We start from the raw sequence: 72,089 nt of genomic DNA, 5'->3' as shown, positions 1-72,089 counted from the left end.
GCAGGAGTGAAAGTGGAAACCAACCAAACGGGTGAGCTCGTGCCAGTGCACAAACTCATCGGATGGAGGCAGTGTATGGACTACCGCAGACTGAATGCCGTCACGAAAAAGGATCATTTTCCTCTTCCTTTCATTGACCAAATGGTTGAGCGTTTAGCTTGTCGAGCTTATTATTATTTTCTGGATGAATTTTCAGGATATTTTCAGATTACAATCGCACCAGAAGATCAAGAGAATATGATCTTCACATGCCCGTTCGGGACCTTTGCATACAAATGCATGCCCTTTGGATTGTGCAACGCACCTGCAACATTTTAGAGATGTATGGTAAGTATCTTTTCAGAATATGTGGAGAAAATTATTGAGATTTTCATAGACAATTTTAGTGTATATGGTGATAATTTCGATGCTTGTCTAAATAACCTGAAATTGATCTTGTTGAAATGTATAGAGACTAATCTCGTGTTTAATTGAAAAAATATCATTTTATGGTTGAATATGGGATAGTCCTACGTCATGTTGTATCTTTTAGGGGTATTGAGGTTGACAGGGGTAAAATAGACATTATATCTGCTTTACCTTACCTCGCGAGTGTGTGAGAAGTGCATTCTTTTCTTGGACATGCAGGATTTTACTGAAAGTTCATTAAGAATTTCTCAAAAATTGGAGCCCCTTTGTTCCAACTTTTACAAAAAGAAGAGACTTTCGAATTCGATGACAAGTGTGAGAGAGCCTTTGATAAGTTGAATGAGCTATTGATCTCGTCACCAATCATCCAACTCCCTGATTGGAGTTTGCCATTTGAGATCATGTGCGATGCCAGTGACCATGTAGTGGGAGCTGTGTTGGGGCAAAGAGTAGGAAAGGTAACTCACGTCATCTACTATGCGTCCTAACCCTTGAATAGAGCTCAAATGAACTACTCCACTACTGAGAAGGAGCTTCTTGCGATTTTCTTTGCCTTAAAAAAGTTTATGTCATATTTATTAGGTACTAAAGTTATTGTATTTTCTGATCATACAACGTTGCGGTACCTAATGACTAAGAAAGATGCGAAACCGAGACTCATTAGGTGGATATTACTCCTGCAACAATTCGACCTGGAGATAAAGGATGAAAGAGGCTCAGAGAATTTGGTATGCGATCATTTGAGTCGCATACTAGTTGGAAAGGAAAACGAAAAATTGAAGGATGCATTCCCTGAAGAACTTTTTTTTCTTTGAATTCTCAATTGTCTTGGTATGCAGATCTAGTAAATTACCTAATAACGGGCAAATTCCCTATAGGTTGGCCAAAATCAATGAGAGACAAGTTGAAGGGCGATGCCACGTACTTCATATGGGACGACCCGTACTTGTGAAAAAGATGTGCTGACCAAGTGATGAGAAGATGTGTAAGTGAAACTGAATTTCAGTCAATTTAACTTTTTATCATACTTTTGCCTGTGGAGGTCATTTTGGACCAAAGAAAATTACTCATAAGGTATTAGAGAGTGGGTTTTATTGGCATTCATTGTTTAAAGATGCATATGTGTTTTGTAAATCCTATGATTGATGTCAAAGGGTAGGAAATATAGTTCGTAGAGATCATATGTCCCAAATCCCGTTAATTTTTGTAGAAATTTTTTATGTTTGAGGTATAGATTTTATGAGATTTTTTCCTACATCGTTTGGTTTTATATACATCTTGTTGGCAGTCGATTATGTTTCCAAATAGGTGGAGGTTAAGGTCACCCGGACTAATGATTCGAAAGTGGTTGCAGATTTTATCAAATCTAATATTTTTGCACATATTGGGATGCCAAGAGCTATTGTCAGTGACAAGGGGACGCATTTCTGTAATAAGACCATAGCTGAACTGTTTCGAAGGTATGGTGTACTCCACAAAATCTCAATGTCGTGCCACCCTCAAACCAATGGTCAAACAGAGGTGTCGAATCGAAAAATTAAGTCCATCTTGGAAAAAATAGTGCGACCAGATAGGAAAGATTGAAGTCAACGGTTGGAAGATGCACTTTGGGCTTACTGGACTGCATATAAGACCTCTATCGGCATGTCACCCTATAGGTTGGTATTCGGGAAACCGTGTCATCTTCCAATAGAATTCGAGCACAAGGTTTTTTGGACGATAAAGCAGAGTGTAACATGAATCTAGAGGAGGCCGGTGTCCATCGAAAGTTGGAGTTGCAAGAATTGGAAGTGATCATGAACGAAACATATAAAAATGCACTAATTCACAAGAAGAGAAGTAGGGCATTCCATGACCAACAAATCTCGAAAAAGACCTTTGTAGTTGGTCAGAAGGCTCTCCTATACTAATCCAGGCTTAAGCTTTTCCCAGGTAAGTTACATTCCCGTTGGATTGGTCCTTTTATAGTCACTTATGTCTTTCCTTATGGTGTAGTAGAAATCTAAAGTACTAAGACAGACAATAAGTTTGTGATCAATGGACACCGTCTCAAACATTATTATAAGAGCTTTCCAAGTGGAGAAGTGGAACTGATACATCTGGATGCACCTACTTATCCAAATTAGTGACACTTAGCTATGTCTGGCCAAAGACGTTAAAGAGATGCGCTTTTTTGGAGGCAATCCAAATATTGGTTTTATTATTTTTCGTTGTTCAATTCTTTCTTTTGGTCGTTTCTCACTTGGGTAGTAGTCGGTTTTGATATTTTTCTCTACTGTGACCAGGACAGGGAATCTTGGTGTACCCATACAAGGAGGGCACGCGTTAATCGTCTAAACCCCAGCCTTATGGTCAATGGACATTTATCAATCTTGGCATGCCCACGCCATGTTAGTAAAATCTCAATATCTTGCGACGTTGACAGGAAGTGGAATCTTAGCGTGCCCACGCCGTGTCAGTGACTCCCAAAGTCAGTGGACGTTTTCCAATATTGGCGTGCCGATGCCATGTTTGACGACCCAAAATCAAAAGAAAAAAAAATTTTTTAGAAAGATAAAGATAAAAATACTTTCCGTTGTAACCTACGATTTTGTTTTTTGCAAAATTCAAATTTCAAAATATCAATTCAAAAAAAAACCACCAAAAAAATATTTTTTTTCTTTTCTTCTTTTTTCTTTCTTTCTTTTTCTTTCTTTCTTCCTCTTCTCTTTCTTTCTTCTTCCCCAATTTCCTTCTCCTTCTTTTTGGCCAAAACTCCCTCTTCACCGCCACCACCTCACCCCTTCATCCCACATGCGCCTCGCGAATGCCGCGCCTCTTTGCCGCTCCCCCTTGCACACGTCGCCAGCCCTCCATCTTTCTCCATCACGAGCCACCATCCAACCTAGCACAGCAGCCTCCACCACGCGATTCTCATCCACCTCGTCGCAGGCCCAAGCGCAACAAGCACGTGACCATCGCGTGCTGCCACCACCTGTGCACGCCATCTCACGCGCAACCCTCCACCAGAGCCGCGCCGCCTTCTCCCTCTCTCCTCTCTTCCCTCACTTGTTCTCCGCCAGCAGCCTCAACCATGGTCTCCATCGCGCGTGTTTCTCTCTCTCTCTCTCGCTCACACCTCGCACCGCCCACGGTCTCCCTTCCCCCATTGCCGCGCGCGCCTCTCCACTGCTTGCCCTCTCCGCCTGCCGCCCACCGCCCGTAGCCATCCTCCCTAGTGCCAGTTTTTCTCTTAATTTTGTGGTATCCAATATTTTGATTTCTTGATATTGATGGGATTTGGATTTTTATGGTTTTGATTGGGTAATTTTGTGTGATTGCATCTGTGTTACTGAAACCGGTGTTTGACAGATTGGGTAATTTTAGTGTTGGTTGGGATTTCTCAATGGTTTGGGTCGGCCATTTGAATTGTTTCTCACCTGTGTGTGCATCAGTGGTACTGGTTATGGTAGTTTGCATATAATTTATTAATCCTATGTGATTAGCTGCCTAATTGACCGCTGGGCATCTGTGACCGAGTTGTTCTTTTCCAATTGGAGCCATTTAGAGAGATTTTGAATGGGCAAGTTGTGTCTCCCTCTGTTGATATTTGGGAGGCATTTCTGACCATATTTTACTTATTCAAATTGGTTGGATTCACTGCTTTGTTGGGGTCATTTTTGGGTATCACTTGAGTTCTATTTTGCTGATTTCTGTCTTGAGTCCATTGAAGTGCCTTTTGTTGGGTAATTTCTGCATTTGTTTGTTGAATTGGAAGGCTACTGTGCCACTTCCACTGCTTATTGTTGTTGGCTGCGTCTAATAGACTTGCTGGAGTTTTTTGTCTATTGATTTCAATTGCTAAGTCTTTGGAGCATTTGTTGTGCTTTTGGAGTGACATTTAGAGAAAATGGGAGGCCTCGGTCCTCCTCTAAGTCTAGAACACCTAGAACCTCTTAGCCTCAACCACTCCAGCCCACTATTCCTGCCTCTGACCCCTTGCACGACTCTTCTTCCTCTGGAGGAAAGGTCACCTTAAGAGGCAAAGAGGCGTCCATATTTTTGACTCTTCGCATTTTGGGGGTAATTTGAACTTCACCAGAGCCGCCGACAAGCAGCAATATGCTGTTTGTTGTGAACGGCGGATTATTCCCTATCGATATCGGGACGCCGCCACCTTGGGTCTTCTGAATATTAGGTGATTTTGACTGATTGATTGCAGTCATTGGATGGCGTCCCTATTCTTATATTGTTGACTGTCCGGCTTTTGTTGAGTTGGTTAGGGAGTTCTATGCCACATTTGAATTCGACCTTCCTACTGGTTACACAGTCTCTACCCCTAATGCCATCCGTTTTCGATTAATGGGTCAAGAGTTCCACCACTCCATCACTGATTTCAATCTAGTCTTTGATTTTATTGATCGGCCCTATGCCGAATCTCGTGAATATACCGAGAGCGCCTGTGACTACGTGAGCCATTCTTCTCCTGCTATCAATATATTTGAGAGGACATGTTTGTAGACCATGCTGATTATGACCCTCGCTAGTCTAAGAGTTCTTATCTGAAGGACCCGGCATCTCGCTATATCCAGCGTTTCTTGGCCTATAGCTTCTCGGGTAGGCGAGATAGCTCGGGCATTTTGTCTAAATCAGAATTTTTCTTTATTTGGTGCATGCATAACAACATTAAGGTTAATCTGGGGTACTGGCTCGCTTCTCAATTCAAATCTATTTTGGCTAAAAAGAAGCGTCCCCTAATTCTTGGGTCATATATTACTCATTTGACTGTTAATTTGTATGTGCTTGATCTCTCTAACTATGATTTGCATGTAGCCTGTCAAATGGAGTCCATAGACATTTCTTGTCTAGAGAAAATAGGATTGGTCCGGATGGGTGATAGCGGTTGGGAGGTTACTCCCCCAGGAGCGACTCGAGTTCCCCCTCGATCCTCTTTTGCCCGTTTCTCCACTGCTGGCAGTAATTCCGGCCCGTCTACCTCCGCTCCAACCCCAAGGGCTAATGACTGGAGCGAGCTACAGGCACAGGTTGATATTTTGGATGCTCGGGTGACCAATATTGATGCCAATGTGGCCAAACTTGTCTAGAATCTAGCGGCCTTTATGTAGCACGCGAGTTTTCCTCCTCCTTTTGCGCCTAGCCCGCCGATGTGGCCCCGACATGGTTCCCATGATTTCAGGGAAGTTCCGTTGCCCTTCTCCTTGCTTTTGCTATTTATTTGTCATATTGAGGACAATGTGTCATTTAGATGTAGGGAGGCTCAGTTGTAGTGCTGGTATTTTTAGTTTTTAGTTTTCAGAGGTTTTTCTTTCATTTTTAGTTTGTTATATGTCTAGTTTTTATTTACTTTTTTTCAGTGATCAGCTTTCCTATGACTGCCAAGATTTGATGTTGAATTGTTGACTCTAATTCTGCTATTGCCAAGTTTTAATAATAAAAGTGTATCTAGTTAATGTGGTTGAACCCAAGAACATCTCTTTGGTGAATATCGGTGATTGCTTGACTCTTTTGATTTTTTTGGTTACCTTTTCTAGGCATATGGAATGATTGTTGGCATTTTCATGTAAATTGGTCCAATTATTAACTTTAGTTCTCCATGTTTGAAGAAATGAGACTAGCTGCTGCTGTTTTTGTTTTCTTTTGATGTGTTATTTTGAGTTATTGTGTTATCTGGCTGTGAAATAAGGTTGACCGTACTCCGCTATTTGTTACTACTAAGTAACCAGGGATCTTCACCTAAAGTGTCGATTCTCACGTCAAAAAGTAAAAATTTCTATGAGTATGTGGTCGTATAGTGATAGGAGTTGAGTAATCGGGTTCCTTCATCTAGCAAATGTTGGAGTTCGCATCAAAAGACTCCAATGGCTAGAGATTAAGTCTTTTGTTACTATTGAAAAAAAAAGAGAAAAATAGAAAACGTGATAAAAAAGTGAAGATTGTATTAGTGTGTGATAAAAGTCAGTTTGCCGATTTGTAAATTTAATATTGAAATTTTGGTTAATAGTTGGACCATTTGTTATTAATGTTGAGTGACCATTCCTTTTTCTTAGATTAGTTAACCTAAAATTGGAGAAGTTTGTGGTTTAGAAGCTAGTTAGGGTGATATTTCTTGGATCTTAATCACTGATGCTTGATCTATGTTTTTCTTGGTATCTTGGTAATATAGTAGATGGAGCAATAGTCATTATCAAATATTGGTGTTTGTTTGCTATTTTCATGGTTGAGGACAAGCATGGTTTAAGTGTAGGAAAAATTGATAAGTTGCAATTTTATTATTTATTTTATAATTAATTTTCCCTATTACCTGACTCGATATGGATTCATTGTCAGATTCTACTCACTTTTAAAAATTTACATATATTACAGGGATTAGAATAAAAATACCAGAACAAGCGCCAATTTGACAGTTATCAGAAAAGGAGTTCAAGTAGCAGCCCTTATTTCAGGGACAAATACGGCATCCAAGGGCGAAGAGAGCGAAAAGAAGAAGACCGGGGGGAGCCGCCCTTTTCTTCTGGAGTGGAGCAGCCGCAAAGTAGAAAGAAAGGAGGACTTAGATAGGAAAATAAAGTAGACTACAGGCACTACTTTTAGCTTTTCCCTTTGACTTTTCCTTTCCGTCTTTTATTAGTAGTTGTTCCTTCGTTTGTGATGACAAGGAAAAATAATTGACCACTTTGGGTAGCTTGGCTTTTTTGCTTTATTCCAACGAATTGAATTTTCCCAATCTTGAAGGACAATGGCTGCTACTTTTTCTATAGCTTTGTGTGGGTTTTTCGCATCAAGGATGAACTAAATCTCTTTTTCTAATCAAGAAACAACGGAGGCTTTGGTTCGTCTAAAAATTGTGAGATCGATTTAATTTTATTTTTTTCTCTTATTTATTGGTATTTGCATATTCCCTGATTGCAGTGCTTATGGTTATTTAATTAATTGATTATCTTGGATCCGGATGTGGAATTAATTTTGCAACCTATTGTCAATTACAGTATTAAAATCGTAATTGTTTAATTGTCCTAAAATAGTGACAATTGGCATGATTGGATTTGTGTCAGGGGAATACGTAGGCTAATCTAAAATAACCCTACTAGTGCGTTATTTGGTTAGAATACGGCTTATCTAATACGTAAGGCAATTGGGGAATTAAATCCTAGGGGCATACTTAGGATTATTTCTAAATTAGAGCAGTGATTAACGGGCATACCTTAATCACCGGCACAGTAAAGAGGGATTGACTGTCATCGCTTGTTTGACAATTATAACCTATTTATTAGTAAATAATTGGAATTGCCTTTGCATCGATGATCAATTAGGCAAACCATTGCCGAAGTTATTTTTTGGCTAGATCTTTAGTATCATTAATCTGATTTTAGTAAATTGTCATTTAATTTTTAGTTAACTATTTGATTTTATTTGAACTGCTTTGATTGTCATCATTTATACAGAAACACCCCCTTGTTACTGTGGATTTGAAAAGAAACAAATTTTTTCCAATACCTGAGAATACGACCCTACTTGCCCTGTTTACAAATCAATAATTCCTTGTGAATAAGCAATCCCATTCTGGTATATCGGGTTAAACAAACTTTTCGGGAATAGGATGAATCAAGTAACCCATTGCACACCTAGAGTCCTTGTTCCAGTACTCAGAATTGGGCTTTGATTATTTTAATTGGCAATTAGGTTTATTTTTATTATTGCACAGGTATCGACAACCTGTCAGTGCTCATTTTATAAATTCTTTAATTATAAAGCATTGCTAATGAGTAAAACAATGCTTGATTAGTTACATCCAAAATGATGTATCTTAAGGAAATAATGAGATAGTTGTGAATATAACATTTTGACAATCTTTATATCTTGTGAGTAATGCCTTGAAATTGAAGTATACTTAAATAATTTCCTCCAATGTTGTTTAAACAACACTTTGATTATGGTATGGATGGAAATCAAGTTTAAAATATTATGTTCAGTTTTGTGAGGATAATCAACCTGCACATAAAGAAGTTGTACAAAGGAAACAAGGCTATTTTACTTCAAGAAATTTAGATTCCTTTATATTTCAGGAATTATTAGAACTGAAGATTTAAATTTCTTAAGAACATGAAGTAAGTGGGAGTGTTTTGACTCTAGAATGGGGTTTTGAAATGGTAAGGATTCATATTTGACTCTTTTGCATATGGAAAATTGATAGCTTTTCTCAAAATAATTATTTAATTATTTTAGATAAGCAATCAATTGAAAAAACTCCTTGTCAAATAAACACATAAAGATAAATCCACTTTGAACCTACTGATTGACATATCTTTGAGACAGTGGGAGGCAAAATGTTCTCTATAGAGAATTGAAATTCTCTGGTTACTATGTTGTATATCTACAAGAGTTTAAGGATGAAATGGATGATGTTTTTATAAGATGCAAATGGAGAAATCTCCATATTTAGGAATAATGTCACAAATTACCACAAAATCTCTACCAAATTTGAGAGATTTTATTTAGGGTAATTATGACACTAGTAACTCACTATTAGAGTTACATTAAATATGAAAACAAATATCCTTAACGTGACTCTTGATAATTAGGTGTACACATGTGTCACCATAATACATTTGTAGAGAATGCAATTTAAATTATTTCTTCTCAATAGTATATTAATTTATTTTTCATTTGATCTTAGAAGAATTTTTTCTAGTAAATTAATATACATTAAGGTTAGTGGGAGTAATACTATGAGATTTTTTCTCAATCATGATATTTGTGAAATCCTTCTATCATTGATATTCACAAAATAGAATGTAAAAGATAGTTAATCTATCTTAAGACCTTCATGCAAGAGTTCTTTAATTACTTTTAAGTAATAATAATGAACAATTGCATAATGTTCACATCATGCTTTGGAATGAATATAAATTCACCAAAGATGCTATGAAGTTATACCACAGGCATCTACTATTTGGCACAAAGTTTATCGATATTGTATTATAGCCATTATAGATATTTGATTTGACTATACCCTTTCATTATGTATACATGAAAGAGCAAGAGTCAAAATAGGCAAGTCAACATAAAGGTATTCAATAGTTATTTGAAAAGCAAAAGGTAGCTATTGAGTATACAAGAAAGAGTTATTATCGTTGATCAAACAACTAAAGGTTGCCGGCTGAATTGTTAATGATCAAATAACTCACATGGAACTCAGTAGTTCATTTAGTATTTTGCTATTATTCTCAAACTATTGTTATTGTCTAGACACTCGATATATTTATATTTACACGATTTTGTGCACATTGTTGTTCATGTATAAAGTAAGGATCATGTGATCCATAAAGTTGGACCCTGAATAACTTATACGAAGTTATTCACAAAGTTCTTTTAAAGCACTTGATTAGGAAGTATAATACATTGTAATACATGGAAGGAAGTGTTTGCCATGAGAGCAAAACCGCCATGATTTGTGTATTATTATTTTCTAATTAAGCAACTGTTACATAACTACTGTATTTGGTGAGTGACCAACAAGGTTTATGCCCATTTTTAGGTAGTTAGTCACTCAAAAGTTATCTGACTATTTCATGCGGGTCAAGTGGGAGAATGTAAGACTTGCCTTTTTTGAGGCAATTGCGACCTACATAATTGATTCTAAAGTGATTGATATCATAATTAATTGATTGATATTTTGTCAATAATTAATTAGCATCTCCCATTATATAATGATTGATTGACATCATGATTAATGGATTGACATTTTGTTAATAATTAATTAGTATCTTCTATTTGTCTATGATTGATTGATATCTACTATTAATTGATGTCTTATTTAATCAGTTAATCAATCAAATCAATCAATTAGTCAAAAAATTTTAAGTCAGTTATGAATTTTGGCAAGATTTCCTTAATGGAAGGAAACTCTAGGGATTTTTGTATTTGCCAGTAAGGGTCCCTAACCTAACCTATGAATAGCCTATGGTATTCCATCAATTGTACACTTTTTTGGGCTAGGTATAGGCTAGAAGATCTTTACTCTAAATTCTCTTTTTACTTTTCCTTCTTCTACATATTTTGTTTTTGTTAGAATAATCAAGAAGGAGTTAAAGACACAAGAAGAGATCAACTTGTACTTGACAACAATGGTTAGAGGTAAGTATATTTAGATTTCCACTGTGCAGTACACTCACATGTACATGATTAGTTTAACACACTTCTCTAGAGTTCTAATTCTTATTCACCAAACTCATAGTCGAACAAGAAAGCATAAAGGTCACTTGCAGGTTACTCTTTCGTGTTCGATTATGAGGTTGGTGGATAAAATTAGGATTCTCTATTCAAGAGGTGGTCATATGATTGTCTTGTGCTTTGTTTTTTGGGAAGAAAATAAATTGTGTTCCCATTTTGCCATCTAAATTGTGGGCACCTAAGAGGTGTGCACTTTTTGGCTAAAAAACTAATAAAAAATCAGCTCTGTGACCGTAAGGATGCATTTTTTAATATATATTTAAGGGACTATTTTAGCTAATTCTAATTGTGAGGGACTAAAAAAATTATCAAAAATGAAAGGGATCAATTTGACAAATTTTCCTTTATTATAATATTAACTGCATGTGTAATATTAATGGGATCGAGGGCTTTACAAGTTTTATTTTCCACAAGTTTGCTCTTTGATGTAACTAGGTTGGAAAATGGTATAACAAAAGTTTAAATATGTTGTAATTGATTTGAAATATAGTGCAATAAAATGTGAAATTATTAACTTATCCCGAAATCGAGTAAAGTACAACCCCAAATCCAAATCAAGGGCCTCTCTAGAACTAAACATGTAAATCCCATTTTAAGAAGATTATTAAATTGCAAAGATTGAAATGCACGAGAAAGACGTAATCTCAAAGAATCAAAAGTATTTGAATAAGATTAGAATCCAAATCAAAGTGATCAACAACCAAAATCATGTGATCAAGAGTGCAGCTATTACTTAAGAAACACTTTATTCTTTATTAATTAGAAAAACACTCAAATCTTTATCCACACGTGAATCACCAATTATATCTTTGATTATTTTCTGCAGGTATGAACTATGAGGTTAATTGGGTGTAACCATCATGTAAGAGGCAAATCAAAACTCAGACGAAATGTAAGAATCTATATCCTGAAACCATTATTGCGCATAACAAATTGTTTTATACGGAAACAGTACCCACCACATGCGAGCCAACTTAGAGCTCAGAAGAAATATGTGGTTGCTGCGGAATCAATCTCAAGAAACCAACGTTGCAACTAAGACATTATTTTATTTTTAGCAGAAAACCTTAATTATAAAAGTAAGTAGACGGACAATCATAGAGTTCCAGTGTCGACGCATCCAACGCTAGCTCACCATATCTAGGCCTTGTTTGGATTGCATTTTTTGCCAAAAACTTTTGTAAATTTTCGTGAGAATTTTTTTTATTATATATTCTAATTACATTTTTACTTTACATACATCATATTTTAAGAAAAGTAGTGTAATATGTTTTTTTATATAAAAACTCTCAAAAATTATAATATACATCTTTAAAAATATACTATTAGTATATTTTTCTATAATAACTTTTAAAAATTACAATCTAAACCGACTATTAGTCTCACTAAATATATAGTCGAAATTGAAAATGAAGTGATTTCACGTGACCCGGCCAAATTAAGACCCCATAAATTCCATTGGTTTCATCAAATTAATATTTGTTTGGATAGTAAATTATTTGCCAAATTTTATTTACTTACATCATCGACATATTTTTCAATCTCCATTTTATCTTACATACATCATATCCAAAAAGTATTAAAGTATTTTGTCCTAAAAAATTATTTCAAATAATCTACTACCCAAACACACTGATCTAAGTTAGGTCTTTTGGAGCCTTACTAATGATCAAAAGCCTCAGCGAGGCAGTTGCACGTGTGTTTTTTTTTTTTTTTTTTTGCTTTAAAGGTATACAGTTTTTTTGTTTGAAAGCATACATCTACTAGGTAAATTTGAATGTTTTATTTGAATTGGTACTTGAGGAAGTAAAATTTTGTCCTCAGCTATGATTTACTCTTAAAAATGTCTTTATTTGTACCTCTTTTTCAGCACAATGGCATCAAAAAGACAGTTATTAATCTAAGAAACAATTATTAAATTGTAAAAATTGAAAGGCACAAGAAAGACATAATCTGAAATAATCAAAACTATTGCAAAAAAATTGGAGCCCAAATCCAAGAGATTGACAGCTAGAATCATGTGATCAAGAGGTGCAACTACCACTTAAGAGCACTGAATTCTTTATCGACTCATGAATCACCCGGTTGCATTATTGATTATCTGTCGGTACGAATTATGAAGTCAATTCGATGTATCCGTCACATAAGATGCAAATCAAAGCTCAGAAGAAATGTAAGAATCGATATCCAGAAACCATTATTGTGTATAATAAATTGTCTTATACAGCAAGTTAAATTCTATCTAGTTCAAATCAGTTTGTATAATTTTTAATACATTTCGTGTAAATTTGTATGGTTTTGATATAAACATCAAATTAATTATAAAAAATGTGCCCCTTTAGTCTCAAAACTCACTTTCAATCAATTTTTAAGCCAAAAAGTGCACCATCTCTCTGGTTCCCACAATTTCAATGGCAAAATTGAAACACAATTTGTTTCTCTTAAAAAAAATACATGACAATCACATAACCGCTCCTCTAGGAAAGGAACCTTAATTATATCTACCAGATCCATAATCAAACAAGAAAGGGTAAAGGTCACCTGTAGTTTACTCTTTCTTCGATTATGAATTTGATGGATAATAATTAGGATTCCCTATTCAGGTGGTGGTCATTTGACTGTCATGTGCTTTTTTTTGGAAGAAAATAAATTGTGTTTACATTTTGCTATTTAAATTGTGGGTACCTAAGAAAGGCACGAACTTTTTGGCTAGAAAACCGATCAAAAATTAAGCTGGCGGACTACAAGGACGCTTTTCTTTTATATATTTGATGGACTAAAAAAAGTTTTACCGAAAATTTAAGAGACCAATTTGGCAATTTTCTTTTATTATAATATAATCTGCATGTGTAATATTAATAGGATCAGGGGCTGATGGGGTCTCACAAGTTTGCCTTTTAATGTAATTGAGTTGGAAAATAGTGTGACAAAAGTTGAAATATGATGTAATTGACTTAAAAAAGTGGTGTAATAAAATATGAAATTACTAAATACGCAAAATCGAGTAGAAATACAACTTGTCAGGTCTCAAATCCAGATCAAGGGGCCTCTCCAGAAGTAAATATGTAAATCCAATCTAAGAAACAATTATTAAATTGCAAAGATTGAAATACACGAGAAAGACATAATCTAAAAGAATCAAAATCCAATCCAAAAAACAATGGTGTAATAAAATATGAAATTACTATATACATAAAACCGAGTAGAAATACAGCTTGTCAGGCCTTGAGTCTAGATCAGGGGGCCTCTCCAGAAATCCAATCTGAGAAACAATTTTTAAATTGCAAAGGTTGAAATGCCCAAGAAAAACATAATCTAAAAGAATCATAATCCAATTTAAGAAACAATTATTAAATTGCAGAGAATGAAGTGCACAAGAAAGACATAATCAGAAAGAATAAAAAATATTTGAATAAGATTGGAATCCAAATCGAAGAGATTGATAACCAGAATCATGTGATCAAGAGGTGCAGCCACTGCATAAGAAAAACTCTATCCTTCATCAATTAGGAAACCCTCAATTCTTTTATCCACTCGTTAACCACCATACGATTATATTTTTCTATTAAACTTCCCAAAAATTACAATCTAAACCGGACCGAATTTCTGAGCTGGTCTAAACCGGACCAAATTCAAAGTTATACTTGCTTCAGGCACTAAGAGACTTGTCAAAAGAAAAGTAAAAAAACTTGGATTAATTTGCAACTACAAGTTACACGGTACTTACACCTCAGCTTTGACAACTCGACTGGAACTTTTTCTTTTTATTTCAATATTAGGTGGGCCAACTGACCCAGTCTGCTAGTTCTCAGTATAACATGTATTACAAGTTGAGTCAAAGCGCTCACTTGTGGTCCAGCACCCCTCCCCCCCCCCCCCCCCCCCCCCCCCCCCCCCCCCCCCCCCCGGCTCCCCCAAAAAAAAGAAGAAATAGTAAATTTTTATTCTTTTGACTGCATCCAAGTATTCATCGGAAGGTCTAAGGACAGGTATACAGCGAATGGGTTTAATCAAGTATTTTTGAACAAACTAGATGCTAGACCAACTATTAGTTTTTCTCTTTTTTTTTTTTCATTTTAAACTTTTTGACCAATGACCAGTTTTTTTTTTTTTTTTTTTTTAAAGTTCTTTCTTTTGTCCTTAACGAGGATGATAAATAGGGCTCCTCTTACCCTCCAGAGCTTAAAAGTACTTACAAATTATGGGTGAAGTTTGTTCGAAACTCCAAATTACCTGTAGTCCTGTGCAACGCATTTGCACAATATAGTAGATCTTCCAAAGAAAAAAAAAAGGAAAATTCTAATGGTAAATCTCAAAATAAAAAAGATTCTCACGTTTTGAGGAACAATACAAGTACAAATTAGCTTTTGAGAAAGAAAAACAAGGAACTATCGACTGTGGAGTGATATTTATGCATGGACATTAAACATCACTGGAACTGAACTACTGAGGCTTCTGGCACGTAAGAATGCAATACTTAAGCAGACCATTTTTGAATGTGTCGAACACTGACGGCATCATCAGAAACTTGATGCCCATTTGCCTCCATCCTATTAATTGAAATTGAGAAAAGATGGAGAAATGGTTAAGAATTATAGCATACAATTACAAGGTAGATAATGGTAATGAATCGGCCATATAGGCGAGTGAAATACACAATGCTTACCAGCATGTCTAACATACGACATGATTCCCTTCCATGACAACGTTATCTTCCTCATTTCTGCATAATGTGGAGCAACGTGTGGAGACCAGTCTGCATACTTGATCTCCTAATTAACAACAGGAGGCTTAGATAATCGGGAAAAGGAAAACTTTGTGATGAAGAAAAATAATGATACTGATCGAATAAATAAGTAGCAAAAAGGAACCGCAATTGAATACCTGAAAAGAGCAGGACTTAAATAAATTCATATAATCAGCAGCAGAAATCCACTTAGCACGATTTCTGCTCACCGCTTGGGTCAGTAACTTTTTCTCATCTGGATGCAAATCGTTTTCAAGGGGCGAAAGATCCCTATGACACCAAGTGAGTAAAATGATAGTAGCACCAGGGGCAGCCACCCGATTCAACTCATGAACAAACTTCATCAAGAAGAAAATAGCATCAGCAGAATTTTATATTTGTGGTACCTACGTTCAACAAGTAGGATAGATAATCTTTTTTAGAGATTGATAATAACAAAAAAATAATAAAGAGAAATAGTAATTGTAAAGGATAGAAGAAGAACGATAACCTTTGTTTTGTCGCTTATGTGATCTGCACATTCAATACACCAAATTAAATCGAATGACCCATCTGCAAATGGCTGATTCAATGCATCTGCCACTTCAAAGGAAACCTGCTATGTACGTTTTAGCAGCTGTTAGGAAAAGAAAGCAGCACTACTATATATCTGCATAATGATTTTACATCTTTTTATTTCTTACTTCTCTTTCTAGCATTGTGGTGGCTTTTACTTGGAATTTGGAAGAAAGTTCCGAGTCATTCTACAAATTTTATTTGAAATGTGACTTGATCTGAATTTAAAACTTGGATAATCAATAATATATGGTTAATCTTCTCTATACTGACATGCATAATAATTAATTTGAATTTGAATTTGAAATTTATGTGTTGCATTTGTGGGAAACATCTAAATCTAATAGTGTATAAATCATATATATATATATATATATATATATATATATATATATAATAAAGTCGTATCCTCATTCTTATCCCTTTATATTTTCTCTTTCCTATGTGGTTTAACGAGACGGCAAATAGTTTCTCACGTGGCTTGTTCTTTTTTTGTTTAGATATATATCAATTCTTATTTCCTATAAGAATTCTTAATATTATATTATTCTTATTTCCTACCCAAAAAAGGAATTGAAGATAAATAAAAGAGACATAAATATCTTTATTAGATATATCTCCAAATTCATGCCAATGTGTAGTGCATAGGAACCGAAGTAAATAAGAATTGTTATCACTACAAAAAGTAGAAAAGTAACTAATTTCAAAAGGAACCATTAATAACAGAGTCAATATCTGATGTTGGAAATAGGATTCTTAATAAATTTTATTATTAAGTGCGTTATCAAAACATAGTGCATAGCACGAAATTTGTGGAAAAGAAAAAGTTAATTGAATCCAATTAACTATATGTATTTGACCCGTACGGTCAAATATAAATTCCTATTTGAGCACAGGTTTGTAAATTCCTATAACCCCATTCGTTGTTAATTAAAACATGCACGTTATACTCATTGCTAGGTTATAGGATTCACAATACATCTCTGCTCAGATGGTAGGGAGTATTTAGTGTGCGGACCCACACCATAGGAGTCCATGCACTTAAAGGATGCGATATAGTTGAGGTGGTCTTTCAAGGTAGGTAAAATCTGTCTTGAGAACGCACTTTTATTTCCTATAAGAATTCTTACTATTATAGGATTCTTATTTCCTACCCAAAGTTACGTACTTTAAACAACTTAAATCAAGATAAACCTATTTTTAATGTTCTTATCAATATCTCTTTATATTCTTATTAATTTTTATTTCTTATGCCTACACTACATATAGCCTCTAATATATTGATTTCAAGTATCAAATTCATGGTTAGGTATTTTCAGTGCAAGCGGTTGACACATTAAAGTATCGATTTTGGGTTTCCACTTCTCTTGATTATCAGGTACATCTTTTTTCAATACATATTTTTTTTTTTAAAAAAAGCATGTTGATCTTCAATTGTAAAAGTTTAGTAACGTTTTTTGAATTTTTTTATTTTTTTATGGACACATAGGATTAGTAATAAATTTCTCTTATATTTCACATATTATATCTCACATAATATTTTTGCCTTTAATTTTGATAAATCATTATCAGATTGATGGAACTGACAACCAATACCAATCTGAAACATCTTCTTCCTAGATCCCGATTAGTATATCAGATAATTCTAATCAACAACATTTCAATACACTTCATATGAATCATTCATCAGAGGGTTCAACAAAAATCACAGAGGAAGGGAATGCTCATAAAAAGATTTACATGAGAAAGTAGATTTAATATACTATTTTACTTTCTTAAATTATAATCTTTACGTATTATTATACACAACCTTGAATGCGATAAATCATTTATTTTTTTATACTTAATTATCCTACTTTGCTATCATGCGGTGATAATGAAAAATCAGTAAATGCTGATTTGCACGGACAAATCGAGGAAAATGTTCACACAGAAGAAAAACAAAAATAAATTTCTAAAGAGTAGAATATTATTTGATACTATTTACTGCACTTTTTATTTATTTTCAAGTTTTTGAATGTTATGGTATTGTCGAATGTTATTTTTTCATTTTTGAATTATTATTTACTGAATTAGATGTTCAAATTTATATTATAAAAATACTTTATATTACAATGTGCATATAGTAATATTCTTAAGAAAGGTTATAATAAAATATACATTAAGTTTGTATTTCATATCAATATTTTTATAAAATTGATAAATAGTTTATTATTTTTCGAAGATTCCCATTCAACGAACGGGTACAAAACTAATATATATAATAAAGTCGTATTTTCATTCTTATCCTTTTATTTTGTCTCTCTTCCTACGTGGCTGAACGGCAGGGCAAGTAGGTGCAACGCGCTTTATTAGTTAACTCCCTAATAACCTACGCTATTCCATCCCTCTTTTTTCTCTTGCCTTTACAATTCTAGATAATCCTTCCATAATTATCTCTTCCATTCTTTCACCTTTTTTTTTCCTTAACCTAATCGTCAAGCCTAAATTTCCTGGGGATTAGTATAAATAATTTTGAATTATGTTTTTAACTCTCTCTCATCTTCAACTCAAAAGTTCAAAATATCAATTCAAATATTAGATTATCTTTATCAAATTATTGCTATCACAGATACTCTACATTTTTGCTCATATATATGATTCTCAATCTATTACTCATCACTTTATCAAGTAGTGAAAATGTTTACACCTTTCCACCAATTTTTTTGGAAAGGTTTTTTTTTTTTTTTTTTTTTACTTCAATGCAAGGACTGGATTTGGAACTTCGTTTTTATTCCCTTCAATGCAAGGACTGCATTTGGACTTTGTTTATACTCGCTGTATGTGGTCTGTAATTTCCCACACCTTCTTCATAGTTAGGTCATTGAATTTGAATTTTCTAAGTAAGTCTTCAAAAGTTACAGTTTCATTTTTATTTCTGGCAAGGTTTTTGTAATTAATTTGTTATTTCAATTTATGGATTCACTCTTCAATTCAAGTAGAACACATATTGCTTTTTGGTTAGTGATTTAAAAGTGCCCTTTTAAACTATGTGTTTTTACACGATTTTTTTAATTGCCTTTGACAGTTTATGAATTGTCTTCAACAATGTACTAATTTTTTTTCTAGGTTTCTGGGCTTAAAAAAATTTTGTGCAGTTTTCAATATTTTTTTTTAGACTTTGGTAAAAAGCTTCTAAAAAACAAAAAGGTGTCATTGATTACATAAATGGCAAGGCATCAAGTTCATTGTCATATAGTAGTTCACGTCATGCAATATACATCAGACTATTTAGATTTTTTATGTTTTTGACTTAAGAGCAAAATACATCTTATGTTTTCGTTTTGCTTCTATTAGCCGTGAACAGATTTAGAAGGTTGTTGTGTTCTTATGGCTTGATTGATTCTGAATTCTGATCTTTTATTAATACTTCATTCGGCTTCTTTTCTTTTCACATTAACCTTTAAGCCATTTATATTAAGTACCAAAATTGATGTTTTGGTAATGGATTGGCCATTCTTTTGTTTACAGAAGATCAACCAAGATTTGATCTTGCCTATTTTCAAGTTTTTGAATGTTATCATATCGTCGAATGTTTTTTTTTTAATTATTAATCACTGAAATAGATGTTTAAATTTGCATTATAAGACTATTTTTGAATAACAATGTGCACATAATAATGTATTTAAGAAAGGTTATAATAGATTATACAATAAATTTGTATATTATGCAAATATTTTTATGAACTACACTAAATAATTTGTTATTTTAAACAATTCCTATCAACGAATGGATACAAAACTAGTTATTAGTTGGTGCATAGAAGATTAATTCTACATACATACATACATATACACATACATACATATATGTATGTATATATGCATGTATATGTGCATGTGTGTGCGAGTTGTGTGTGTGTGTGTGTATGTATATGTTTATGTACATGTATATATATGTATGTATATATACATATACACACACGTACACATATATATATATGTATGTATGTATATGTGTATGTACACACATACATATGTATCCAAATTCAAGAGTTAACATCATTACCTAAGATTATTGATAATACATATTTGAATTCAATTCTATTATGAGATAATTTTATCCCCGAAAATTTAGGATTTAAAAATTTTGCTTTTTTAGTGTATAAAAAGTAAAGGTGAGGATGGATAATCAAAACAAAACTATCACAAATTAGGATTCTTGAAACAAAACTATCACAAATTAGGATTCTTGAAACTTTTGAGTATCAGGTTCGCTTTCATGAACACAAAAGTGGGGAGGCTACGGGAACATTCAAGAACTAGTCTCAGGAATGCTGAAACTTTTCCTTTTATCTTCCACGCTTTGAAATTGTTTCTTGTTGTTGTTGAATATTTTTGCTTTAACTTTCTTCACTACAATTTGTTTAGTTCATATGTAACGTCATTCCTTGTCTATTATCTTTCTCATAGAAATAAACAGGTAATATAAATATGTGCGTGTGCATGGGTTACCATCTAGTATTCTATGAAATGCACCTCTTGCTTTATATGGATTAAAAGATTGGGGAAAATCTGTTAAAAATATTCAAACTATTGATAATGATAATGATAATGATAACGATTCAAACTATTCACTAAGAACGTTAATTGTAGTAGCTTTTTTAACAAAATCTACTGCAAAATGTGCACAACAGGGTCTACATGATATCCAAAAGTCAATACAAGGATCTTTTATACTCAAAATCTAAGAAGTGTGTCCTTTACATGAAATAATCATCTACTATCAGTTTCACAATTTTTTTTCAAAACCATAGTAGTAGTAGTAGTATGCACTCTGTCATCATTCCTTAAGAAATGGAAGAATGAAAATTTTTACTCATTGTGCACTTGCATAAAAAGAGTGAGCGGCTAGGGTGATTTAACAATTGATAACTTCTTGCAAATCGTTCAAAATTGTAACACGGAGAGTTCATACAAACCTGGCTTTCTAATCCTTGGGCAGCAGTTAGAACACGAGCTCTTTCAGCCTCAACAGGGCTAAGGGTGATGCCTTTACATTGAGAACCATATTTACTTGCTAGGTACCTGGTGCTGCCACCAATACCGCATCCAACATCAAGTATGTTTCTTGGTTTCTTAGATGGATCCTCTGCATATTATTTCATGATAAATAATGCCGGTTGGTTGATTATTAAACAAAAAATGACCAAGTTGGAGAGGAGGAAAAAGTAGAAATTATGAGGATGTTTCACTAGGAAAGAAAATAGACACATTGAAATGCAATCAAACCATTTCTTTTTTCAATGTGTGCATGACCTAAACCAATTACAGAAAAAACAAATTCTATGCTTAATGTATATTCACATTGCATCAGGCTTGTCCAAATTATAGAACTAATCCTGTAATTTGACCAATTTGTATTCTAACCTTTTGAATAGCCAAATACCCCTAAATCCATTGCAAATGTGGCCAAAGAAAAACTAAAGCTACTAAAATGAGAAAGGAAAAGGAAAGACCAAAGAAAAAAGAAAAACAAAATGTTGCTTCTGTTTTTATCCTTCCCCAATTGATTATCCCCATTTACATGTGCATGTACTATTGGGTGTAGAATTTGGTACTTCAATTCAAAATAAGGGATTTAAAATTCCTCTTTAGATTGTACGTACTTTATAGTTAAAAAAATTCAAAAAGTGTGGCAGAGCACCTCTTTTGTTAAAATGAACTTGCTTGCTCTCTAGCCCCTTATACAACCCAGTTTTGTTAAAAAAATCTCAGGAAATATGATTGAAATTGACCCAATTTTGAGTGATACCAATAAAATTATGTGTTGATTTTTCGAAGCTAAGCATTATTTTGTGTTGTTAAGAACAAGATGCATGACTAGCGCAATTGGCAGAGGGTGTCAGCGGGTCAGAATCGGTACATTTAGACCCAAATCCAACATGTAATAAACTAGTTTAGATCCGGATTCAGATTTTGATGGGGACCAATATATAGTTTCGGATTTGAATTTCATCAGATCCAGTTTTGAGTCGGATATATCCAAATTTTAAAATTAATAATTTTAAAATAATTTGAAAGTTCTATTTTTATATAAACTTTAGCAACACAATTGTTTGAAAACTTAATAATTCTGATGTCAACGAAGTCACAATCGAAATTAATGGGAAATAATTCGCAATGGATCTTTTGTCTCACATCCTGTGTCACTCTTTGTCCCACTTTTTATTATATTGCTATTTCTCTTATATAAACATCATGTTTTAATTCTTTTTTTTTTCCTTAAAATTCAATAATTATTAATTAAGTAAAAAATAAATACAACAACTTCAAAAAAACAATATATAATAGAAAATTAAAAAATACAGCAGAAAATTCATAAAAAAATCTCATTTTTTATGCATTTTGATTTTTTGAGTTTGTTAAATTCTTTTTTTTTTCCTTAAAATTCAATAATTATTAATTAAGTAAAAAATAAATACAACAACTTCAAAAAAACAATATATAATAGAAAATTAAAAAATACAGCAGAAAATTCATAAAAAAATCTCATTTTTTATGCATTTTGATTTTTTGAGTTTGTTAAATTTTGTGTATTATATAAGAGAAATAGCAATATAATAAAAAGTGGGACAGAGAGTGGCACAGGATGTGAGACAGAAGATCCGTTGCAGAATTAATCTACACCCAAGCAAAGAGCGTAGCTCTGCAGCAAAATACAGTTTTGTTTCATAACTACAGCATTTGTACTTGGAGAAAGAGAAGAAAACTCGAGATAAAGTAAACTGCCAATGCATGTCTTAAGAGAGGTGGGCGGAAGATACCTGATACAGAGGCAAAACGGAGGGCCACCTCGATCATGCGAGTCTGAGCAGAATTGACATCAGAACCAGGGATAACGGAGCTAGAGTCATAGAAGCCCAAATGGAGGTGATCCCCAAATAGATCCTCTACTATTTTAGATTGGACATCATATGCCATGGCAATTGCCTTGTTCATCTTCTCTGTCTCCACCTTTCCCTCTGTATCCATCTTCTCCCCCTCCATTATTGTTGGTTGTATCGCACAATCCTCTTAACCTTACTTAAGTTTTAGAGCCAAACTAATGAAGGACCGAAAGAAAGATGGTTTTTTTCTTTTTTTTTCAGGGTCACATAATATGCAGGTACTAATTCTTTTCTGCTAGACAGCAAGTGTTACTCTGGGAATACTTTTGGAAGAGTCTTAGATATGGAATGTTAAAGAGTATTTCTGCGGGGGAGAAATTTTCATTTCGGGGCACAGTTCCTCCTCCTTCCCTAATAGAAAAGAACAATAAAATTTGCATTAGTATGACATTAGCAAATGGGCAGACGCAACCTTCACTTTTTTGTTCCAGATCTAAGCAATAGAGAAATCCCATATATTAGCATGCAAATAGCTATAGTATAAAAAATCAATTAATGAAGTGGATCATAGAAATTGAGAGCCAAGTATATAATAATTACTAGCCACTAGGCCTTTGATTATAGATTAGATTATAAAAATTCTATCGTTGCGACAAAATATATATATATATATATATACATATAATAATTACCTAGCTAGCAAAGAACAAAAGCTTCAACATGTCCTGAGTCGTGAGAAGCAAAGCAGCACGCAATACAACTTGAGAGAGAGAGAGAGAGAGAGAGAGAGAGAGAGAGAGAGAGAGAGAGAGAGAGAGAGAGAGAGAGAGAGAGAGAGAGAGAGAGAGAGAGAGAACAATGTATATAATCGGTGCCGTTTTGATAGGAACAATGTGGCACTGAGCGCATTGGCTTTCACTGACTATAAAGGTACAATGTAAAATGTGTTCCAATGTGTGGGGATATTTATGTAAAACTCCTTTGAGATTTATAACAATTTCATGTTGCTCCATTCAAGTTTTTGAAAAGTTACAATGATCTCCTTTATTTGGACGTCTAGATAATATGTGTCGTTCATATTAAATAAAATTTAATGTCAAGGTACAAGAGGGAATTTACCAAAAGGAGCTCCCTCACCAAAAGGATGCATTTTTTTATATATATATTTAAGGGACTATTTTAGCTAATTCTAATTGCGAGGGGCTAAAAAACTATCAAAATTGGAAGGGACCAATTTGGCAATTTTTTCTTTATCTTAATATTATCTGCACGTTTAATATTAATGGGATCAGGGGCAGAAGTGGCCTCGCAAGTTTTATTTTCCACAAGTTTGCTCTTTGATGTAACTAGGTTGGATAATGGTAAAACAAAAGTTTAAATATATTGTAATTGATTTGAAATATAGTGCAATAAAATGTGAAATTACTATCTTATTCCGAAATCGAGTAAAGGAAAACCCCAAATCCAAATCAGGGGCCTCTCTAGAACTAAACATGTAAATCCCATTTTAAAAAAAAATTATTAAATTGCAAAGATTGAAATGCACAACAAAGACGCAATCTCAAAGAATCAAAAGTATTTGAATAAGATTAGAATCCAAATCAAAGTGATCAACAACCAAAATCATGTGATCAAGAGCGCAGCTATTACTTAAGAAACACTTTATTCTTTATTAATTAGAAAAACACTCAAATCTTCATCCACACGTGAATCACCAATTATATCTTTTACTATTTTCTGCAGGTATGAACTATGAGGTTAATTGGGTGTACCCACCACATGCAAGCCAACTTGGAGCTCAGAAGAAATATATGTATGTATCTATATATATATATGGTTGTTGCGGAATCAATCTCGAGAAACCCTTAATTATAGCACCTAAGACATTATTTTATTTTTAGCAGAAACCCTTAATTATAAAAGTAAGTAGACGGGCAATCATAGAGTTCCAGTGTTGACGCATCCAACGCGAGCTCACCAAATCTTTGGATTGCATTTTTTGCCAAAAACTTTTGTGAATTTTCGTGAGAATTCTTTTATTATATATTCTAATTATATTTTTACTTTACATACATCACATTTTAAGAACAGTATTATAATATATTTTTTATATAAAAACTCTCAAACTTTGTCCTCAATTATGATTTACCCTTAAGTCTGTCATTATTGGTACCTATTTTCAGCACAATGGCATAAAAAAGACAGCTATTAATCTAAGAAACAATTATTAAATTGTAAAAATTGAAAGGCACAAGAAAGACATAATCTAAAATAGTGAAAACTATTGGAGTCCAAATCGAAGAGATCGACAACTAGAATCATGTGATCAAGAGGTGCAACTACCACTTAAGAGCACTGAATTCTTTATCAGCTCATGAATCACCCAGTTGCATTATTGATTATCTGTCGGCACGAATTATGAAGTCAATTCGATGTATCCGTCACATAAGATGCAAATCAAAGCTCAGAAGAAGTCTAAGCATCGTTATCTAGAAATAGTGTGACAAAATTTGAAATATGATTTGATTGAGTTGAAAAATGGTGTAATAAAATATGAAATTCCTAAATACCCGAAATCGAGTAGAAATACAACTTGTCAGACCTTGAATCGAGAAACAATTATTAAATTGCAAAGATTGAAATGCACAAGAAAGACATAATCTAAAAGAATCAAAATCCAATCTAAGAAATAATTGTTAAATTACAAAGATTGAAATGCACAAGAAGACATAATCTGAAAGAATAAAAAATGTCTGAATAAGATTAGAATCCAAATCAAAGAGATCGATAACCACCAGAATCATGTGATCAAGAGGTGCAGCCACTACATAAGAAAAACTATATCCTTCATCAATTAGGAAACACTCGATTCTTTTATCCAGTCGTTAACCACCATACAATTATTTTCTATAAAACTTCCCAATAATTACAATCTAAACCAGCTCATAGTCTCACAAAATATATAGTTAAAAACTCAATTTTCTTTATTTAAACCCAATTTCTGAGCAGGTCCAGTAAATGTCTGTTCAACTCAATTGATTAACTCGGACTGAACCACCGGACCCTCGGTTCAATGTTTAGAATCGGTCAGTCCGTATAGTTTAAAAACGCTGTTATATGGTGATAGAAAATTGGCAGGCACGGTGGATAAGAAAACTCTCGTGGAACCAGTGCGTTCGGATTTTCAGCTACATATCTTTATGGGACAAGATTCAGACAGCTAGCGTATTTCACAGCTGCCATACATTTCTGAACCAATCTTTCATGGGAACAGTAAGGACGGTCCCCTATATAGAATAAAAGATCCAATAATGAAGGATGGCTTGACAAATATGACAGCGCTGTAACTTGGTTAATCAATGGGATGGCACTATGGCAGGTGGACCCTAATGTCAGAGCCTTACCTAGTAATCGGAAATGATAGACGCTGGCAACGGCAAGGAAGAAAGGAACGGCTGAACAAGTGGTAGTGGAATGTCCAATGAGCAGACAATGCTCGTCAAAGGTGTCAAAATACGTAATTTAAATGAATTTAAATAGTTATAATTAATTTTTTTTATTTTTTCACATGTTGTCTGATAAAAAATAATAATATTTTATTATTATTAGATTGATAATAAATTTAAATTTATTTGTTTAATACTTGAATTTAAATGTATAATTATTTTAAATGGGTACAAATAAGTGATTCGAGTTAATCCACTGCCTACTAATTAAATGAGTTTAATTAGATACCCATTTAGACCTATTTAAAATTAGTGGGTGGATTTGAACGGGGTTATTGGTGAGCAAGTTTGGTTGAATCAACATAATTAAGTTTGTGATTGACACTCTAATTATAGGATACCCCTCCAAAAGTATTTGAATAAGATCGGAATCCAAATCAAAGAGATGGACAGCCACAATTATGCGATCAAGAAGTTCAGCTACTACATAAGAAAAACTTTTGGAATTAGCTGTTTTTTGGGGTGTTTTTAAAAAGTTTTGCTGTAGCAGAGTTTTTAGATTATATTTTGGGATATTTAAGAGTAGAAGAATTTCTAAAATATATTTTGAGATATTTTTAAAATTTTAAAAAAAAATTAAACTAATTTTTAGATTACCTTTTAGAGTACTTTTTAAAAATTTTTATTGTATTTGAAAAACTAATTTTTGAAAAACACTCCCATCCAAACAGAGCTTTACTCTATTATCTGTTTGTCTTTCTTCGTACCTCTTTTTCAACAAAATGGTGTTAGAAAGACGATTATTAATCTAAGAAACAATTATTAAATTGTAAACATTGAAAGGCACAAGAAAGACACAATCTGAAGCAAACGAAGCTATTGGAAGAAGATTGGCTTCTGATCAGCAACCAGAATCATGTGATGAAGAGGTGCAACTATCATTTAGAAACACTCTATCAACTCGTGAATCACCCAGTTATATCTTTGATTATCTATGGGTACGAAATATGAAGTCAATTAAATGTGCATAAGGATTCATTGCTCACATAGCCACACATGTGAAAGGGCATGATACTAAGGATTCATACTCACATCACTCACTTTAACCTCCTGACTCCTAACCTAAATTCGATTGAGTCGATGTCTCAACTTGAATTTCAAAACTCTGCTATGTATTAGTCCCAAAAATGGTCTACATATCAATCAATGTACACGCGGATGTTTGCCATTTTACCATAGTGAGAATAAAATGTTTACTTTTAATAGGATACATTATTGGTGGAATCAATATATATTTAACTCAAAATAAGAGCTATGCCGATCACAAAATTAATTTTTACTTCTTTTGTCCCACTAAAAGTGTCATTCATTTTTGTATCCTTCACAATGTTCGTCATTTCAAAAAGGTTCACATGCTTGTTATTTTTAGTATTTGTCTATTCTTAATCATTGTCTTTTTGTGGAGGACATGTAGTAACCATTCAGATGTTGAATTTGCAAGATAAGTTGAGAAGACAAGAATTAATATACTATTTTTAACAAGCGAGATTTTCATTAGAAAATTTTTTTTTGTGACTGATAGATTATAATGAAGAATTATCAATTGTTTCAACATCCTCCCAGGACTTTGCTTAAAGTGACTAATTAGGAAGAGACAAGCACTTGTTCACCAATTAAAAATAGCATTCTAATCCAGGCTCCTGAAAATTTGTCTTCTAAGTAAATTGTTTGAATTGATACTCTCCTAACAAACCTCCGCTCCGAAAAAAAAAAATTTCTACATTGGGGGATACATTAGCAGAAAATGGGGGGAAAAAAATTGTAGGCTGCAATCTAGTAACATACGTGTTCGAGATGCTCTAAGAAATTGAAGTATATAAAACTTTGATTGTCAAAAGTAGCGCTACTACTCCACGGAGTTTTATTCGAATACAGATAATCAAACATGAGGCACACGAATTTATTGATTTCTAGTATTACACATTCAGACAAGGCGACTTAAGCTAAACAACTAAAATGCTGAAAGCACTTGAGCTCTTGGATATTACTAGATTGAAGAAGTAGATGGAACCAATACAAAGTCCTCTGCCGGGAAGAAATGGCAAACAGGGGCAGTGCCCGGTTCGATACCAAGCACTCGGAAGGACACGTGATCATGGCTCCATTGGGAGGTATCCATGTGACATCTTGCAATAGCTTCAACCCTATCACCATTCTCTCCAGATAGAACAGTCCTGTATAAATGATTATCACCCGGCTGATAGTGGCAACCGAAAACTATGAAAGGATATGGCATGTTGTGACAGCCAACCATCTTTAGAGTTGAAATTCGTTCAGGAGCTTCTGTGATCGTATAGTTCTGTAATCTAGCAGCATTAGATTTTGCGAGGCGATGCGTTGATAAAACTTCAATATCGGTATTCAATCCCAAGATCTTTCGTGCAAAATCTACCAATGACTCGTAGGATGTGGCACAAGCCCTGGATTCTCCCTTCATAGGCTTAGTCTCGCAAGCTCGGAGTGTATGTTCCATCACTTGGGCCTGGTGAGATCCTTGAGGAAATGAAAAGTGTTGAAGAATCTGTGGGAGTTTTGCCAATGAAAAGGGGATAGCATCGGCTTGTTCTCTAGGCCAGAGATAAGGAGAGGACAAAGGACTAGGATCTCCGTCAGGGAAAAGGATACTTAATGTTTTGCCTAACTTGAGATCATCAAAAATGAAAAACACGGTTGCTCTTGGATCCATCTGATGCATCATGTGGGATGAGGAAAGAGAAGGATCGTGCATTGACTTCTTTTCATGGACGTGAGCAACATGATGTGTCTTATCATTTCGATGAGGATTATTAGCATCCATGCCCTGGAGCCTGATTGCATTAGTACCACTATCCTTGGCCTTGGGTATGATATCACAGGCTCCCTGTACAGGTTGTATAGTGTTGTAAGACAGCGAGAATTAAGTCCACAGCATATAAATCACAAAAAACAATTTATTGTCAAAGTAACTTACCAGGACAATCAACAGATGAAGGAGGAGAACACAAGAAACAAGTGCTTTGGAATCCATCAGTTGGTAGGTATTATTTCCCTTGCAAGTCCTCTTTTGAAGGTTTTCACAAGACAAGAAGCAAATAATACATATATATGGATACAATGAAGCGTGCTCGGGGAACTGATTCTTCTTTAACGTATTATAATTACAATTTCACCCCTTGAAAATTACATCTTGATTTTCTAATGTAATGTCGCAGCTTGGCCTATGTTTTTAAGATGAGTTTTTTTGGAAAACTAGTTTTTATATTTGGAATCTATAATAACAAACTCCAAAAATACTCCCAAAATCACTAAAAGTACACATCTCAAATATAGCTAACAAAAAAAAAAAAAAAAAACTACCAGCCATTTCCTCTTCCATTCACTACCGATCACTACCACACGCTGCCACCACCACTTCCCTTTCTTCACCACCACCACCATTCCTTCCCCTTCCCTCCTTCCTCCTCCTTAATCCCCTTCTTTCTCCCTCCCCTCCCCCCGCAAGAAAGATAATTTTGCAACTGGTACACCTATGAGTCATTGCATCAATTCCACAGCCTCAATATGGATCAATCTTTTTTTTTAATATATATATAGACAATATGGAATTTATTCTTTTTGAGAAAAATGCACAAAAATTTCCTCTGATTTGCACGTTATTGAACCCCCTTCTCATTCAAAAATATCCAAAAGACTTTATTGGTTTAAACTGATAGGTAAGGTGGATGAAAACCATCTATATTGATATAGAGAAAAGTTTGAAATTCCCATACTACCTTTACTTTTAGGTAAAAAAAAAAAAGGTTAATTAAGGGGCTTAATTATAATTTCAAAAAAACTTATATTCTTTATTAAAGAAAAAAGTAAGTTGAAGGGTAGAATTACAATTTTGAAAATTTCTTTCCTTTAACCTGATCATCTTCATCGATCCCCTCAATCCTGTAACTCACAACAGGTGATTTCCACCGCAACTTAATTTTTTTTTAAAAAAAAAAATTCCATAACAACTGCTGCCTCCTTGACTTCCTTAGCAATCTTTTTCGTGACCACCATCTTCATTTCTGTTTGCCATCACTATATCCCAAAGAAGAAAGGAAAAAACCCAGATAAAAAAAAATATAGGTATTTGATTTTGTATGTGATTTTGGTTTGTTGTTTGGCCAATTTAGACGGGTTAGGACCCTTTCCGTCGAATCTCTTGATATTGATCCCTTTATTTATTTATATCTAAGTTACCGTAATTTTATAAAATCAGTTGATTATGTCATTACTTTTCTTTGGATCTCTAGATCAATATATTAAAAAATGATATTCTTTTGGGAATATTTTGGCATTCAATTTGCATGAAACATTTTGAATGTTGAAAATGGGCTAAAATTGGAAGAAAATTAGTAATGACTAATCAAATGACAAAACTTTGTTAATTTCATACAAAATTTTAAGTATAACTAATACAAGTTATGAAATATGTCATGAACGATATTAATTTTTGAAAATAATGTTTGAATTAAATTTATGGTGATGTAATGGAGACAACTTTTCTCCGATTCAATATAGAGGAGTCTAGTCCAATTTAGACACGAATCTAGTCAATGTACAACTTAAAGATGATTTCCTAGCCTAAAATTTTGAGGCGTTTGAGGGTCAAAGGAGGTAATGGAGGTTCTCAAATGAATCTCATTTTTGCCTTAAATTCATGTTTATCTATGCTTTACAGTGTTAAATTGGTACTACATAAATGTTCTATGACTTCCCAGGATTGTCCTTGTGTTTTTTTTTTTGGATAAAAAATTTATTTCATTAACGAATTGTTAGAAATCATTTAGTATGATTTGATGTATAATACTGTCCTAATACCAAGTCAAACATGCACTGAAAATTATAGATATGCAATTTAATATATATAATAGATCTGAAAAATTATGAACAATTGAAAAATATAAGAAATTTTAAAATTATCTTCTAATAAGATAAACTGCAGCTCCTTTCTATGCATGTTGCAATCACCATATATACTAATTAATAGTTTGAAGCTCCAATAATTATGATGAAATCTGTCTAAATAAATCCAAGATACAAAAAAAATTTTAGATATAATAATCAGATTTGAAATAAATTTAGTTCTAACAACAAAAAAAAAATATAAAATTTACATACGAATCCCTACAAGAATAGAAAATTCTGACTAGCAACCCCTAAGAGAAATAGAAAACTCTCAATAAAAAAATTTAGAAGAGATTTTATTAGAAAAATAAATGAAACAAAATTCTTGATAGGGAGTGATAAGGGTTTATTTTACGTATTTTTAAGTGCATTTTAGTAGTTAATTCTGGTTTCATTATTCAGTTTTATAACTAAAATAACTAGGTTTTGGTAAAAATATACATTTTTGGTAAAAGTGACTAATATTGCATTTCTTTTGACTTTAATGGTAAAAACTTCATTTTCATGCAGGATTAATGATTTAATCACCAAAGGATGTCAAGTGAGGTGAAAAGTAGATAATTGGTGATGAATTCAAGTGGTAAAGAAGAAATAAAGTGAAAAACGTTTAAGTGAAGAAATGCAGTTCAAGACAGTTTTGACACTCTTCGGTATTTCGTCTATATCTGGAGCTACACATACTGGATTGAGGTGATCTTTATACATTTTGAAGCTAAGAGAAAGATATAGATTTGGTATGAAGACATCGAAATCCAATTCTATTGTTTTCATGGACAAAAAGTTGAAATACAGAAGTTGCATTCTTTGGACGAGAATGAAACAGGGGTTTGACCAGGTGATAATATTTCGATCATATCTCAGGATACAAAGCTCCAATTTGGATGATTTTTAAAGCATTGTAAATCTAACTCAAAGGTGCTACAACTTTTGTGTTTTACACAAAAGTTAGTTCGGCCTCCATCATAGAGAAAATCGCAGTTGAAGCGAGGCCAATTTCACAGAGTTGAAAATGCGAGTTGACAAAACGTCGGTTGATGCTGCGTTTTGTGTAGGCGCGTTTTGTAGCTGAAAATCTGCAATTTGCTCAGCCATTTTTCTTGTGTTCATACTACTTTCCAGTTATAAGTTGCAAGGGAATTCGGTGCACATGCTTCAGAAGACAAAAGGGGCAAGAAAGGTGGCTTATTTTCAAGTAAAAAATGTTGGTTAATGACTATCTTAACAAATTTCAGATTTGGGAATCCAAGGGTGGAAAATTTGATCAGGAAAAAGGAGTTTTGGACCAGCTTTTATGCAGAGACACTGGGGAGGTCACCATATCATACGTAGCTAGATTTTCTGATAGCAAACTCTCTCTAGTTAGGAAATTTTGTAGGAACACTTGGAGGCTTCATCTTGTAATCATCTAGTACAAGACATAGAAGATTTTTGGAGGGTTTCACCATTACTTGGCTAAGCTTTTCTTTTTCTTTTTTGTACTTGTAAACTAAGATGTTTTCCATTAATGAAGTTATGAGTTTGATTATTATATCATCAATGAGTAGCTAAATTTCTGTATCTAGGGAATAAATGAAACTTATGGCCAAGTGATATAAATTGAATGTGATTTATACTTGTTGAATCTTGTATTACCTTGTCTACTTGTGTATGCTTGATTACTTGTTGTTTGATCACCTATAGCAGGTTTATAGTTGTTATTACTCATTGAAAAATGGTAAAAACAATGGAATAACATGAGTGGGGTTTGAGTTGTATATTCATGAGAATAGAAATACATTCAAGTGGATTAAATCTGCATTTCATGCAAGAACAAGAGCAATTTCAGTTTCACCAAGAGATTAGGAAAAACTAAGTTGTTTTAGACCAATTTTATCATGAGAATGAAATTTTGGTAATTTTGGAAATGAATCCCTAGTTAAACAAGAGTAGTAACAAGTGTTAAATTCATTCATTTGGATCATTTGTGTCATAAGTGGAACCTATATCCCTAGATTCAAGTATTTGGTGATTTTTTCTCCATTTGTGATATTGCAATTATCTAGCTAAGGATTTTAGAGAGTAAACAGATTTCTAGTCGGATTTAATTCTAAATTTTCTGCTCAAAGATATTGAGAGTCTAAATAATAGAGTAAATTAGGATCTAATAATTGTTAAGTTGCTCCTCGTGGGATCGACCCGATACATGCCCTATATTATTTGATTGACCTGTATACTTGCAGCAAATGGGTATAAAATCGAAATTAAACTTGAACTTGTAGTAAAAACCCATCAGGGAGATCATGGTGTGGTCTTCCTCCCTAAGAGGAGGCCTTTGAGAAGAGAAGAAAAATAGAGAGAAATTAGAAAAGAGAAGAAGTAGAGAGGAAAAGAAGTCATTGATGCGTGGGATTGTCCTTGTGTTAATTTTACGAGGCCTGCTAGTGATTGATGCAGAAAAAAAGGCCAGATTAACGTCGGAGGCCATATTGGACTCCGAAATCACAATGTACACAAAAAGAATATTTTATCCTGAAATTTTTCTTAAGTTTGGGGACCTAAGGGTAGTGGCCAGCAGTTGCTGGTGAGGGCTTGGTGGCAAGGCACCATTGCTGCGTTCTGGTTACTTCACCTCAAAGTACATAGAGAAGGACTCTTTAAAAAAAATAGGAAAAAGGAAATGGAAAAGAAAAAGAAGAGTTAAAACGAAAGAAATTGGAAGAATCAAATTAATCTCAAGAGTTTTGCATATTTTTACCTTTTTTTTTTGGGTATTGATAACTTTTCAAATACTACCAAAGATCGGATCCGGTTCCGAGATATCCAGATTAAATATCCATGCATGTGAAAGCTATCAGAACCATGTGATTAAGAGAGAGGGATTGATTGGATGATTTGGAAAAAGATGTGTAAGTGAAGGGTCCTGACTTCAAACCCCCCACTTACATTAGAAAAAAAGAAAACATGTGATCAACAACTACAACTACCACATAAAAATACCCAATAACAAATTTGTATTAGGTCCTCAATCCTCTTGAGTATTTCTAGGCAGTACCCACCAACTAAGCCAACTCAGAGCTCGAAAAAAATTTATGGGTGCTAAAGAATTGATAAGGAGAAAGCATCACGTTAACCTTGTTTGGATCAGTTAAGACTGCATCAGAGTGGGCAAGATGCCAGATAGGGACAAGAAATAAATCAAATATATATATATATATATATATATATATATATATATATCTATATCTATATGTATTACGGCGGAGGTTTTAGTGGACGCCTCCTAGATGACTTCCAAATTTCTCATACATTTTTTTTAGATTTTTCATTTATTTTAATACATAAATTCAATTAAAAAGTTTGAAATAGTGTGATTTACAACTAATCCTATGACAATTCAAATTTAAAATTTAAAACTTTCTCTCCCACTTAAAATGAGTGCTTAATAAATCGTGTATAGTTTGTTTTCAAACTTTAACCCCTTTTTCCTTCCATAAATAAAGAAAATAAATTTGGATAGTTTGGTTTGTCCCGTGTTAAAATTATTCACCCCATTACAACTTTATCACTTTAGCCCATTTTATTCCTTGATTAATAAGATTGATTTGTCAAATTTGAGAAATAATATGATTAGTCCTATTTTTTAATCATTTACATAGTAATATTTTTAGCACTTTCCTTCTTGATATATACATAGATTTGTCAAACATATAGATAACATATCCAATTATAACCATTCTTTAACCATTTTACCTTTTGCAATTAAATTAATTTTTTTAGCTTTAAATTTATTCTATTAGACGATGATTCCAACCAATGAAATAAACATTCTGACATACAATGTCATCTAGATAATTTTTTACTTGCAAAAAACTTCATCTAGATAATTTTGCATATAACGCACACATCAGAAAGTGCACATAAAATAAAATTTTGATATGAATTTTAAATTAATAAAAGGGGCATTTAGATGGTTTTTTTTAGTGTTTATAAAAAAAATTTTAAAACAATATTTGTTTAAACGATTATCTTGGGTGATCGTTAGAAAAAATAGTAGTATTTCACCAAAGTTATACCCAATTACTTTTCCTTCATGACTATAATTCTAGCTCTTTATTTGAAAAAAAAAATTTGAAAAGTGAGGTAATGAATCCTAAATGATAAAAGGAATATAAAGATTGAACTATAGGGCTGGGAAGGGTAAAAGGAAGGTAATAAATCGTAAATAGTAAAAGGAATATAAAGATAGGAAAGTCAAGGGAACTGTAGTTGTGGATTATATTAAAACTATCAAAATGAATGATTTATGTTGGTTAAATGGATATAGTTTTACTTGGTTTTGGTTATCCTACCCATTTATAATCCACTACAAACTTTTGTTTATTTTTTCTCCCATATTCTTTGAGCAACAAAATAAGATATCATTGTAATCAACAAAACTAAGAACACATTGCATTAATAAATAAATTTTTACCTAAAAAAGTTACACAGAAAACCAATAGTGGTGATCATAAAGAGTTTTAATTTTCTCACTCTGCAAGAATCTCAAAATAATTTAGGTATGAATAGAAGAAATCAATTTATACTTAATGAGTTAATTAAAACTTTGATGGAAGGGAGGGAGAAAGTAGGATAAAATTTAACAAAAATTAGAAAAATAAAAATAAATGAATAGGAAAAGAATGTTAAATGTCTTTGCAAAAAATAGAATATTATTATTGAATTTGTAGTGATTTAAATTTACATACTAATGACTTTGAATCTATGTCTAATTTAATTCGGTCTAAATAGGTAGTTCCAATCTATCCATTTAATAGCCACTAATTAATGAGTTTAATTGGGTTACCATTTAAAGTTAATAAAATTACATACCCATACTCATTTGTTGAATAGCAAGTTGAAAAATTGGTCATTATTTACAACTATTTATGCAGAGTAACATGACAGGAGGTAAACAGGTTGCAAAATTGGGTAAGGGATTGCATAATTTGATAGAAGTAGGGTAGAGTGAACAAAAGGTAAAGTTTGTAAGAAAGAGAAGGTTTGGAGGGATGTGGAAAGTTTTTGATAGGGATATAATTATGCAGTTTATTTGTGGTTATTTGGTCTTAATTTTGGCAGTTTATTATGCAAAGTATTGGATTTCTGCCCAGATTTGGTATTTGTGTTATTTGCAGGCGAAGTGGTGTTAAAAGTGTCAAAAAGAGACAAATTCCAGAAGACTAGGCATTATAAGGCGTGCCCACGCCAGACAAGGTAGAGTTGCGTGAAAAAGACGGACTGCGGGTCCTATCCCTTGGACTACCACCTTTCTTTGGAAACAAATTCTGAACTTACGTGGGATTAGGAAGCTTTTTGAATGAAGACTTTTGGCAGCAACACTATAAATAAAAAGACAGCAATAGACTAGGGCATCTGCTATCTTGGACTTGTCTCTTTGTACTTTTCTTTTTTTTCCTTTTGAACGCAAGTAGCAAATAGCAGCCAACATCTTTTACCACTTCCTCAATCAACAAAAACTCCATGAAAACTCTGAATTGCTTCAAGATTATGCGGCAAGGCTAGTTCTTTTATCTAGTTGAGGAATAAATCAAGGACCGGGGCACCATAACTGTGAGATCGTTTTAATTATTTATTTTTAATTTATATGTTCATGGGTATTTGATTATTCTCTATTTTTCCCTGAGTTATTATTGTTTAGATTTACTGGATAATTAGGCCTGTTATTAGGATGTTGGCGCGTCACCTTTAAGCATCTTGATTAGTGGCAAACGAGACAATTTCACCGCCTCGCAAGCGGTCTAATTTGGATCGTGGGAATAATTAATCTAGCATAAATAAACCCGCATGTGTGTTTGTCATCTAGAATTGGGTCTTTCTAATTCCTAATGCTGTGGCTACATTAAATCCTGTGAGCGTTTCTGGGGTTGTCTAGTCACAAAAGGGTAGTTTATGAGCGTCTCTTGACTACCATAAAATTAAGGAAAGATTGGTGGTTAAGCGCGTCGCTTGACCACTATAACCAGTTTATTCGTGAGTATATGAATTGTCCCTTGTATCTGTGATCAGTTGTGTGCTTCGGTGCCAAGATTAATTCCTTGACTAGGTTGTTTTAATTAATTGTTATCTGTGTAATTTGGTTCCTGCTATCTTACTCAACTTTGAATTTCCGTTTTTATTCCTTTTTAATTAGTTGGTACTATTGCTAAAATTCCCCCCATCTTCCTGTGTGTGATAAATCTATCAGTTCCCTGTGGAGACGATCCTACTCACCACGATACTCATTCAGTTTCACTAGTAGGTCTAATATAAATTTTATTTTTGGTGGTTTGACACCCACCAAATTTTGGCGCCGTTGCCGGGGAACTGGTGCTTGAAGTGATTTATTGCACAAGTTTGTTTTGTTTAGTTCGTTCCATTTTCTTTTTTAGTATTTATGGCTGCTAATCTTCCGTATTTTGGTGATGGATTGGACTTTATTTCTAAAAGGGGTTATGAGACTCATCCTTTTTCTAATGATCAATTGGCTGTTGCAAATTGTGGGAGTTATTTTGCTTTAGATTATTCAACCGACATATACCCCCCCTTTCAAGATGGCCTGAGTGCTCCAATCGACACTCTTGGAGATTTTTCATCTCAATATAAAATGTGGTATGACCTTTACTCAAACGGGTGGGATCAAGGATGGTGGGACAACTCCAATTTTAATTATACGCCAGAGCCAATAGATTTTCAATATCAATATCAACAGCAACAGCCAGCATCCATGTCAGGTATGTCTCTTGAAGAAATGGTTAAATTAATAGCTACTAACACATATCAATTTCAACAGGAGACATATAAATTTCAGCAGAAGACAATGAATTTTCATCAGGAGACACAAGCGAGCATGTGTAACTTGGCAAATCAAGTGAATCAATTAACATCTAGGATAACGCAATTGACTTCTCAAATGTGTGAGAAATTGCCCTCGCAGACTATTATCGATCATGAGGAAGATGAGAGTGCAATTATCCTGACAAATGATATGAAACTGCAAGAGTCTCAAGAAGACAGATCTAAAGATGCAGTAGAAAAGAAAGTTAAAATGCAAGGAATGAGATCCCAACATCAAATTGCTCAAGTGAATAAATCTAGTGCACCATCGCCGAATACGGTGACATCTCCTCCATTCCTCAATCAATATTCTCTTGATTCTTATTCTTTAAGTCCTGTTAGTGAGATTGATTTTATTATGCCAGAAAATTATGAGTTTCATGACAGGAATAAGTTAAGAGTCATGATGACAAAATATCTCGAACTAATAAATGCTCTTGATGGAGGAGTGAGTGAAGACTTAAGGTCATTACTTGTATGTTTGGCACCATTTACAAATCCATGGAAGACCGTACCTCGTGTGCTTAAAGATTACTCTATTTACGAGGGTTATCAGGATTATACAGAGGACGAAGCGTTGAAACGAGCAACAAGATTTTATCCTCCGTGAATAAATAGGGTAATGTCTAGCCAAAGACATTAAAGAAAGGCACTTCTTGGGAGGCAACCCAAGGCCTCTATTTTTTGTTATAGTTCTCTTTCGTTTTTCGTTGATTTTGGGTTGTTTTGTTTCATTGCAAGTGTTGGGCAGAAGACTCTGCCTTATAAGGCGTGGTCACGCCTTACAGCAACTCTAGTCGACTCTGGGGACACAGACTTGGATTTACAAGGCATGCCCGCGCCCTATAAATGATGCTCTTAAACACCGTAGAAATGCTTGGGCAGAAGACTCTGCCTTATAAGGCGTGGTCACGCCTTACAGCAACGCTACCAGTCCCTGACACCTCCTCTATCATGGTGTTTTGCTGCAGTTTTATTCATTCAGGGAAGTTTTTTGCTCCCTTCACTTGACTTCAACTTTTCTTTCTTACATTGAGGACAATGTAGACTTTAGGTGTGGGGGGGAGTAGTCTAGCTTTTCCTTTTTACTGCTTTTCCTTTTGCCAAAAAATAAAAAAATAAAAAAAGGGAAACCTTTACCATGCCTTTTGGATTTTTATGGTTAGCCCTGATAAGCAATGGCTAGATTTTCAAATTTAACTATTGTTACGGTTTTAGATGATAATATGTGTTAAGTATGATATTGTAAAATTTTAGGATGACTCTCTGGTAAATATTTGAAATTTTGTGACTCTTGCAATTTCTCTTGGTTAATTTTTCTAGGCATTGTAAATATTTTTCTGACATTTTTTTTGTGAACTGGTTCAACTATTAATCTTAGTTCTCCATGTTAAGGAAATGAAGCAAGCTTGCATGGTTTTAATTTTACTTGGGTGTTTATTTGTGAATAATATTCGGCTATACTCCGCTGGTTATCATTGACTAGTAACCGGGGGTCTTCACCTAAAGTGTCGATTTTCGCGTCAAAAAGCAGCGATAACTATGAGTATGTGGTCTTTAAGCGGTTAAAGTTGAGTAACCGGGCTCCTTCATTGGAGAGATGTCGGAGTTCGCGTCAAAAGACTTGAATGGCTCAAGACTAAGCACTTCTTTAAAAAAAAAAAAAAAGAAGAAAAAAAGAAACAAAAAAAATGAAAAAAAATGATGAAAAAAAAAGAGAGAAAAAAAAGGGTATACGAGCATGAAAGTATGTGAATAATTGTATTGCCTGCGGATCCATAAGTCTTTATGTTGAGATTTTGCTTAATAGTTGGACCAGTTATTGAAAAAATGTTGGTTGGATATTTTCTATTCTTAGATTAGTTAGTCTGGATTTGAAAGAGTCATTGGTTTTAAAAGCTAGTTGGAGAGTTGTCTCGTAAAATTTGTCATCAGTACTTGACAGTTATCTAAATTATACATTGGCAATAGTTGCTTTGATTAATAGCCATTATTTTGAATTCTACTGCTGCAAAAATGTTTGCTCGCTTGGTTGTGTATTTAAAGTTTGAAATGCTTGAGGACAAGCATTGTCTTGGTGTGGGGGAATTTGATAGGGATATAATTATGCAATTTATTTGTGGTTATTTGGTCTTAATTTTGGCAGTTTATTATGCAAAGTATTGGATTTCTGCCCAGATTTGGTATTTGTGTTATTTGCAGGCGAAGTGGAGTTAAAAGTGTCAAAAAGAGACAAATTCCAGAAGACTAGGCATTATAAGGCGTGCCCACGCCAGACAAGGTAGGGTTGCGTGAAAAAGACGGACCGCGGGTCCTATCCCTTGGACTACCACCTTTCTTTGGAAACAAATTCTGAACTTACGTGGGATTATGAAGCTTTTTGAATGAAGACTTTTGGCAGCAACACTATAAATAAAAAGACAGCAATAGACTAGGGCATCTGCTATCTTGGACTTGTCTCTTTGTACTTTTCTTTTTTTTCCTTTTGAACGCAAGTAGCAAATAGCAGCCGACATCTTTTACCACTTCCTCAATCAACAAAAACTCCATGAAAACTCTGAATTGCTTCAAGATTATGCGGCAAGGCTAGTTCTTTTATCTAGTTGAGGAATAAATCAAGGACCGGGGCACCATAACTGTGAGATCGTTTTAATTGTTTATTTTTAATTTATATGTTCATGGGTATTTGATTATTCTCTATTTTTCTCTGAGTTATTATTGTTTAGATTTACTGGATAATTAGACCTGTTATTCGATTTTCTAAATAATTGGTAGCCAATTAGGATGTTGGCGCATCGCCTTTAAGCATCTTGATTAGTGGCAAACGAGACAATTTCACCGCCTCGCAAGCGGTCTAATTTGGATCGTGGGAATAATTAATCTAGCCTAAATAAACCCGCATGTGTGTTTGTCATCTAGAATTGGGTCTTTCTAATTCCTAATGCTGTGGCTACATTAAATCCTGTGAACGTTTCTGGGGTTGTCTAGTCACAAGAGGGTAGTTTATGAGCGTCTCTTGACTACCATAAAATTAAGGAAAGATTGGTGGTTAGGCGCGTCGCTTGACCACTATAACCAGTTTATTCGTGAGTATATGAATTGTCCCTTGTATCTGTGATCAGTTGTGTGCTTCGGTGCTAAGATTATTTCCTTGACTAGGTTGTTTTAATTAATTGTTATCTGTGTAATTTGGTTCCTGCTATCTTACTCAACTTTGAATTTCCGTTTTTATTCCTTTTTAATTAGTTGGTACTATTGCTAAAATTCCCCACATCTTCCTGTGTGTGATAAATCTACCAGTTCCCTGTGGAGACGATCCTACTCACCACGATACTCATTCAGTTTCACTAGTAGGTCTAATATAAATTTTATTTTTGGTGGTTTGACACCCACCATTTGGGTTAGAAAGGTGAGAAATAGGGTAACAAAGAGTAGAGGAATGTTAACGGAAAATGGTGCCAAAAAAGATAATATGAAAGGAAGGGGTAAAAATTTGTGCTTGGTATGCTTTTAATATTTCTTTAGATATTTTTGTGACATTTGTTCATTTTTTTAATATACGTTAAGGTTTTAGATAAGATACATAAATACAATGTAAATCAGATACTAAAATAGCACTCTTTTAATTTTTTCAACCTTTTTCATGTAACTAATATAAATAATTCATTTCCTATTATTATTATATTAAACATAAATCCATGCATAGCACGGGTAGCAATACTAGTTGTATTACTCTAGTTAAGCCTGTGGAATCAGCAAAACAAATTTTTAATCTTTCTTATACTGTGAGTATATATATTGATGGGGTTCGACATAGCCATACTATTTAAATTTGAATTTGAATATTAAATTTTATAAAAATGGTATGCATCTAGACCTGCGAGTGCATACGTTTTTAATGCATAAAGGATATATCGATATAGTTATAGCAATTTGACAATCTTCTCTTATGAAAGATACACGCTTACCTGTCCCCAAATCTTGTCTCACAAATTTTTTTTTCGACACTCGGTATTTGTCTATCTTACTTCTACTCTATCCTATTTTAGGGGGGGACCCAACTCGGTATTTGTCTCACTTATTGTGTACTTAAAAAACAGAACATACTAATTTACACGCCACCAAATAAATTTCAAGACCTTATCAAATCCTAAATCAATTTTTTTAACCTTGGACAGGAAAGATTTGATAGGATAGGATACGGGTCATTGTCAAGCGGATCCTGCTCCTTTTCGTTACTTATTTTCTCTAGTTCTCCTCGATACAGCATTACGATTTTGACATGTGTTCAATTTGAATTCAATGTGCAGGATTTCTTTTGCTTATAACCAGCATCTTAACCTTGGTTAAGCACAATTTAATGTACCATATTTATCGTAATTTGGAGGAATTGAAAAAAAGCCGAACCTTTTCCAATCGAATGTTATATGGAAAAAGAAAAAAGAAGGAAAAATCAAATCATCAAATTTCGTGGGAAAAGAAAAAGAAAGAAAAATGAAATCAAGGAATTTAAGTTCATATTGTTACAGTTATATTCTGTCCAAATCATTATCTTGTATCTTTTTCTCAAATTGCAGTGAATTGGTTATTTTTTTGTTACGTGGAAGGGAATTTTTGTTTTGAGAATTTCAAAAAAGTTCTCAAAGAAAATATTCAGATTAATCAATATCCATTACTGTAAAATTCATGAGCCAGCAAGCAAAAACGAAATCGGTTTGTAAACACTTTAGAGAACCTATACAAAAATTGAACGTTGGTCATGATAAAACCCTCTCTATTAGGATTCTTTACCACCACTTCTTTTGTTAATGCAATTGAATAAAATCGGGCTACACATTTATACCAAAATAATAACTTGTAAATTTTCAAAATATTCACTCAGTTATGTCTTTTTTTAGTCATTTTTTTAATCTTTTTTTTAAATTTTCCATGGAATAGCTTCTATGAAGCGGAAGTGCAAAATGGGAGGGTAGAAAAGTTTTCATTCATCATTACATGGTGAATACCTCTATGAACTAAGTTGAGTCTTGAAAACACTAGTAATGTACTGTTATTTGAAATTGACGTATGATTTTAGGAAAATTTGGCCCTTCGGTAAAAATGTAAAATCTATATCTATATAAATTTGAGAAGGGATTTTCAGGAACAAGCCTTCACAACCCTTCCCACTCTCAACTCTATTTTCCTAGCATTTTACATTTATTTTATTTCGTAAAAAATATCATGGGCCCATTACATCCCCACGTTTCCCTCAAATAAGAAGTTAATTCCAACTAAAACTCCCACGTTCTCTCAAACAAAAATGTAACTTCCACTTACATTAAAACTCTAACACTCCCAGGTTCCCTCAAACAAAAAAATAACTTCCACTTACATTAAAACTCTTCCCACTTACAATATAGTTGGTACCTGGCCCCTGATCCAACGGAATTGAGGATTGCACCTGATCTCTTCCCAACTGCCACGGAATATACTTGGTACTACTTTTGGGAATTACTACTTTTGGGAATTACTCTTACAATTTCACTCCACACCCACATTTCCACTTCAATTAAAACCCTTCCAATCAACTTCCTTCTCAAACCTCTCAAATTAGCTTCACAATGGAACATGGCCGTTTACAGGCATGTCATCAACGCCTGAATTTCAAACTCGCAAGATTGCAACGGAGGAAACATCTGCTAATGAAACGAAAAGGACGCCACCATGGTCCCGCACAAGAATTGGAACAGTTCCAACAACTTTGCATCGACGAAAGAGAAATCTCACATCAACTACGATGGATAAAATCTCGACTACACCGACTCAAACGCCGCGCCAATCAAATTAGAAGTTTCGGTACTATTTATTCTTTTAATATTGATATTTATTCTTTTAATATTGATATTCTTTTAATATTGAAAACCTGATCATATCATGAGTTGTGCTCATGATGTGACTTATGTAGTCTTTACCCCAAACTCTTAATATGGTAACATATTGTAGTACCATCAATTTTGATCACGAAAAATAATACTACTATTAATTATGAGTTGTGATCTGTGGAGTTTCTTCGTTACTTTGAAATAAGATGTTCAGAAGGTTGATATTAAGAGATTACTACTAGCGGGTAGGTTCGTTTTTTGTGTTTTGGGTTTTTTTTTTTTGGCAGATTTTGTGTCTTACTGCATTACATGTCCTTGGGCTGTTCAAATCGGGATTATGCTGTAATTTTGCGGTGAAAAAGTTGGAATCGTGCAAGACAAAAATGTTGACGCTTGAGAGAAATAGCAAAAAAAAAAAGGGAAATAGATTCAAAAAATAGATCTTGCAAAAACATATGGGACAATGGCACCTAAGATCGATGGCTATAGATGCTTTAGCAATATAGATGACCTCTGTCCTGGTGTAGTGTACCAGGGGGTGAGACTTTTAGGGGACTAGAAAGTAGGTGGTGGGAATCACGAAGATTCTGTTTTAGTGCCAAAAATGAACTCAGAATCACATCAGTTTTTGTGGTATGGTTTGCTCATTCACTATTATAATTGTCTGTGAATGCAATTTCTGGCTTCTGATTTCAATTATTCCAATATTATAATTTCAATTAAATAATTAAAATAATTCGACTATCATGTTGACTACTGATGTTAATTTAATTTAAATTACTTTAAAGATCCTTGCTTTTGAGGTAATGTTCAATGGCTGATTTGGAAGTATATGGCCACAATGGATGTGTATATAAAGTTTGTTTATCTTATTCAGCTTATGGTGTGAATGATGATCTGATTGTGCGAGTCCAGTGGACAGGAAACTCTTTTCGTATATATAAACTTTGGCTGAAGGGATGATCAACTGTTGGTTATGTTCTGTTCTGTTACCTATCAGGGTTATATGGTTATATAGTTAACTTCGAAATATATACCAACATTGGCTGAAGGAATAATTAGCTAGAAATTTGTAACTTAATTTAATACGTATTTTAATACAATTATAATTTCAATTATTACTAATATTTCCAATATTATAATATGATTGTTGTTCCTATTGTTTATAAGTTTTGGTACTATTTATTCTTTAAACATTTATGATTTTCATTGTAGTTACCATTATTAACAATATTCCCCATATTATATATTATTACTGTTTCCATTATTTATATTCCTTTAGACGTTCAGTTGCAGCGAAAGGGCGTAAAGTTGGGGTCGAGGTGTTCTTGCTGCGAAGGGGCGAGCGAAACTGCGGAGCATCTTTTTGTGATCGGTCCAGTGGCAGCTACCGTTTGGGGTCACTTTGGTCAACAGTTCGGGCTGTTGCGGGGGGGGGGGGAAGAGGGGATATCCTCTGTACTGATGTCGTGGTTTCTGTCCCACCCGATGGTGAGCGAGAACCATGTTCGGGTATTAGTTCCGGTTGCGTCCCTGTGGTTTATTTGGAAGGCGAGGAACCACGCTAGGTTTGAGGGGGGGAGGATGAATGCGGACCAGGTTATATGGCAAGTGGGCAATTTCATTGAACTCCTAGGGCGTGCACGGAATTTGGGGCAGTCATTTCGGGGCGACGGGGACTGTATTTGGGCTAGAGGGACTCATGGAACGGGGGCGGTGAAGCGGCCACTCCTTGTAGCATGGGCCAAGCCCCCCATGCCGTATCTGAAATTGAATACAGCTGCCAGTGTCGGAACATCCGGGGCATTCGGTGGCGGCGTGGTCCGGTCGAGCGAGGGCACGGTGATCTTTGCATTTTACAAGGAGTTTGGGGAGGTTGGAGTGGTTCACGCAGATGCCCTGGCATTGATGACTGGGTTAGACCTATGTCGAGACAGCCAATTGACTGGCATTATGGTTGAGAGCGGCTCTGGGGCGCTCGTCCAGATGGTCAATTCGGGAGCTTTGGCACGCTGGCCGGTATGTAACGTTCTGAGGAAGATACGAGGCTTAATGACAGAATTGGGGGCGTCTCTTTGCCACGTCTATCGGCAAGCTAATATGGTGGCAGATTCTCTAGCGTCTTTGCAGCTGGGCCAAGATTTGGTGTACACCGAGGAAGAGTTACTTCCACATAGGAGTCGGCGTATTCTACGTTCAGATAGCCTTGGGATTCCTTATGTTATAGCTTAATTTGCCCGGGACTGGGTTTTGTATGCTTCCGCACGGTTCAAGTTGAATAAAACCTACTTTTTACAAAAAAAGAAAAAAAGAAAAAAAGAATCAATTTAGAAATTTCATTTTAATTAAAATTATTAATAAAATTTCCTAACAATATTCCCCATATTATAATATTCTTACTGTTGTCATTGTTTATAAGAATCAATTTAGATTATTAATAAAATTTCCTATATTATAATATTATTACTGGAGTAGGATTGAGCCAGTAAAGTATACTTGAGCCAATTGGCAGATTAAGAGAACTACCAATTGGCAGTACCCCGTTTGTGCCTGGAGCAAGAAAGGACGCTTCACCATGTAATAAAGAGTCAATATTACTTGAAAACTTAAAAGCTGGGAATTCGGTTGACAGTCATGCAACTATGTCCAAGTTTCATTAGTAATCTACAATGTACAGTTCAGGGCTACGTATGATTATGATTGCATGTCTCTATTTGGCCCGTGGCTGTGATCGACGCTGGGTTAGTGCCATTTCCTGTCTTCTTGCCTTCATTTTCGTCAAGTGGCCTGTGGCAAGCACCAACTCATGCCGTGTCTAAACTCTCTCCGGATAAAATCTTACATATATATATATATATTTTTTTTTTTAAAAAAAAATTTCGAACTCTGGAAAAAATCCTATATTTGTTAAGCATCAAATAAAATGAATCCCCCAACATACTCGAACCTTAGTTATATATTTAGTCGCAAAATTGTCTCAACAGCTTGTGTGTGTGTTGTAGTCGATGGATCCTAGGAATGAGGTTCTAAAAAAAATTAAAATTCATGTCACATCTTGATTGTGCTATGCATGGGCACAAACCAGAATTAGATGGTTTCCATTGTTTATAAGAATCAAGTTAGAAGTTTCGCCACTATTTATTCTTTAAATATTGGTATTTTCATTATACTTACAATTATTAATAATATTTCTAATATTATAATATTATTATTGTTTTCATTGTTTATAAGAATCAAGCTTGTATTATCTATTCTTTATATATTGCCATTTTCATTATAATTGCAATTATTAATAATATTCCCAATATTATAATATTATTGCTGTTTCCATTGTTTATAAGAATCAAGCTAGAAGTTATGGTACTTATTCTTTAAATATTGGTGTTTCCATTGTTATTTCAATTATTAATAATATTCCCAATATTATATTATTATTGTTGTTTTCATTGTTTATAAGAATCAAGTTAGAAATTTAGGTATTATGTATTCTTTAAAATTTGGGAATATTATTGGGATTATTATTGTACTTCTAAGTATTAATAATATTCCGAATATTATAATATTATTGTTGTTTTCATTGTTTATAAGAATGTGGAAATAGTACCAATTGTTTATAAGCACTTTAATAAATGCCACCGAAAGCTCCCCAATGGCTTTGTTAATATGTTACATGTTAACAAATAGTACTAAAACCTATTATTGCATATGCAGTGGTCAATCATAATGAATAGGATCACTACAATCTTATCTAATATCAAAGGTTCACATAAATATATTGTCATTTTTACTACCAAAATTGACAATTTGTTTGAGGCAATAATTAACATAATAAAAAATATATTTTATTATTCTAAATGTTTAATTACATATCATAAAAAATATAGTGACTCAAAACTCATATGGTCGAAATCATGCTTCACATTTCACATCGAGTTCACCCACTAAATAATGTCTCAAACATAAAATATTACCAACTACTATCAGAAACATTACCAAATTAAGGATGGATTTTCTCAAATCTTACTATTAAATACACATATTACCATTCATTAATTAAAAAATATTTTTTCAAACTAAAATACTTCTTTGCGATTTTTCTAATCTTTGCACACAACGTAATTTGTGTTAACAAATATTGTTATGTTTATCAGATCTTGCTAAAGTTTTACATCAGACCACTCATGCTCATTCATAATATTCATATAATATATTATATTATTACATTTTTATGAGTTTTACATTAATAATTGTAACTTAATTTAATACGTCTTTTAATACAATTATTTTAATATACTTTTAGATCAAACAAATGATTATTCAACATCTTTTCAACTTCAACATCCATCGACCGCAGCCCCAATTCTCCATGATCATGGTAACTCCAAATTTATGCACAATTTAAAATTCATGCTTAATCATTAATTTTTTTAACGTGCTACATTATTATATTAACTTTCTATATTACATAATGATAGATGACTTGCATAATGACTCACCAACTACTGAAGTTCCTATTACACCAACATCATCAGCTAATGGTCCTGATGATAGTAAGTCCAAGTTTTCTCATGTATCTTGACTAAGTAATCAATTATTATTTATGCAATTCAATTTCTTCCAATTCATTTTTTCCATTTGTCTTCTAAAAAACCATTATACAAACAGGCTCACCTGAAGAATTTGTTCCTGCTACACAAGACATTGTGCCTATTAACGCAGCTGGAGCAGAACAAATCGGTAATCTACTAATATTTTTCTCATGTAACCATAATTAATATTTCTTGCTATATGTTCTTGGGCATACAATTATTATGTGCTTTATACTTTTCTCAATTTTTCATAATTAATACCATAATTAATATTTCTTGCTACATGTTCTTGGGCATACAAATATTATGTGCTTTATACTTTTCTCAATTTTCCATAATTCATATTTCTTGCTATATGTTATTGGGCATACAAATATCATGTGCTTTATACTTTTCTCAATTTTTCATAATTAATATTTCTTGCTGTATGTTCTTGGGCATACAATTATTATGTGCTTTATACTTTTCTCATGTTACCATAATTAATACCATAATTAATATTTCTTGCTACATGTTCTTGGGCATACAAATATTATGTGCTTTATACTTTTCTCAATTTTTCATAATTCATATTTCTTGCTATATGTTCTTGGGCATACAAATATCATGTGCATTCAATTTTTCATAATTAATATTTCTTGCTATATGTTCTTGGGCAAACAAATATTATGTGCTTTATACCTTACATATAGTGACAGTTTTAGGTATGTACCTTATTATACTTATTTCATCAATCAATTAGATCAAATAGGCCGAAGGCGACGACGACGTCGAATTACAAGAAGATGGACATTTGGTCCAGGAACAGTAATCTGTCAGAAATGTCAATCTCTAATGTGGGTGGAAGAAAGAATTCAAAGTAGTACAAAACAAAATCCAAGATTCAATTTATGTTGTCAAGATGGCGATGTTGTTTTGCCGTTATTGCCTCAAACTCCCCAAGTTTTACAACATGTATTTACCACTCCAACACTGAAAGAGAAGATTCGATTGCTAAATGCACTATTCGGGTTTACATCCATGGGAGGCAAAGTAGATCATTCTATAGTCAATTCTGCCGGACCATATTCATTTCGAATTAGTGGAGAAAATTATCATCTAATCGGATCGCTTTTGCCACCTTTTGGAGCATTAGGTAAATTCATACAATTATACATCCATGACACTGATAATGAGTTGCAAAATCGTATGAATCTTCTGAACAGTCATGATGGCAATCCAATTGGAATTGATGCATCAATAGTTGAAGGATTGAAAAATATGCTAGACGAAATAAATCCATACGTACAAGTTTTTCGAAGTGCAAGAGACATGCTTCGAAATCAAAATGTTGCCAATCTGCAAGTACAAATAATTAGTGCTCGAGGTGACAGACAATATATCCAACCAACTGCAAATAAAGTTGCTGCTTTGATTGTCGGTGAAGATACTGGTCATGTCACACACCGCGATATTGTGCTTGTCACTCGAGATGGAAATTTGAAAAGAATCAGTGAGACACATCCATCATACATGCCACTTCAATACCCTTTACTATTTCCATATGGAACAGACGGATGGCATTGCACAATAAGATTTTCACCCTCTGCCATTAGGAAGAGAGAATTTGTGTCGATGCGTGAATTCTATGCGTATCGTATACAATTTCGACAAAATGAAGGCCACACACTTTTGAAAGGTGCCAAACTATTTCAACAATTCATTGTTGATTGTTATGCAGCTATTGAGCACTACAGATTGAATTTTATGAAAAGCCATCAATCTCTATTATGTGCTGATGTATATCAAGGTTTAGCAGATGCTGTACTTGCTGGAGATACAGATGCATCAGCTGTTGGAAGGAGATTTGTTCTACCATCTTCGTTTTCGGGTGGATCCCGAAATATGATACAACATTTTCAGGACGCAATGGCAATCTGTAGGACAATTGGAAATCCAGATCTTTTCATTACGTTTACTTGCAATCCCAGTTGACCAAAAATTAAACAAGAGTTGACAAGAATATCGGGACAGAAAGTTGAGGACAGACCCGATATTACGGCTCGAGTTTTTCGGATAAGACAAAAAAAGTTGATGGATGTTTTAAAAAATACTCAACTATTTGGAAAAGTGCTTGCAGGTAAAAATTTTACTTTATTCAAATCATTATTTTCTTTTTTGATTCCCTATTCTGCCACACACTAAGATTACTTCCATAATATGCAGACATCTCTGTCATTGAATTCCAAAAACGTGGTTTACCACATACTCATATCACTCTGACATTAGCTCCGGAAGATAAGCCCCTTACTACAGAGCATATTGATGAAATCATTTGTGCCGAAATACCTGACAAAAATGCTGATCCACTAGCTTATGATACGGTCATCAGGTGCATGTTACACGGACCCTGTGGTAATGCTTATCCAAATGCTCCGTGTATGGTGAACGGAAAGTGCTCTAAACACTATCCAAAGAGATTTTGTAGTGAAACCACTATCGATGAAGATGGATTTGTATCATACAAACGTAGAGATGATCCAAGTAAGAGGGTAACTATTAATGGTTTTACATTTGACAACAGATGGGTTGTTTCTTACAATCGAGATTTGATTGTGATATTTGATGGTCATATTAATGTGACCAAAGTTGCACGTCCAGAAATCACTAAATATCTGTACAAGTACATGAGTAAGGGGGTTGATAGAGCAAATGTTCAGATTGAGAATAACGTTGTACTTGCAAATGAAAGTGGTCATCGTCGTTAGAGAAGCGTTGATGAGATTAAACAGTACTTAGATTGTCGATATTTATCGCTAATTGAGTCATGGTGGAAGATATTTGATTTCGAAATGCAGAGGCAGTATCCATCCGTGATTAGATTGCAGTATCATCTTCCTGATCATCAATTTGTGATATTTAATGATGATAATCATCTTTATGACGTTCTTGATCATGATCACATACATGACACGATGCTGACGAAATGGTTTGAAATAAATCAGAGCCATGTTCCAGCTAGAAACTTGACGTTTGTGGAGTTTCCGAGTAAGTGGACTTGGAAGCAAAATAAACGTCAATGGGAGTCCAGATTGCAAGGTAGGTGTATCGGAAGGCTACCATATGCACATCCTCATTCCGGTGAGCGATACTATTTGAGAATGTTACTGAATAAAATTCGTGGTGCATAAAGTTTTGAACATTTGAGAACTATTGATGGAGTTGTGCATCCAACATTCAAAGCTGCATGTGCAGCACTTGGTCTTCTGGATGATGATAATGAGTGGAATGAAGCTTTGGCTGAAGCATCTACATGGGCATCTGCCAGAAAATTACGCAGCATGTATTGTACAATACTTATGCATTCTGAGGTAACTAACCCTTATGCTATATGGCAGCGTCACTGGAAAAGTATGACAGATGATTTGCAATATCAGATCAGAAGGGATATGGGAAACTCTCAGATACGCATAGATGATGGTGAGTTACAAAATTTGGGATTAATTGAACTCGAACTCATTTTGAACAAAAATGGTCGATCTTTACGAGATTTTCCTCCAATGCCATTGCCGTCATTTGAAAATGCTCAGTTTTCCATGAACAGACTTATAAGAGAAGAGCTCGATTACGATTTTACATCGGAGCAGCAATTATTTGATAATTTATATGCTGGTTTGAATGAGGATCAATTGAAAGCATATGAGCTTATTATGGAATCATACACACATAATCACGGAGGACTATTTTTTGTGTATGGAAGTGGTGGAACGGGTAAAACTTATTTATGGAGAACATTGATTGCTCGAGTCAGATCGCAGAGAAAAATTGTTCTTTCAGTTGCATCATCAGGCATTGCTGCAATACTCTTACCGGGTGGAAGAACAGCGCATTCACGTTTCAAAATTCCTATTAATTTGGATGAGTCATCAAGTTGTTCAATCAATACAAATTCTGACTTGGCTAAATTAATTAGGGAGACATCTTTGATAATTTGGGACGAAACTCCAATGGCACATCGGCATGATTTTGAAGCGGTGGATAGAACTTTAAAGGATATCTTAAAGTTGAGTGAAAATGCTTCTGAGGATCGTATTTTCGGAGGAAAATTGGTTGTTTTGGGCGGTGATTTTCGACAAATATTACCGATTGTTTCTAAAGGTAGGAGAGAAGCAACAGTATCAGCTACAATAAAAGAGTCAATGATTTGGGATCACTGTAGAGTTCTGCATCTTAAAATAAATATGCGTGTAATGAATTTACGTCTTCCTGAAAATACGCGTCAGCAATTGATGGATTTTGCAAATTGGCTGCTGTCTGTTGGTGAAGGAAAGGTTTCAGCAATTTCACTTAAGAACTTGATTCAGCTTGGTCAATGGTAACTGCATTAGCAAACCGAGGTGGTTTTCCATGTAAATCCCAACAAGTATCATGAGTGTGATTCTTCAAACCACAATGAGTACACTCACGGGTGCCTCGACCTCCATGACCCCCACGACCTCCTCTACTTCTTCCTCCACGAGAGCCACGTCCCAAGTTAAGTTGCTCTATCCGACCATTGTTAGCAACTAAAGCAGATTTGTCATTAATTAGAGCACCATCACCCTGTGCAGTGTCCTTAGATGCAGAACGTAAGACCCGAGCATACGCCTCTGTAAAGGATGGTAATTGTTCACCTGCTAAAATTTGAGATTTGATTGGTTCAAATTCTGGCTTGAGACCGGCCAAGAATTTGAGCACAAGCATTTGTTCTCTTTGCCTCTGCATAACTGTAATATCACTTGAGAGAGGCATTACGGCATTTAATTCTTCTGATACTCGCTTAAGATCAGCAAAGTATTCAGTTACTGTTTTGTTATCTTGTTGCAACTGAAAATACTCCAAAGAAATATCATACATCCGTGAAAGATTACTACAGTATAATAACCGGACATAATCCCAAACTTCTTTTGTTGTCTCACAATGAGAACACATGTAGGCAATTCGTGGCTCCATAGAATTCCATATTGCTCCAAGAATTTGGGCATCCTCTTGAATCCACATTAGTTTCTTGTTGTCCTCCGTAGGAGAGTCATCTGTGAGATATCGTTCCTTTCCTAAGCCTGTCAGATAAATCTTAACGGCTTTTGACCACTGTTGATAATTAGTGTCATTCAACTTCCAATTTGTGATTTGAGGCATCACCATTGGCATAATATTAGTAGACGTCACAATACCTTTTGATAGACTTTCAGCCATAGCGAATAGCACTCCAAACCAAATGAAGGGTCAAAACTCGAGATGAACAGTGCGTGAACAGTGAACAGTGCCGCGTGAACAGTGCCGTGAACAGCGAACAGCGCTGCGTGAACAGTACCGATGAACAGTGAACAGCCCCCGCGTGAACAGTCGCGATGAACAGTATCGCGTGAACAGTCGCGATGGCCAAAACTTTTGCTAGATGTTTAACCCTAACCCTAGGACTTTTGCTCTGATACCATTGACCAAGCTGAATCAAGTTCTTCAACACGAGGACTTCCCAGGGGGTCACCCATCCTAGTAATACTCTCGCCCAAGCACGCTTAACTTCGGAGTTCTGATGGGATCCGGTGCATTAGTGCTGGTATGATCGCACCCTTTTTGCGCTCGTGTGTATCCTAAAAAAATACACTTAATAGCACGAGAATCTAATTTATCCACTCCGGGAGCAAGATGATGAACAAAGCACACACATCCAAAAATACGAGAAGGCAATTTAAACACAGATTCATGACGAAAAAGAATGGAGTGAGGTAATTGGCCTTCAAAAATATTGGATGGCATGCGATTAATTAAATAACATGCAGTTAGAACTGCATCACTCCAAAATTGTTTGGGCACATTCATGTGCAACAAAAGTGTCCGAGCAACTTCAATTAAATGTCCAATTTTTCTTTCGGCAACTCCATTCTGTTGTGGAGTGTGAGGACAAGAGGATTGATGAAGGATACCGGACTTAGTCATAAAGATATCAAAAGGAGTGGAAAAATATTCTTTCGCATTATCACTGCGAAGTATACGTACAGGCACACCAAATTGATTCTTTATTTCTGTAACAAATGCACAAAAAATGGAATATAATTCTGAACGATTTTTCATTAAATAAAGCCATGTAACTCTGGAAAAATCATCAACAAAGATTACAAAATATTTAAAAGGATACGAAGATAGTGCACGGTGAACAATATCGGATCTCTTTAACACCACAGAGTACACAGACTCCTTTTCCAATTAAAAGGAGACAATTTCCTGTGAAATTGGCATTTGCAATGACTATCAACAAAAGTCAAGGCCAAACCTTGAAAAATGTTGGCGTTTACCTTCCTGAACCTGTGTTTTCACATGGTCAACTTTATGTTGCTCTGTCCCGTGCTACTTCGCCAGATGGATTGAAAATACTCATTGTTAATAGAGATGATGATCCATGGGATTACACAAAAAATATTGTGTATCGTGAGATTTTTGACTCCCTTTGATAAATTCTGGACATCGCTTTGTTTACAAAAATAGTATATTTACATCAGACCATATGTACTATATATGCTTCATACTTTGGCATTTTATTGGTATTTCTTTGAATTTGTGTTACTTGCTGTATCAAATATAGCGCTTAAATAATTAACCTTCATGCTATATTATAATAATTTACAGATATTCGATATACACCTTTACTCTATCTGGATCCTTGCGGATACGGATGGAATGTAAAGGTTAGATTGTTTCGATTAATAGATATGACCATATATGGAGTGCTTTAACGTTCGGGATGTATCAAGATGCTTTTTATAGATGATCAGGTAATAATTAAGAGTGTATGTTAATTATTATATTGAATATTGAATATTTACTAATCTGTTGAAAACTATCAGAAATTTGTCATGCAAGGAGTTATAAGAGGCAGTAATATGATAAACATTTTCGCAGATCATCTCCATGAAGGCAAGGTATACTGGTTTCAAAATATATATGTAATTCCTGCAGATCTTCAATATCGGCTTGCACCACATCAGTACCAATTATCGTTTGGAAACGATACGAAGATAGTGAATATTTTAGATGATTGTGGAACCAAACCCCGTTTCAAGTTTAATCTGGTCAAACTAAGAGATACAGAATAGCACATGGACAATGATGTGCAATTGATAGGTATTTCATTCATAATTAGCCATACTTCTGTTTAAGTTGTATATTTGAACTGGTATTACTTCTATTTTTTGATCTTTTGCAGATGTAGTTGGTTTAGTTGTATCCGTTGGTTCACACTATCAAACGTCTATCAATGACAAAACTAAGTGTGACATACTTTTAGTTGACAAAAGGTTAGTTACTAGATTTAATATCTTTAAAATATTTTATATTCTACAAATTTTGATAAAATACTTACCAAAATTGTCTAAATGAAGTTTGACAGTAGTTCGGTTGACTTTGTGTGATAAATTTGCAACTGATGATGGTGAACACTTGCGTCAAACTGTTACAAAAAATAATGTTTTGCTAGCCTGTGGTATTTGTGTGAGAAATTATAAAGGTAATTCAATTTATTTTCACTTTATTTTATTCAAATTTTATACTTTATCAATAAATAAATCATATTGTGCAGGACCGTCACTCTATACTATTCGAGCAAGCAAATTGTATATCAATCACTACTTGGATTTTGCTCAATACCTACACAGTTGGTAAGTTTTACAAATACCAAAATATTAAATTACTAAAAATATTTCATACCCTTACGAATATGTATTTGAAAAATATGCAGGTTTGAAAATGATAAATGTGCTCAGAAATTAGTGACGTGGTTGCGGTCGTGCAATTTTACAATATCCCAAGCATTGTTGATATCAAATGCTAAGAGAATATGGATATCCGAATATGCTGTTATCCCCACGGTACACATCCTCTCAAATAATTAAGTAATGAACAGGTATTTACATGTAGTTTCAAATTAATAATTGTAATCTATACATTCTTTGGATGGTTTTAGGTTAAATATTTTCGGATACTTGCTTACATTCAAAGTATCAACCTAGACAATATGTTCCATGAGTTATGCAAAAATTGTGGCCAACCATGTCAATCTCATTTTACAAAAATAGTGTGTATCTATTGTAATGACGTAGTCGACACTATTGTCAGGTAATTATTTTCAGATATTTTGAATTTTAATATAATTTGTTGCATCATCCATCACAGTTTTTTCTTAACAGATATAATGTTAACATAGAAGTTAGAGATTCCAGTGGTAGCCTATACCTCGCGCTTCAAGACAGACATGCACGATTCATGTTTCGTTGTGATGCTTCTTATCTTAGAGATTTAAAAACAAAGGTATACATTATTTATATGTATATTTTTTTACACAATATTATTTACAAACTGTCTAAAATAAAAGATAATTTTGAACTATGTATGCTTTTCATTGTCAGAAAAATGGAGGTGCATTGTTCGACCAACACATTAATTCATGCAAAAATCGTGCATTCTCATTCATAGTGCGAACTCCACAAAAAACAACAGAGTTAATTAAACCCCCAATACTGGCGTTCGTACTCAAGGTTGATTGGTGTGAAGAATGTTCACACTTTCGTAGAAGATTATCAAATCAAAGGCAAAATGTCTGTAAGTATTTCATTTACTTATCAAATTAAATATTCAATTATATTTAATTGGACCCATATGTCGCTCAATTTATGATATAGATTTCTATTTTTTTTTCAGGATCCAACCTTCATCGAAATGATCGTTTATAATAATGGAGATGTTTTTATCATATATTGAACTATTGTTACAAAGTTTCATTTTTTAAAATATACTTTCATATGCCCGTGATTATAATATTTTACTATTTTTAAATTCTTCCATAGATTGTAATTTTTTTTTAATAATGTAAGTACCGTGCGTAGCACGGGTATTCACACTAGTTGTTGGTAATTTGTGGATTGGTGTACGAGGGCAGTAACTTCTCTAATCCATGCTATAGTCTTGCTAGCTTCACCTGGCCATCCTCTTGTATAAATAGCCTTAGCCCCAAGAGTTTTTACACCATCAAAGTTTCATTTTGAGCTGTTCAAACTTCAAAGACAGGATGCGTTCATCTGTTGCCTGGTGGGTGTCAAACCACCAAAAATAAAATTTATATTAGACCTACTACCAAAACTGAATGAATATAGTGGTGAGTAGGGTCGTCTCCTCAGGGAACAGGTAGGCAAATCACACAGGAAAATGGGGGGGATTTTTAGCAGTAGTACCAACTAATTAAAAAGGAATAAAAATTGAAATTTAAAGTTGAGTAAGATAGCAGGAACCAAATTACACAAATAACAATTAATCAAAACAACCTAGTCAAGGAATTAATCTTGGCACCGAAGCACACAACTGATCACAGATACACGGAACAATTCATATACTCACGAATAAACTGGTTATAGTGGTCAAGCGACGCGCCCAACCACCAATCTTTCCTTAATTTTATGGTAGTCAAGAGGCGCTCATAAACTACCCTCTTGTGACTAGACAACCCCAGAAACGCTCACAGGATTTAATGTAGCCACAGCATTAGGAATTAGAAAGACCCAATTCTAGATGACAAACACACATGCGGGTTTATTTAGGCTAGATTAATTATTCCCATGATCCAAATTAGACCGCGTGCGAGGCGGTGAAGTTGTCTCGTTTGCCACTAATCAAGATGTTTAAAGGCTACGCGCCAACATCTTAATTGGCTATCAATTATTTAGACAATCGAATAACAGGCCTAACTATCCAATAAATCTAAACAATAATAACTCAAGGAAAAATATAGAATAATCAAATACCCATGAACATATAAATTAAAAATAAAACAATTAAAACGATCTCACAGTTATGGTGCTCCAATCCTTGATTTATTTCTCAACTAGATAAAAGAACTAGCCTTGCTGCATAATCATTATTCGATTCCAAGCTTCCAAGTAATTTTGTCTTTGAAGAAGTAAAAGGGTGTGGCGGCTTGTCTAAAGCTTGCGTGGAGAAGTAAAAGGAAAAAAACACAAGAATGAAAAGATTTCCCTAGTCTATTGCAATCCCCCCCAATTTGTAGTGCTGCCCGCCGTCTTTTTCCTAGCCAATATAAGAAGTTAGTTTCTCAAACGAATTCTTTCCTTAATTCCCTCATTGGATTGTTGCCAAAAGTCCTCTTTGGAAAAACTTCCTGATCCCACGTAGCTACCATCACTTCCCAAGAATTGCGGCAGCCTCCAAGGAGTAGGATCGCATACTTCGTCCTTATCACGCAGCTCCGCGTTATCTGGCGTGGGCACGCCTTAGAAGCAAGAGTCTTCTGGATTTTGCCTCCCTTTTGTCACTTTCAACACTAATTGCCTGTAATTAACACAAATACTAATTATGAGCAGAAATCCAATACTTTGCATACTAAACTGCCAAAATTAAGACCAAATAACCACAAATAAAATGCATAATTATATCCCTATCATTGCCCTCGTTGCGTTCTTTTCAATTGCCCTGGTAAGATTTCTCAAACATCAGTGCTCTATTCGAGTTCATAAGAGATAATTCTTTGCTTGTTAGACACACTTAAATCCGTTAATTGCTCATCATTATTATGATCCTCTCAATTAAAGCTATGCACTTGGAAAACTTCTTTGCTTTCACACATTTATCCTCAACTCTAACCATCCCCGCCGAGGGTTTGGAAACTCTTCTGATTAAGGAGAGCAAAGCTGACTTGGTGGCTTTCTAGTTCTATGGTCATAAAGCTTCCCTGTCAAACATTCCAATGTGGGCTGTACGAAACTTAAATGTCACTGTAACTCGACTTTCGACACTTTACTTTTATTAGTTAGAGGAATTCATCTCCAATATTTCCATTATACAGGTAGAGGTAGGCTAAGAAGGTTTGGTATAATGGGTAAGGTTGAGGAGCAAGAAATTAAAGGTCCTAAATTAACGTAAAAAACTTTTTAAGCTATGCCAGTTTCACCTGCATCGAATGATACTCAAGCAAGCCCCACAAGGCTCATAATTTGGTGTACAGCCTACCTCCGCCGATGTATTTATTTACCTAATATATTGATGCTGGCTTCTTGAATTATGTCATTTGCCCGGAATGTGCAGCTTGCATGCTTCACGGAGGCAAGAAAGGACCCCAGGGACATTTTGGGACCTGCTGTTAGTCCTGATGCTTTTACTGAACAAAATGAGCACCTTGGGTCTAATACATTGAAAGAATTCGAGTCAAAGTCTGGATCCATACTCCTTTACCACGCAGATGATGCCAATTTGAAGGAGGACAGACCGCATATTGGAGACTTCGACTCAAAGCCTGGATCTATTCTTCTTTACCATGGTGATGATGCTAATTCAAAGGCGGAGAAACCGCAAATGAAAGATTTCGGGTCAAAGTCTGAATCCTTACTCCTTTACCATGGTGATGACACAATTTCAAAGAAGGAAAAATTGCAAGGGAAAGATTTCGAGTCAAAGCCTGAATCCATATTGCTTTACCATGGCCACGATGTTAACCCCAGGGAAGAGAAACCACAAATGAAAGATTTTGAGTCAAAACCTGAATCCATGCTCTTGTACCACAAGGATGCTAACTCAAAGGAAGACAATCCATGGTTCAAAGTCGCGGTCGTGGCTTGGACCGTTCCACATCGATCTCGGCATATCGGTCGCGGTTTCGGCGAGACGTGAATTTTTGAAATATTTAATATTCTAAAAATTGTAAAAAATATGATAATTAAAAATAATTAAAAATTAGTAAAAATAATAAAAATTCAAATTGACTCGGGATGATTCGGAGTGACTCAGTGTGACGTGACCGTTTTAACCCTTCACGATGACGTCTCGGTCTGTCACGTATCTCGGAAACGTTTCGTCTCGCGCTAGGCCGAGACGGAGACGACTCAACCGAGACGTCTTGGTCTCGGCCGAGTCTTCGAACCATGAGAATCCACAAATGAAGGATTTCGAGTCAAAGCCTGAATCCATTCTTCTTTACCGCAATGATGAGAAGAAACCGCCTGTGAATGATTTTGAGTCAAAGCCTGAATCCATACTCCTTTACCATGGTGATGATGCTAAATCTAATGCGGAGAAACCATATATGAAAGATTTCGAGTCAAAGCCTGAATCCATACTCCTTTACCACAGCAGTGAGGAGGAGAAACCACTCATAAAGGATTTTGAGTCAAAGCCCGAATCCATTCTCCTTTACCATGGTGACAAAGCTAAATTTCAGGAGGGAAAACTGCATATCAAAGATTTCGAGTCAAACCGTGGATCAATACTCTACCGCAAGGAATTCAGAGATGATGCTAAGCAAAATTAGGATATACCAAACATGAAAGACTCAAAGTGAAGTGAAGGTCTGTATCGCTGCTTTTGTAACATTGTCGTGATGTTGCCCCCAAATGAGAGAAATTCAATTCGCTGGAGATTGGATTTCTGCTCTTTCAAGAATAAATGTGGTTGGTCTTATTTTCCTAGTGTTGGAGTCAAAATGTCTAGTGTAACACAATTCCTCTGTTAAATAAATGTTGTGTTGATTTAGTACAGTGAAACTTTTATTTGTGTTTAGTGCATCTTTGTTTCTCTCTCTTTTTTTTCCTGTTTCTTTATTTTGGCAAAAAGCCTGGAATAGTCCTGGTCAGTTGGGCTTCGCCATTATATTTCGTGATCAGCATCCACTTGAAAACAAAAAATATGTTTTTGACTTCTTAAGCTTTCGATCTATTCGGTATATGGGAGAGACGTAATACAAAATTGCTCGATGAATTTCTCATATGCAGCATCTATGGGAAGGAAAAGCAGACAAGATTTGGAAGGGATATTCTGAAATTCCACTGCATCTTTTGGATAATGTTAAAGAACTTGACTAAAAAGGATATTGTTCTCGGTATTAGGCAGTAGGCCCATGGTTCAAACACTAGGGAGCATCGGAGACGATTTGACTGAGTTGTCACGGAACGGAGGACTCCGCTCTGTGACTGTTCACGTCACATTAGAGATGAAAGAATCACTGAGAACTCGGAGAAAAACTCGATTGACTCAGACCAAATTGTCTCTGAGACCAAGTGAAACGAGCGAGTCGACTAATTCATCCCCAATTTTTTTGCCAGCTTTTGTTTCTTTTTTGCCCTTTCCTATTTTGCTGCGCTTTTTGTAAGAATTTCAGCGTGTGTGTGTTGTGTGTTCGTGCATGAGGGAGAGAGGGAAAATTCCGACTGGTCTAATGCTGGCCAGAGTTGATGATTTCCAGCTTCCGGCGACTTCGTCAGTGAAGAAGGAACGGGTGCAGCAGCGGGCAGGAGTTTCCCGTGGGGAAGATGACTCAGTGTTTGAAATTCCAGCATTAGCCCCCTTAGTTTCTTTCACTTTTAATTTCTGCCCCCGACTTTTTGTACTTTCTAATTCGACTTTTTGTATTTTTTGTACTTTCTAATTCGACTCCAAAACGTTACCTTAATGTTTTCAACTAGGTCCTTAGCAGTTAACTAGTTGGCTATTAGTTTAATTAGTTTGTCATTTGTCAAGTTAAGCTGTAATTAATTTTATTTTTCCTTTTGGAACTGATGTCACCCATATAGGGCATAGGTGCATTTAATTATTGTATTTTTATTTTTATATTTTCCTTTCATTTTTTATTTTTCTCTTAATTACTTTTAATTGTTATCGAACTGATATAAAGGGATCTGAAATCATTGTTTCGTGGCTTTTCCAATAGAAGCTTTGGAACTAATTATCTCATTCTTATTGGTTTTTTCTATTTATCATGCTATGTTTAGGTGTTTTATTCTACTTTAATTAATTAAAATGCACGTTATGCTTTTAGCTTAAATTAATTTTTTCCCTTAAAATTAGAAGAATAAAGTTAAACTTGCAATCAGTTTTATCAGGTTTAGAGGAGTATTCGAGGATAAAATCTTGACCTTACCCTCTCACAAATGTAGCTCATGAACTCATTTTTTTAACCTTTTTTTGTTATTTTGTTTAGCATAGTTTTTTCTATTTTTAATATTTTTTCACAATTTTTAGAATACTAGATGCTTCAAAATTTGCGTTTCATCGATACTGCGGGCGATATGTTGAGATTAAGGGTGGCAACGGGGATGAGTGTCCGTAGGGATAGAAATGGGGTGGGGGATGGGGCAGGATCGGGGGAGAATTCCCCCAACCCTAAAATGGGGTGGGGGGCAGGGCAACATACACCCATCCCATTGGCATTGTGTGACAGTCAATCACCTTTAGAGTTGAAATTCCTTGAGGAGCTTCTGTGATTGTATAGTTTTGTAATCTAGCAACATTAGATTTTGTGAGGAGATGTGTTGATAAAACTTCGATATTGGTATTCAATCCCAAGATCTTTCACGCAAAATCCACCAATGACTCATAGGATGTGGCACAAGCCTTGATTCTCCCTTCAAAGGCTTAGCCTCATATGCTCAGGGTGTATGTTCCATCACTTGGGCCTTGCGAGATCCTTGAGGGAATGAAAAGTGTTGAAGAATTTGTGGGAGTTTTGCCAATGAAAAGGGGATAGCATCGGCTTGTTCTCTAGGCTAGAGATAAGGAGAGGATAGGGGACTAGGATTGCAAGTTTATTCTACTTTAATTAATTAAAATGCACGTTATGCTTTTAGCTTAAATTAATTTTTTCCCTTAAAATTAGAAGAATAAAGTTAAACTTGCAATCAGTTTTATCAGGTTTAGAGGAGTATTCGAGGATAAAATCTTGACCTTACCCTCTCACAAATGTAGCTCATGAACTCATTTTTTTAACCTTTTTTTGTTATTTTGTTTAGCATAGTTTTTTCTATTTTTAATATTTTTTCACAATTTTTAGAATACTAGATGCTTCAAAATTTGCGTTTCATCGATACTGCGGGCGATATGTTGAGATTAAGGGTGGCAACGGGGATGAGTGTCCGTAGGGATAGAAATGGGGTGGGGGATGGGGCAGGATCGGGGGAGAATTCGCCCAACCCTAAAATGGGGTGGGGGGCAGGGCAACATACACCCATCCCATTGGCATTGTGTGACAGTCAATCACCTTTAGAGTTGAAATTCCTTGAGGAGCTTCTGTGATTGTATAGTTTTGTAATCTAGCAACATTAGATTTTGTGAGGAGATGTGTTGATAAAACTTCGATATTGGTATTCAATCCCAAGATCTTTCCCGCAAAATCCACCAATGACTCATAGGATGTGGCACAAGCCTTGATTCTCCCTTCATAGGCTTAGCCTCATATGCTCAGGGTGTATGTTCCATCACTTGGGCCTTGCGAGATCCTTGAGGGAATGAAAAGTGTTGAAGAATTTGTGGGAGTTTTGCCAATGAAAAGGGGATAGCATCGGCTTGTTCTCTAGGCTAGAGATAAGGAGAGGATAGGGGACTAGGATTTCCGTTGGGGAAAAAGATACTTATTCTTTTGCCTGACTTGAGATCATCTAAAACGAAAAACACGGTTGTTCTTGGATCCGTTTGATGCATCATGTGGGATGAGGAATGAGAAGGATCATGCATTGAATTCTTTTCGTGGCCGTGAGCAATATCATGTCTCTTATCATTTCGATGACGATTATTAACATCTATGCCCTGAAGCCTGATTGCATTAGTACTATCCTTGGTTATAATATCACAAGCTCCCTGTAAAGGTTGTATATTGTTGTAGGATAGTGAGAATCAAGTCCATGACATATATATCACAAAAAACAATTAATGGCAAAGTAATTTACTAGAGCAATTAACAGAAGAAGGAGGAGAATACAAGAAGCAAATGCTTTGGAATCCATCAGTTGCTAGGTATTATTTCCCTTGCAGCTCCGCTTTGATGGTTCTTACAAGAGCAAAAGCAAATAATGCAAATGGATACAATAAAGTGTGCCCGATTAAAAGATTCTTCTTTTGGGCCAGTTTGAGGTTGCGGTGGTTTTGGTTAAAAAGTGCTTTTGGATGCTAAAGGTACATTTTGAGGCATTTGGTGAATATCAATTTATAAAATTCAGGAGCGGAGATTTTGGTATTAAAAGTACTTTTAGTAAAAGCTCAAATTTAGTGCTTTTAAAATATTTTTTGTATTTTTAAAAATAAAATATTAAATTTAATCATTTTATCCTATATTATGAACTAAATAAAGAGATAAATATATTTTAAAAATTCAAATTACACATATCGAATATAATAAGTGCTTATTGAACTATGTATTCAAACAATATACTTAAAAATACTTAATTACTTAATAAGCACTTTTATTAAAAGTTCTATTAGGTGAATACAATTTTATCCTTTGAAAAATACATCACTTTATAGCATGTCAATAGGGTAGAACCCGACGTTAAGTTTTTCTGATAGAAAAAATTGGAAAATTTTATTAAAGTGAAGATAGATTCGCAATAATTGTGGAAGAAAGAAAAAGATGATGGAGAATATCTCCAACTACAAATATTTGAAATAGATCTAACATTCCTAACTAATAAATAAGTAGGCAAATATATAGATTCTTAGGACTCTAATTAGCCTCCCAAGTGACAAAATTCTGTAAACTAATAAGGATGATAGGGTGTTAATTGTTAGTCATTTTCTGATTGATTTCTCTCATTATTTGCGCCAAATATTTTGTTAATTGTTGGATTCTACTTATAATTGACATTTGGACATAATTGCAGGGGTAGAGTACAAAATCCTGAAAAGTGAAGAATGAGATGTGCAAACACGGAAAGAGTTGCAAGCCGATTCCAATTGGAGGACAAAGGTTTCCTATTTTGATAGCCGTTTCTTGCAATGGCAGAGGAAACCAAAAAGAAATAGGACTCTTTGCAATTAGTCCCTGGAAATTAGGAAACAAGGGGTCGGAGGTTTTCTTGTTTAAAAGGAGGAATTCTTCTTATGAAAAACAGCTGGGTCTTTTAGGCTTTGCCCCATTCCTGCGTTTTCTTAGTTTTATGTTTTTCTTTCGTTTCCTTCTATTGAGACCTCTAGAACATAGTATTATTATTCTTGGAGATTATTACTGAAAAAGATGATGCCTTCGAAATCAATTGAATTGCGTGAAAATTGTCTCATGAGGCATGGCTAAGTTTTCTATCTAGTCAAGAATCAACGCGACGATGCAGTCCCGAATATCTGTGAGATCGAATTAGTTTTCAGATGTTCCTTAATTTGTTAATATTTGCACGTTTTCTATTTGAATTTTCATGGGATTATTTTATTAATTGGATCAAGGGCCCAATGTTCAATGTGACTTATTAATCTCCTGTCAAATTAATCAATTAAATTCGTAATTGTTTAATTGGTTACTATTAGTGGCAACTAGCATTTTCACACACTAGGGGAACATGCAATCTAATTTAAATAACACTCGTAATGTGTTATTATTGGGGTTAGGTTTTTCTAGTTTTTAATGCAATTGGGGAATTAATTCCTATGTTCGTACCTAGGAGTGTTTTCTGATTAGGGGTAATTAACGACTATACCTTGGTTATCAATAAATTAAGGAAAAACTGGCTGTCAGAGCTTGTTGGCGACTATAACTAACCTGATAATAAAATTAAGTGAACCTCCCTTGCATCAATGATCTGATGAATGGACTGTGTCCGAATAGTTGTATCCTTGGCTAGAGTTTGTCTATTATTGATTTAATTACTATCTACGTTCGTACTAGTTAATTGTTTGTCTTGGTTGAATTGCTTGATTGTTCTTATTTTTATTCTGATAAAAATCCTTCGTGTCCCGAACTTGAAAAGAAGTAAATCTCCCCCAATCTCTGTGGATTCGACCCTACTCACTACTATACACAAAAATTGTATATTCGCTGAGTAGGTATTTATTATTGCGCAGGCTCGATACCTATCAATTTTTGGCGCCGTTGCCAGGGACTGACGTTAAGTATTTGTTTCTTTTTAAGTTCATTTTTGCTTTAATTTTCTGGTACTTTCTGAGTGTATGCCTCATTTTCCTCTTACAGGTGAAATAATTTTTGACCCCGAGAGAGAGAAGACCGCGCGTAGAACAAGAAAAGATACCAGACAACTTAGAAAAAAGCAATCCAGTGCTGCATCTTAGAGACCTGAGCCAAAATTTGAACCAATAGATTTGTTTAGTGATTCTTCGAGTGATTCGAATCGAAAAAAAACCGCTATGGCTAATGCACGAACACTAAGAGAATTGGCTGCTCCTGATTTAAATCAGCAACTTTTGTGTATTACTTTTCCACATTTAAATGATAACACTCCATTTGACTTGAAATCTGGTCTAATTCATCTCTTACCATTTTTCCATGGTTTATTAGGTGAGGAGCCGTATAAGCATTTGCAAGAGTTTGATGTCATTTGCAACAGCATGAAACCCCCGAGAATTACAGAAAAACAGATAAAAATGAGGGCATTCCCCTTCTCTTTGAAGGATTTCGCGAAGGACTGGCTGTACTACCTACCACCAGGTAGTATCATCATGTGGGACTAACTGAAGAAAAAATTTCTAGAAAAATATTTTCCTGCGTCTCGGGCCGCCAGCTTAAGGAAAGAAATATGCAGCATCAAACAACACCCAGGCAAGTCTCTCTATGAGTACTGGGAGAGGTTCAAAAAGTTATGCACCAAATGCCCTCAGCACCAGATAAGTGAGCAACTGCTCATTTAATATTTCTATAAGGGCTTACTCTTCAGAGATAGAAGTATAATTGATACTGCGAGTGGAGGGGCACTGGTGAACAAGACCCCTCGAGAAGGATGGGAGTTAATTGAAGGAATGGCTGAGAATTCGTAGCAGTTTGGTACGAGGGAAGATATCCCAACACGCAAGGTGAATGAGGTAGAGATATCTTCTATCCAATAGCAGTTGACTGGGTTAACATCTTTTGGTAGCCAACTGGTTGTAAGGAATGCATCACAGGCCAAGGTGTGTGGGATTTGCACTGATATGGATCATTCTATAGAGATGTGCCTAATGATTCAAGAAGAAAGTGCGGAGCAAGTGAACATGGCCGGTCACGTGCCCGCGTCAAGAAAGCCATATGACCCGTATTCGAATACGTACAATTCAGGTTGGAAAGATCACCCTAACTTCAGCTATGGAGAAAATACGTAGTCAAATTTTGCACAAAATAGACAGCAAGAGTATCAACAACATTATCAAGTTCGCCCGCCACCACCCCCTTCAAACTCAAGTTTGTCTATAGAAGAGATGATGAAGCAATTGATTACTAATCAACAAAAAACGGATTCTGACCTACAAAGTATGAGGAATCAATTGGGACAGGTGCAAGTAATACAGAATCAGATGAGTTAGATGGCAATAGCAATCAATCGCCTGGAATCCCAAGTTTATGAAAAATTGCCGTCTCAACCTGAACTGAACCTGAATAATGTGAACGCAATGACCTTGAGGAGTGAAAAGAGAATCCAAGGATCCGAGCTCGTGATTTTTAAGGAAAAGGACGAGGAACGAATTGAGAAAGAGCTTGAAGAAGAGGGTAGAGACAATAAGGATCTAAAGATACTCCCGGGCTCATTCATTACAGTTAAGACTAACCCACCTCCTTTTCCTAACAGGTTGGAGAAACCGAAAAAACAAGATAAGCAAAAGGAGATTCTAGTGATGTTTCGAAAAATGGCAATTAATATCCCTTTGTTGGACGCGATCAAGCAAGTGCCAAAATACGCTAAATGCTTGAAAAACTTGTGCATCAACAAGAAGAAGTTGAGGGGGGATGAGCATATTGTGGTAGGTGAGAACGTTTCAACGATTTTACAAAGAAAACTACCACCTAAATGCGGAGATCCAAATATGTTTACTATTCCCTGTAAGATTGGACATTCTAAGATTAAAAATGCCATGCTAGATTTAGGGGTTTCAATTAATGTGATGCCTAAATCAATTTATGATTCTCTAAATTTAGGATCTTTAAAAGAAACAGAGATAATAATTCAATTGACTGATCGTGCATTTGCTTATCCGGATGGGGTAGTTGAGGATGTTTTAGTGCAAGTAGATGGATTAATTTTTTCTACTGATTTTTATGTACTTTACATGGATGATGAAAGTGCCCCAAATCCATCACCCATTCTTAAGTACTGCCCAAACTAAGATTGATATTAGTAAGGGTACTCTCACAATGAAATTTGATAGAGAAACAGTCCACTTTAATATTTTTGATACAATGAAATATCCTATTAACTCTCACTCTGTGTTCACTATTCGTGCTACTAATCTTTCTGTGCAAGAATTTTCTAAGTTTGCTTGTAGGGGTAAATTCAAAGTTGCTGCGAATAAGTATCATGGGATGAAAGCAATTCATGAGGTGAAAATGAGTAGAAAATTAAGGAAAAAGATTGCATTCAATAGCTATTTGGATCCCGGAGAAAGGCCACAGATTACAAGAAAATTTGAATTACATCCAAATTAAAGAGTGTTGTTTAACGTCTAGCCAAAGACGATAAAAAAATGTGCTTTTTGGGAGGCAACCCAAATATTGGTTTTGTTATTTTTTGTTGTTCAATTCTTTCAATTCGTCGTTTCTCACTTGGATACTGATTGCACTTGATGTTTTTCTCAACTGTGGCCAGGACAGGGAAACTTAACGTGCCCACGTGAGGAGGGTACACGTTAATCTTACAAGTTTATATATTCAAGATCAGTGGACGTTTGTAAAACATGGCGTGCCCACGCCATGTTGGTAAGATCTCAATATCTCGCGACGTCAGCAGGAAGTGGAATCTTGGCGTGCCCACGCGAGGAGGACACGTGTTAAAGTGCAAAAAGTGACTCTCAAGATCAGTAGACGTTTTCCAATCTTGGCGTACACACGCCGTGTTTAATGACCCAAAAACAAAAGAAAAAAATTTCTTAAAAAAATTTAAAAATAAAAATATTTTTCGTTTTCACCTTCAGTTTTTTTATTCAAAATTCAAATTTTAAAATTTCAATTCAATTCTAAAAAAAATTTTAAAAAAACTATTTTTTTCTTTTTCTTCCTTTCTTTTTGTCTTTTTTTCTTTCCTTCTTCCCTTTTGCTTTCTTTCTTCTTTCCCAATTCCCTTTTCTTTCTCTTTGTCCGCCGCCCCTGCCCACGCCACCACCACAAACCTCCATCTCCATCGCGCGACCGCCACCCTGGCGCACGCTGACCCACGCCGCTGCCACCTCACACGCACGGCCATGCCAACCATCAGTGCTCTAACTAGCGACGACCACAACGCGACGCAGTCGACGCGCCATCGAGAGTCGCCGCCCTTGGCTCCCTCCACCGCGAGCCATCTGCTCAACCGCGCACGCCACCGCCAGCCTTCTTCTTCAGCAGCCGCGCCTCCCTCGCAACTCTCTCCCTCTTGCGCGATAGCAGCGTGATGCTGCTTTCTCCTGCTGCAGACGAGCGACTGCCATCACTCTCCCCTCGTCACTCTCCGCAACAACAATCTCCCTCTTGCACCGCCAGCCCGCACCGCCTCTTCCTCGTGACCATCCACCTCCACCATGCGCGACGCACAACCCATTGCCGCCGTCGGTAGCCTAGCCTCCCTAGTGCCAGGTTTTTCTTTCTTAATTTTTTGGTATCTGATATTTTGATTTATTGTGATATTTTGATTTATTGATTTTGATGGAATCTAGATGATTGTGATTTCAAGAGCGTAAATTTGTTCGCTTACATTTGTGATACTGGACCAGTGTGTTGGGTTATGTCCTGAACATGATTTGCCTAGTTTGATGTAATTGTCAATTGAGTGGGCTCTTGGGGTACTATTTAATGTTGTTTGTATTTCTCAATGGTTTGAGTTGGCCGTTTGGGTTATTCTATTATCTGTGCATGCACCAGTGGTACTTGTTGTAGTAGTTTGCATATAATTCATTAATCCTATGTGATTCGCTGCCTAATTGACTGCTGGGCATCGGTGACTGAGTTGTTCTTGTCCAATTGGAGACATTTGGAGAGATTTTGGGTGGGCACGTTTTGTCGCTCCCTGTTGATATTTGGAAGGCACTTCTGACCGTATTTTACTTGCTCAAATTGGTTGAATTCACTGCATTGTTGGGGTCTTTTTTGGTATCACTTGAGTTCTATTTTGCTTATTTCTGTCTTGAGTCCATTGACGTGCCTTTGGTTGGGTAATTTTTGCGTTTGCTTGTTGAATTGGAAGGCTGCTGTGCCATTTCCATTGCTTATTACTGTTGGTTGCGTCTAATTGACTTGCTGGAAGTATTCTGCCTATTGATTTCAATTGCTAAGTCTTTGGAGCATTTGTTGCGCTTTTGGACTGCATTGTTCCTGCATTTGACTCAATTGGAACCACCAGTGAGTATTGATTGATATTGCTGTATTGTTGGGATATTTGTCTAGAACTTGGGTGACTACTTTGTGCATTCTGTTGACTGGGTTGACCGTTTGAGTTGCTTCATTATCTGTGGGGTGCACCAGTGGTACTGGTTGGGGTACTTTGACTACATTTATTGATTCTATTTGGTTGGCTGCCTGATTGAAAGCTAAAAATCTTGTGATTAAGCTGTTGTCCACATTTTGAACTGCTGTTGCTAGAATTGTCAGTTTCTTGGGACATTTGCTAATTTCAGTTGGCTAAATTGTGTAATTGACTGTCCTAATGGAGACATTCGTTGAGATTTGGGGTGGGCAAGTTTTGTCAGCGTTTATGCAGAATTTGACAGTGTTTATGCACCACGCGGGTTTTCCATCTCCCTTTGCACCTCACCCATCGCTATGACCCCGCCTCGACCCCCGTGACTTCAGGGAAGCCCTGTTGCCCTTCTTCTTGCTTCTTCTGTTTATTTTCTACATTGAGGGCAATGTGTGATTCAGGTTTAGGGGGGTTTGACTGGTATCTCGTTAATTTTCTATTTTTCTTATTACTTATCCTGGTGATCAACAATTGCCTGGCGACTCACTCTTCTATTGCAAGCTGTAGTTTATTCTATAAATTTAGTTTCGGTGGCAAGTAAGAGCATGTTGTGTTGGTGAATATTTTAAGTTTAATGACTTGGTACAAATTGTGGCTAACTTGTTTAGGCAATGTAAATATTTTGCTAGCCACTGTTGTGTGCATTGGTCCCCTGTTGACCTTAGTTCTCCATGTTTATGAGATGACGTGAGCCATGATATTTAATTGTCTGGTATTTTGGTGTTTTGTTGTGAATAACAAATGGCTATACTCCGCTAGTGTCGTCACACAATAACAGGAAGCCTTTACCACCAGCGTCGACTCTCGCGTCAAAAGTGTTGATATCTATGAGTAGGTAGTCCTGAAGTTGTGAAAAGTTGAGTAACTAGGGTCTTTCATCTAAAAATGTCAGAATTCACGTCAAAAGACTTGAATGGCTTGGAACTAAGCCTCTATTCATTAAAAAAAAAAAGAAAAAAAAAAGAGAAAAAAAAAACAGATGTGAAAAATATGTAACCATATCATCATGTTGGCCTACCGATCCTTGTTCTTCAATGTTAAGATTTTGGTTGCCAGTTGAACCAATTGCTGACTGTTGCTAGTTTAATATTTTGATTTCCTAGATGAGTTAGCCATGAATTAGATGAGTTTGTGATTTCAGGAGCTAATC

General features: G+C 35.0%; 6 protein-coding genes and 1 non-coding gene across 9 annotated transcripts; 3 read left to right on the top strand and 4 right to left on the bottom strand.

Moving 5' to 3' along the window:
• Positions 1-14,932: 14,932 nt before the first annotated feature.
• LOC113708842 (gamma-tocopherol methyltransferase, chloroplastic-like) lies at positions 14,933-23,680 on the bottom strand. 3 transcript variants are annotated; one of them, XM_072053233.1, is made up of 7 exons: positions 23,501-23,680; positions 22,746-23,219; positions 20,901-21,070; positions 15,876-15,983; positions 15,523-15,723; positions 15,305-15,410; positions 14,933-15,188 (listed from the first exon to the last, which is right to left on the bottom strand). In XM_072053233.1, the coding sequence occupies exons 2-7, from the start codon at positions 22,966-22,968 to the stop codon at positions 15,082-15,084; spliced, it is 915 nt and encodes a 304-aa protein (XP_071909334.1). In that variant the 5' UTR covers positions 22,969-23,219; positions 23,501-23,680; the 3' UTR covers positions 14,933-15,081. The 3 variants fall into 3 exon arrangements, with proteins under 3 accessions (XP_071909334.1, XP_071909335.1, XP_071909336.1); XM_072053234.1 differs by having other exon boundaries at positions 22,746-22,992; XM_072053235.1 differs by having other exon boundaries at positions 15,876-15,980; positions 23,501-23,678.
• A 4,510-nt stretch (positions 23,681-28,190) lies between these two features.
• On the bottom strand, positions 28,191-29,412 carry LOC113719975 (BURP domain protein USPL1-like). Its single transcript, XM_072053232.1, has 2 exons — positions 29,265-29,412; positions 28,191-29,174 (listed from the first exon to the last, which is right to left on the bottom strand). The coding sequence occupies exons 1-2, from the start codon at positions 29,319-29,321 to the stop codon at positions 28,302-28,304; spliced, it is 930 nt and encodes a 309-aa protein (XP_071909333.1). The 5' UTR covers positions 29,322-29,412; the 3' UTR covers positions 28,191-28,301.
• Positions 29,413-48,418: 19,006 nt separating this feature from the next.
• On the top strand, positions 48,419-51,286 carry LOC113693096 (uncharacterized). The gene is made up of 4 exons (XM_027211676.1): positions 48,419-48,500; positions 48,616-48,687; positions 49,282-50,457; positions 50,745-51,286. The coding sequence occupies exons 1-4, from the start codon at positions 48,419-48,421 to the stop codon at positions 51,284-51,286; spliced, it is 1,872 nt and encodes a 623-aa protein (XP_027067477.1).
• An 84-nt stretch (positions 51,287-51,370) lies between these two features.
• Positions 51,371-52,842, top strand: LOC140008659 (uncharacterized). The gene is made up of 3 exons (XM_072053497.1): positions 51,371-51,659; positions 51,774-52,676; positions 52,802-52,842. Exons 1-3 carry the CDS (start codon positions 51,371-51,373, stop codon positions 52,840-52,842), a joined length of 1,233 nt encoding a protein of 410 aa, XP_071909598.1.
• Positions 52,843-52,865: 23 nt separating this feature from the next.
• LOC140008658 (uncharacterized) lies at positions 52,866-53,753 on the bottom strand. Its single transcript, XM_072053496.1, has one exon. It carries the CDS (start codon positions 53,751-53,753, stop codon positions 52,866-52,868), a length of 888 nt encoding a protein of 295 aa, XP_071909597.1.
• Positions 53,754-54,012: 259 nt separating this feature from the next.
• Positions 54,013-54,131, bottom strand: LOC113694354 (5S ribosomal RNA). The gene has a single exon (XR_003449312.1). It is a non-coding gene; the product is annotated as a 5S ribosomal RNA (ribosomal RNA).
• A 13,689-nt stretch (positions 54,132-67,820) lies between these two features.
• LOC140008657 (uncharacterized) lies at positions 67,821-68,618 on the top strand. The gene has a single exon (XM_072053495.1). It carries the CDS (start codon positions 67,821-67,823, stop codon positions 68,616-68,618), a length of 798 nt encoding a protein of 265 aa, XP_071909596.1.
• The last annotated feature ends 3,471 nt before the right edge of the window (positions 68,619-72,089 follow it).

This window comes from Coffea arabica, chromosome 6c (genome assembly GCF_036785885.1).
Source record: "Coffea arabica cultivar ET-39 chromosome 6c, Coffea Arabica ET-39 HiFi, whole genome shotgun sequence".
Classification (NCBI taxonomy): Eukaryota; Viridiplantae; Streptophyta; class Magnoliopsida; order Gentianales; family Rubiaceae; genus Coffea; species Coffea arabica.
This window is presented reverse-complemented; position numbering and strand designations above follow the sequence as displayed.

What these genes read in the sequence shown, in the direction of transcription:
- LOC140008658 (XM_072053496.1), bottom strand. Translation starts at nt 53,753, where the DNA reads ATGGCTGAAAGTCTATCAAAAGGTATTGTGACGTCTACTAATATTATG.
- LOC113719975 (XM_072053232.1), bottom strand. Translation starts at nt 29,321, where the DNA reads ATGGATTCCAAAGCACTTGTTTCTTGTGTTCTCCTCCTTCATCTGTTG. An exon ending in TTCATCTGTTGATTGTCCTG is followed by an intron (nt 29,175 to 29,264) that starts GTAAGTTACTTT and finishes CAACCTGTACAG; the next exon opens with GGAGCCTGTGATATCATACC.
- LOC140008659 (XM_072053497.1), top strand. Translation starts at nt 51,371, where the DNA reads ATGCAGAGGCAGTATCCATCCGTGATTAGATTGCAGTATCATCTTCCT. An exon ending in ATATGCACATCCTCATTCCG is followed by an intron (nt 51,660 to 51,773) that starts GTGAGCGATACT and finishes CTGCATGTGCAG; the next exon opens with CACTTGGTCTTCTGGATGAT. An exon ending in ATTACCGATTGTTTCTAAAG is followed by an intron (nt 52,677 to 52,801) that starts GTAGGAGAGAAG and finishes AATACGCGTCAG; the next exon opens with CAATTGATGGATTTTGCAAA.
- LOC113708842 (XM_072053233.1), bottom strand. Translation starts at nt 22,968, where the DNA reads ATGGAGGGGGAGAAGATGGATACAGAGGGAAAGGTGGAGACAGAGAAG. An exon ending in CCGTTTTGCCTCTGTATCAG is followed by an intron (nt 21,071 to 22,745) that starts GTATCTTCCGCC and finishes AATAATATGCAG; the next exon opens with AGGATCCATCTAAGAAACCA. An exon ending in TTAAGTCCTGCTCTTTTCAG is followed by an intron (nt 15,411 to 15,522) that starts GTATTCAATTGC and finishes GTTGTTAATTAG; the next exon opens with GAGATCAAGTATGCAGACTG.
- LOC113693096 (XM_027211676.1), top strand. Translation starts at nt 48,419, where the DNA reads ATGATAGATGACTTGCATAATGACTCACCAACTACTGAAGTTCCTATT. An exon ending in AGCTGGAGCAGAACAAATCG is followed by an intron (nt 48,688 to 49,281) that starts GTAATCTACTAA and finishes TCAATCAATTAG; the next exon opens with ATCAAATAGGCCGAAGGCGA. An exon ending in TCAGGACGCAATGGCAATCT is followed by an intron (nt 50,458 to 50,744) that starts GTAGGACAATTG and finishes CATAATATGCAG; the next exon opens with ACATCTCTGTCATTGAATTC.
- LOC140008657 (XM_072053495.1), top strand. Translation starts at nt 67,821, where the DNA reads ATGGCAATAGCAATCAATCGCCTGGAATCCCAAGTTTATGAAAAATTG.